This window comes from Gossypium arboreum, chromosome 3, assembly GCF_025698485.1.
Source record: "Gossypium arboreum isolate Shixiya-1 chromosome 3, ASM2569848v2, whole genome shotgun sequence".
In the NCBI taxonomy this organism is placed as follows: Eukaryota; Viridiplantae; Streptophyta; class Magnoliopsida; order Malvales; family Malvaceae; genus Gossypium; species Gossypium arboreum.
In genome coordinates, this window is record NC_069072.1 from 14,377,393 (window position 1) to 14,430,025 (window position 52,633).

The following is a 52,633-nucleotide window of genomic DNA, read 5'->3' on the forward strand; positions in this document are numbered from 1 at the left end:
CTTTTTATGTTAAATTATGGTATTGTGGCATGGGATTTTTAACTTTGGACATTTGGACATTTTGCATGGATTATACTTATGGATTGAATAAGTTGGAATTTTTCTATTAATTAAAGTTTTGAACAACTAAAAAAAAAATTTGTTTCTTTTGCAAACTCACTTTATCGAATTTGAATTTAAAAATCTCTAAAGTTGTTTTTTTTTTCAAATAATGACAAAGGATTTCTATCAAAAGTTTTTTAACTTAAACTCAATCATTTTTAAAATAAATAATAACACATTTTCAAAGATGAATGAAATCACTCCAACTAATATTTTTGACATATCTATGGCCCATGTAATTGCTTAGATCGGACCGTAACATCTAGGTTCATTAATGAACAAATTTAAGTGCTCTCAATATGCTCTCATACATAACCTACGCAAGCCTCTCAACCTTTATCCATACTGACTTGCTAGCATACAAATCGAATGAATACAAAGCAACTTGTTAAAAATAGTTATTACAAAACATTCAATAAAAGCATAATCTGATGAATATGTAACCTTTCAAAATCAACATCACAATCCTGACCAATTCCCCACAAAACAAGGGTTATCTTCATTCACTCAAATTCAATCCAATCTTCAATAGACATAGATTGGTTTTCATAGATGGACTATAGTATCTTCAAAATATCAACACAATAATTAGTCCAAAGATTTTGCTTCATTAAATTGCCAACTCAAATATGGCAAGTAACTTCCCCATCTCAGTGGCAGATTGTAGTAGGCACTGTCAAATGCCACTCAACTCATTGTGTAATGCCCTCAACCCAACCCGATTCACTGGATCTAGATTTTGGGTGTTACCACATAAAACTTAATTATTTAATCAAAATTAGTTCACAATTTCTTACTTCTTTAAAACATTTCTTGTGGCATTCCAATTGAAATGATTAATAAATTAGAGCAAAGAAAATGCCTTACAATAGTTAATCATGTGAATCTAGATACAAATCTTTACGAAAAGAAGTTTAACAAAATAGACCAAAAAGGGGTGTATTCCTAGACCACGCCAAAATCTCCATTGTGTCCATAATATCCAACTTCTCCACTATCTTGGCAAACTCTTAGTGTTGTCCCTCCAAGCGCGAGTTTTCCTCAAATACCTGAAATGAAACAACAAACCTTGTAAGTACAAGAGTACTTAGTGAGCTCTATAACCATACCTTTTAATGATACTTTGCAAATCTTTTATAAATTTCTATAAGTCAACTATTACTCTGGATCATTTACTCTAGTTGATACCATTACAGTTTTACCACTCTTATATATGTCAGTTGTCAAACCCTTGATATGATTAATCTTTCATATTTAGTAAACTGAGGAAATCCCTTCCATTGTTTCATAAATCTTTCGTCCCATAATACTTTCTTAACAGAACATTCCCTCAAAAAACCATTCCAGCTATCCATGTCTTAACTCATGTTCTTATTTCAAATAGTTGTTCACTAATATTTATCATGGGCAGATACTCATACATGTTAGCGAATACTTATATAGAAATAATACCGCTAACAACTAATCAATTCATACTTTGGTTCAATAACACACAAACCCATACTGCTATTGTGCTACATAGATCCTTTAGATAAATTTCACATCACTTTATTTCAAGACCCCAGATACTCAGGATAACTGAAACTTAGATTCAATATGAATTCAATAGAAATCATTATACAACCAGATATGGCAGATTCCAGGTAAATCTGATTCAACCATTACATAACATAGATGAACTTGCATTGACTACTTCTTAGGTCACACATAGCTACGAACACATTCATATTCAACACTAGCATATCATCATGGCGGATACCCTTCTTAACCTAAAGATACATATTTCTTTTCAAGAAATCCCCTTTAAGGCGTATTCAATTATATCATGGATGTTATTCAACCCCTAACCTTGGATATATCATAACCTTCTCTTATTAGTAATTATTACAGAACTATCAGAAATTATTCAAAGCTTACCATAAGGGTGGATAAGCATATTTTACCAGAAAGTCTTGGCGGAACACGCCACAAGGGTTACACAGAACCTGCCACATGGGCCACCATATAGAGTACACTGTCAAGGCATTCTCTTCAAAGTCTGCCACGAAGGCATTCATTTCGTATATTGCCACAAAGGCATTCCTTCCATATATTGTCACAAAGTCATTCCTTTCATATATTGCCACAAAGGCATTCCTTTCCTAGCGTGTTTACGATATGGATTTGCCTAAACTCATTTTTTGTGGGGGTTTCCCATCATCGTCCTAGGACACGCAGAGAACCCGTTTAGGTAACTGTGTAACATCCCTTACCCGTGTCCGACACCGGGACAAGATACGAGGCATTACCGAACTTAAATACCAGTAAACATACACAACTGACCATAAAATTTCGTTCAAAATAAATTCATTCATGCATATGAAAATTGTCCCTTATATGGGCCTACGAGACCCAAAACATACATCGGGAGTAGTTCGGGACTAATCTAAGAACTTTAGGAAAACTTAGAAAAACTTTCATGAAACAGGGTCACACTGTAACATCCCGATTTTGGGCCTACTTGAAACAGTAGTTTCGGGACCACAAATTCGATGAGAAAAATTTTATTTTTATTATATTTTTATGCTCTGAAACTTCACGGAATGATTTCTTGAAATTTTCGTTCAAAAATTTTGACGTTTGGGCGCTCAATTTGTCAAAAGGACTAAATTGTAAAAACTATAAAAGTTGAGTTCTACATGCTAAAGGTGTCCAATTGTTATGAAATTTTAAATTGGAGGTCCTTATATGGTAATTAGACCATTGGTTAAGTTGGTGGACAAAAATGGACATGGTTAGGCATGTTTCCAAAGTTTTTCATTAAGGGCATTTTAGTCATTTAGTTATTAAAATGAATTAAAAACAAAATTAAAAGCCAATTTTTGTCCATCTTCAACCTCTTGACTGAAACTTGCATGGAGAAACCATGGCTAGGGTTTTTCAAGCTTCCAAGCTCGATTGTAAGTCCGTTCTAGCCTCGTTTTTAATAATTTTTACGTTTTTGCAATCCCCATAACAAGATCTATCTATTCCTACCATTAATTTGAGCTAGGGTTCATGGTTAAAAATTGACCCATGTGTGACATGCATGCATTTTGATGTCTAATGGTAGAAAATGAGTGTTGGGTGTTAAATAAACGACTTTTACTAAGCGATTTTCGATGAAAATGTCCGAAAGGACCATTTTGTAAAAGTTGTAAAAGTGGTATAATAGAGTGTTTTGATGAGAATTGTAGTTTGATATAGTTATGAAAATGGTTCGGCTAGGTCTATAGAGTGAGAAAATTGAATAAAAATCACTTTACAAGCCTAGAGGCAAAAGTGTAATTTTGACAAAGTTTAGGGGCAAAAATGTAATTTTTCCAAAATATATTTTTGGATCACATTAAATAATGTGACTAATAATTAGACTAAATTTGATATTATAGATCAAGGAAAATGAGGATTGGACCTAGATCGAGTGAAAAATGGAAAATCAACGGTTAGGTTCATTTTTGCTATTTTGGTCCCGAGGTAAGTTCGTATGGTAATAATAATGCAATATCATGCTTGAATTGTAATTATCTATTATTATGGCATAAAATGTATGATTTAATATATTAGAAGAATTTATGGATGATGAATATGATGTGGAAAATGTGATGAATGTTAAATTACTATTACATGAGTTGTGTGAATTGCTACACGGTTGTACCCGACGAGATTTTGAAAGTAAGTTCACGTGATTAAATAAGCATGATATTCATGTGATTGTTGTTACACTTGAAATCTATTTTGCTATGGTTGTATTGATTTATATGTTAATGATATTGTGTATGGGAACGTAATGTACCCATGAAGTAATCGATAGCTCAAATGTCGATAACATGTGATTGGATGATTGAATATAATGGAAATTTGATGAAACATGATATTTCTTTGAAACGAGTAAGTATGTATGTAAATAATATATCAATTCTTTTTTTTTTATGTTATTATCTTTTGTTATTATATGAGATGTAGCGGCCTATAGAATGATCATTTGATGCAAATTACGAATCGAAATTGACTAAGAATGAAGTAGTAAAATGTTGAAAAGTGAAGAATTTCCCAGTTGGACCTTCGGAATAGAAAAGATACGAATGATCCATTGTGAGAACACATGTGTAGTACTAAGTACAGGCTACTACGTGTACCAGATTGTTAGGTCGCATGTGTAGTACTAAGTGCGGGCTACTATGCATACCCGATAGCTTCGATCATGTGTGTAGTATTAAGTACAGGCTACTATGTGTACCAGTTTGTTAGGTCACATGTGTAGTACTAAGTGCAGGCTACTATGCGTACCCGATAGCTTCGATCATGTGTGTAGTACTAAATGCAGGCTACTACGTGTATCAGATGGTTAGGTCATGTGTGTAGTACTAAGTGCAGGCTACTACGCGTACTAGATTATTAGGTCGCATGTGTAGCACCAAGTGCAAGCTACTATGAGTACCAAAGAGCTTCGGTTACAAGGGTGGTAATATGTACAGGCCACCGGGTATCTGTTATTATTTCGATGAGTTCAACGGGAAATTTACTAAGTGAAAATACATATGAACATGACTATGTAATGATTAAGTGAAGGTTCGTGTGTGTAAACTTATGAGCAACGTGCTCGATATGTGATCGAACTTTGGTAAGATTGATATGGAGTAAGTATTATAATGAAAGTTACTACAATGAAAACATGAAAGAGTGAAATTTAGTAATAAAACAGTTTTAGACAACAGTAGTTGTGTGACTTTGAAAAATCACCAAAAATGGTGGAAATTGAATTATAAGTTTAATAAGACAAGAAATAAAAGCTTATTAAGTCTATTTTCATATAAAATAAAGAGTTTAAGCAAAAGAATTTCATATTATGAGATATTTGAATTTTTGTGAGACAGTGTTAGAATGAGTTTGGAATCCCCTATTCTGACTTGGGAAAATCACTAGAAATTTTAAAAAAATAAATATAGGTTAAAATTAATATTAATAAGTCCTTAATGAGTCTATTTTCAATAGAAACAAATGGGAACATTATCTGAACCCCATACTAAGAGATAAATAAATTTTAGTGAAGAAAGGTCGAAGCTGTCAAACAGCGAAATAGGGGAGATTTTGAATAATAAACTGTACTTATTGGCTAGACAAAAAATTATTAAAATTTTATTGTAAGAAGATATGTGACTCTAGATTCAGGTAAAATTAACGGTTCTTAATTTAGAGTTCCGTAGCTCTGGATATAAATAATTTAATCACTATGACTTGAGAAAATAGCTTGACTGGACTTTGAATAAATAGAAAGAATTTGAAAATAGCATGTTAATACATTGCTTATTATTTTTCATGCGAGCTTACTAAGTGTAAAGCTTACTCCCTCATTTCCATTCCTTAGCATTCCCAGGTCGACTCGGGATTGGAGATCGTCAGAGGCAACATCACACTATCAAGCCAATACCTTTGGAGTATTTATAAAGTTAGAAACATCAAGTGAGTGGCATGTATAGGGATAAAGTTAGAAATATCAAGTGAGTGGCATGTATAGGGACCTAGTTTTATAACATGTGTTATTATAATTTGGCCAAATGTATTGGCCTATATTGAGCTATTGATTACGACTTGTAAATCTAGCTATTCATGTTGTGTCTAATAATTTTGATGTGAATATGCTTGTTTGTCATGCATGGTTGGTAATATGTCATGTGTGTTGAATGCATGTTTTATGACCAATCGAGGTGGTCATGACCATGAAGTAAATGTGTAATCTCGAAATAAAATGATAATGCCTTGAACATGGATGTTTGATGGATAGTTGGGTAACCATGGTACAATGGTATAAAGTGACAAAAAGTAATAATGTTAAACTGAATATGGGATTGGTGTAGAATGTCTTAGTCAAGCATGTTGTCTTATGCATGTGAAATGCGGATACTCTATAAAGATATGATTTGGCTAGAAGGTGTATGCTTGATGATAAGTTAGAATTAAATGGACATGAAGATAATTATGGTATAAAAGTACAAGTAGTAAGGTATTTGGCAAATCCAAATGAATAAGATATGGTGTGTCTAGACTTGGTTTAATGTGATAATGTGTAACACATGAACGTTGATAGGTAAATGAAATGTTTGCATCATAATTGAGGATGTTGAATGCTCTTGGATCCATGTTTGTGTGTGTGCATGTAAAGGGTTACAAAAAGGCTTGGAAGATAGCCTAAGTGTTGACCACACGGGCAGAGACACGACCGTGTGTCTCAGCCATGTGGAGGACACAGCCTTAGCACACGGGCGTCTGACTTGGCCGTGTGACCCTAAATGTTTGCTGACGTCATAAACAGAGACTTACACGGGCTAAGGACACAGGCGTGTGAGACCACCCGGCCTACCCACACGGGCGTGTGACTCTCCAAACATGAAAATTTTCTAAGTTTTGTAAAAATGTTCGTGAGTTCTCGGTTTGGTCCCAAACCACTTTTAATGCTTGTTTAGAGCCTCGAAGGCTCGTGTATGGGAAATTTTTCATATAATTGAATGATTCTGATATGATTGAAATTTTATGGCCCAATTTTACATGTATGTGCATGTTTAAGTTCGGTAATGTCTAGTATCATGTCCCGGCGTTGGACACGGGTAAGAAGTGTTACATACACGCCCGTGTGGGTAGGTCTTGTAGTAGTCACACACGCTTGTGTGGCTTGGGACACACTCGTGTCCTCAGCCCGTGTAACTCTCTTTTTATGACGTCATCAACACAAATAGGGTTACACAGCCAAGTCACACGCTCGTGTGCTCAGGCTGTATGGAAAATTGAATTCCAAAATCAGGTGCAGACTTCACACGGCCTGAGCACACGCCGATGTCCTAAGGCAGTGCCCTTCACACGGCAAAGACGCACATCCGTGTCTCTGCTCGTGTGTTTACTACTAGGCATTCTGTTTTGCATTAATTAGGGTGCAGGGGACACACGGTTGAATCGCACGCCTATGGGGCAGACCGTGTGTCACACACGGCCTAGACACACGCCCATATGTCACACACGGCCTAGACACACGCCCATGTGTCTACTCGTGTGGACAACTTTGAGGCTATTTTCCAAGCCATTTGTCACCCTTAAATGCTCACTCACTCATACATTTTTTATGGCATGCAACATAGTATATTTAGTCACTCAAATAGTCATAAACATGATTAATCCATGACTTTGTAATGTCAACATATCACATATCCAAACCGTCATGCTTTCTTATAGCATTCCACATCAATTTCATATTTTTTCATCATGGTAAATCTACTTCCAATTTACTCAATTATACCATAGCTTTGGTCATACTTATTAGCCACGATTCATTCATTTAGCACATATGCCATTCATCATACATATCATCCACAAGCCACAACATCAAGCATAACACATTGCATGCATGCATAATTAATTAGGGTTACAACCCAAATAATCAATATGAACCATATTACATGGCCATATCTGTGACAGCCCTAATTTGACCCTATTCGGGAAGTGGTTTCGGGACCACAAAACCGAGTCACGAAAATAATTAAATGTTATATTCTGTGTTTATTATATGTGGAAGTGCATGTGTGAAAGTATCATGTCTTAATTTTGTCATTTGAATGTGGAATTAGCTAAAAAGGACTTGTTTGAGAAACTTTGAATATGTGGTAGGTGAATGTCCAAGTGATTAATTTTGTAAATTACTAAAGTAGAGGATTTGCATGTCTATTTTACCACTTTATTTAAGTGTACGGTGGTGGGGTTGGTTTAATGCATCATGTGCTTAATAATAATAATAAATTATAAACTTAAATTATGGTATAAAATAATATATGTTATTTTATAACATAAAATAAGGTGATAAAAACAAAGTTAAGCTTTATTTTTTTTTATCACTTGGCCGAAACTAAAGAAAACAAAAAGAATAAGAGAAGCTCTTGAATATTCGGTCATTTGGGAGAGATAAATTCAAGGTAAGTTCATGGTAGTTTGGTTGAAATTTCATGTTTTTGAGTTACTCTCTTGGTTCTACTTTAAACCCATGAATTAATTTGTTAAATGTTGGTCAATTGTGCAATCGATCATGATAGGAAATTGCAAAAATTTTGTATTTGATGATAGAAATTGATGAATGAAAGTTTGATGGACTATAATGTTAAAATCCATGTGATTGTAAGTTTATAAGTTTAAATTTTGAAATTTGAATTATGTGTGGCTAAATTGTTTGGAATGGGCTTTCGGCTATAGTATGAAATGCAAAGAAAATTTGGTGTTGGATGTTTTAAATGATTTAGATAGTTATAAATTAAGTTTGAGGCTTGGTACTTATGTATAGATGGTCTATTTAGATAACTTGGTTTGTAAGTTTAATGGTGAAATTTATGCTTTGTGAGGATAAATGGTTTAAAAAGGAGCATTCGGCCATTGATGTAAAATTTTGATGAAGTGATGCTAAATGCTTTGAATATTGAGTATATATTGTTATAAGTTGAATTTAAGGTTTTTAAATTGTCTTTGTCAACGCTTTAATGTGTGTTTAGTTAAAGAAAATTTGTTAAAGTGCTTAGTTAATTGATATTAGGTTAATGGTGTGTGTATAAATTATTTAAAATATAAACTTTGTATGAGCATTAAAGGTTATATATGAATTTGGCCTTGGGAGGAATTTTAGTATAAAATGCTTGAATGTTAAATAGGTTATTACTTTAATGACCGAATGTGCCAAAGGCTAATGCATGGTCTAGTTGAGCAATATGTGATATGGGAACGAGAATAAATATCTATTTGATGAACTATATATTCGGCTATATGGTTGAGATATGTATATGAAAATATGATAAGCCATATGAGTTTTGTGTTTGTGTACGTGAACTAGGTATTCAATGAATATTTGACTATGAAGGTTAAAGGTTAAGTCATAGGAATTTTGGTGATATACATATTCAGTCATTAGGGTTATATGTACTTTGGCTATGTGGGTTATGTGTTAAGGTAAGTTACTTATTTGATATGTGTATTCGGTCATAAAGGTGTACATAAGGAAATATTAAATTAATTGTATTAAATTGCTTAATGTGATTAAAAATGTGTATGACCATTTTGTATTTGAGCTAAAAGTAACTTTATGACCTATTAAATTTCTTGTCATATTTGGCCATAAGCTAGCATGATGGGACTTTAATAAGTTAAATTTGATTGAATTAGCTCAAGAGCATAGAGAACCAAGGTTGGACAGGGGAAAAGAGAAAGTAGTTGAATAGCCGATCCGAGACTGTTAGAAAATATTCGAGGTAAGTTTTAAGTAGTTAAACATAAATAATATTCAATAATGACATGACATATTATGAGAATTCAGTATTACTTATAATGTATGTGTATGGCCAAATGGCAAATATAATATGGAAGTTAAATGTGATATGCTTTTATGATCAAATGATAAGTGTTAGATGAATATGAGTGAGATGTTATGTATAAACTATCAAATGATAAGTATGAATGATGAAATGAAATAAAAGTGAATAAAATGTAGGATGATATATTCGAATGATGCTAGTACCTAATTTGGTGTGATTGTGTTATATGAAACTTGTTGATTTGAATACTGTACGGTACTAATCGGGCCTTTGAGCCTAGCAGGCTATAATTCTGGTGAAATGATATCGGGCCTTTGAGCCTAACAGGCTATAATGCCGATGAGATCCTATTCGGGCCCTCGAGCCTAGAAGGCTATAATGCCGGTGAAATGATATCGGGCTTCGAGCCTAGCAGGCGAAATGCCGGTGGATGAATTCGGGTTTAAAACCTAGTAGGCTAAATGCCGGTGATTTGATAAAAGTCTAAGACTAAGATACCTCGTATTAGAATGACAAATGAATACATTCAATACGTTAAGTTGGCCAGGTACGTATTATGTATTTATTTGTGAGTTTGATTTGAATTGAATTATAAGTGTATAATGTGATACATATGTGAATAAATGTTATAACTATATCTATGATCATGATACAATCGGTCAAGGTGTGAAAGTATGTGAAAGTATTTGATTTATTTATGTTATATGAATTTAGATTAAGTGAAATAAGAATGCTAAATGTGTATGATGTGCTATGTATATTCGGCCACATGGCAATATACCTAGAAAATAGCCTCTTGAGAAATTCAATGATCAAAGTATGATTGAGTTTATTTGTTTGCATTGTTTAAAACTTACTAAGCTTATGAAAGCTTACTTCGCTTGTTACGTTTCTCTGTTTTATAGATTGTTGCAGTCACCTGCTCGGGAGGGGATCGTCAGCAACTCGTCACACTATCTATCATTTTGGTACTATTATGTTTTGGAGCTAGTATGGCATGTATAGAATAGACTTAAGTGAATGATATTTTGAGATGTTGTTGTATATAAGCCATGTGAATATGGCAACTTTTGAATGTCGGTATAAGTCTGAATTTCGATCTTTGATTGTGTTTGGCTATGCATATAATTGCTAATGAACTTATGTAAATGTGAATGTGCAAATGTAGTGTTTTAAATTGGTAACACTTCATAACCCACTCCGGCGACGGATACGAGTTATAGGGGTGTTACAATATCCAAAAATGAATCAAATATTACCATAAACTAATATATTTGGCTAGACCAATATGACATATAACAAAAAGACCAAGTCCCTATACATGCCATACTCAAAATGTTGAGACTAACTATACCCAAATGTCTAAAACTCAATCTCTTTCTGTTTCAGATCCACATACGATCTCTTTCTATCCGAAACGGCTTTCAAACAATCACGTATTATCTTTACTTTTTCTTTGGTTTCTCCTACTAAATCAACTCCATGAATCTATTTCACTCTGAGCTCAGTCCAATACAAAGGCATTTGGCATTTATGCCTGTACAATACCTCATAAGGCACCATTTTCAAACTCGACTTAAAATGTTGTTGTAGGCAAGTTCTACCAACAGTAAATACTTCTCCCAATTACCTTGGAACTCAAGGGCACAACACCACAGCATATCTTCAAGAATTTGAATTATTCACTCAGACTGACCATCGGTTTACGGATGGAAAGTGGTACTAAAATTCAACTTTGTACCTAAAGCCTCCTAAAACTTCTTCCAAAATCACGAAGTGAGTCTCGGATCTCTATCTGATATAATCGATAAAGGCACTTCGTGCAACCTCACTATTTCAGAAATATATAACTCGGATAACTTATCAATTGAATAGTAGATACGTACCAGTATAAAATGAGCTGACTTTGTCAATCGATCAACAACAACCCATACAGCATCTTGTTTTCTTGGTGTCAAAGGCAAACCCATCACGAAATCCATAGTAATACGGTTTCATTTCCACTAGGGAACCATCACAGGCTGAAGTAAGCCTAAAGGTACTTGGTGTTCAACTTTCACTTGTTGACAAATTAGGCATCTCGAAACAAACTCGAAAATATCTCTTTTCGTACACAGCACCAATACAATTTCTTCAAGTCATTGTACATTTTCGTACTACTCGGATGCATAGACAAACGACCACAAGGGCCTCAAGCAAAATCTTCTAAATCAACTCAGTATTCTTAGGAATACAAATCCTATCTCGGAACATCAAGCAACCATCAGAACTAATCCAAAAATCTGATTCCATACTCGATTCACATTGGACTCTTTTGGCTTGCAAATCACTGTCACTCTGCTGAGCTTCACAAATCTCTTGGAGAAACATTAGTCTAGCTCTTAACTCAGCTAGAATCAAACCATCATTTGATAAGGCCAGCTGAGTGTTCATAGCCTTCAATGCAAACAAAGATTTCCTACTCAAGGCATCGGCGACCGCATTGGCCTTTCTCGGATGATAATCAATAACTATCTCATAATCTTTTATCAACTCTAGCCATCTCCATTGTCATAGGTTCAAATCCTTTTGAGTCATCAAGTACTTTAGACTTTTATGGTTAGTATATACACGACATTTCTCACCATACAAATGATGTCTCCAAATCTTCAACGCAAACACAATGGTAGCCAATTCCAAATCTATGTCAGATAATTCTTCTCATGCAGTTTCCGCTGCCTCGAGGCATAAGCTATCACCTTGCTTTCTTGCATAAGCACACAACCCAATCCATTCAAGGATGCATCACTATAAACCACAAATTCTTTTCCCGATTCAAGTTGTACTAAAATTGGAGCCTCAGTCAATAATGTCTTTAGTTTCTCAAAACTCTGTTGACATTTTTCCGTCCATTCGAACTTGACATCCTTTTGTAACAATCTCGTCATCAGGGTAGCAATCATGGAAAATCCTTTAACAAACCGTATGTAATAACCTGCTAAGCCTAGTAAGCTTATAACATCTGACACATTCCTCGGCGATTTCCATTCAACAATAGCCGAAATCTTACTTGGATCTACTCGAATGCCATCACCCGAAACAATGTGCCCTAAGAATTCGACTTCTCGAAACCAAAACTCACTTTTACTAAACTTAGCATACAACTGATCGTCTCTCAAGGTTTGCAAAACTGTTCTCAAGTGTTCGGCATGCTCGGTCTCATCACGAGAATAAATCAGTATATTGTCAATAAAAACAACTACAAATTTATCTAAGTATGGTAAAAAAATACAGTTCATTAAATCCATAAATATCGTGGGAGCATTCGTTAAACCAAAAGGCATAACCAAAAATTCATAGTGACCATACCTCGTCCAAAATGCAGTCTTCAGTACGTCCAAATCTTTAACTCTCAACTAGTAGTAACCGGACCTCAAGTCTATCTTTGAAAATACTGTGGCTCCCTTCAATTGGTCAAATAAGTCATCGATTCTTGGTAAAGGCTACTTGTTCATTATGGTTACCCTATTGAGCTGTCGGTAGTCAATGCACCATCTCATTGAACTATCTTTCTTTTTTACAAATAGCACCAGTGTGCCCCACGGAGAATAACTAGGTCTAGCGAAACCTTTATTCGTTAACTCTTGTAACTAGACTTTTAACTCCTTTAACTCCATCAGAGCCATCCTATACGGAGTAATCAAAATAGGTGCAGTACCCGGAACTAATTCAATGCCAAACTCAACTTCCCTAATTGGAGGCAATCTGGGCAACTCTTCTGGAAACACATCTGGATATTCGCATACTACTGGTACTGACTCAAATTTCAACTCATACTCCTTCGAATTCAACACAAAGGCAAGATAAGCTTCATAACCCTTTCTCATACATCTCTGAGCAGTCATAGAAGAAATCACTACATGCAAGCTATCCGGTTCATCTGATTCAACCTGAAGAATATCACCACTTTCACATTTCAATTCAATGATTTTCCTTCCATAGTTTACAACTACATCATGCATGGTCAACCAATCCATACCAAGTATTATATCAAATTCATCAAATGGCAAAAGCATGAGATTAGCCAAAAACAATGACCTCTAATCATTAAAGGGCACTTCTTACATACTTTGTCAACTATCACATGCTTGCCTAGAGGTTTGACACTTTTATCACAAATTTTGTAGACTCAACGAGCATATTCATGCTAGACAGCAATTTCACACATACATACGAATGGGTAAATCCTGAATTAATCAAAGCAACAACAAAAGCATCATAGAGAGAAAAAGTACCCGTAATCACATCAGGGCATGAAGCCTCTTCGCAAGCGTGAATGGCATAAGTCCTTGCAGGTGCTCTACCCTTGGGTCTCACAGCTGGTTCCCTAGGTGCACTCTTACTACTCGTTCCATTTCCCGGATTCTTGTGTGGTCTCCCTCTAGAAGTGGCATTGCTCGATCTTGCACTCTAAAATTTTTCCTTTTCAATCGTCTCAGGACAATCCTTGATAAAATGATCATGTGAACCTGGCTATTCATCCAGCATTCACCGAGGTGACGTCTGCCACAATGTTGGCACTCAGGTCTATTAGGTCGAGCGTTAGCCACACTCGCTATCGAAGTGGTTTTAGCCTTATAACCCGTATACTATTTTCCATGGTTTTTGTTGGAAAAACCCAGCTGGAACACTCGATCTGTAACACCCCCTAACCCCAAACCGTTGCCAGAATAGGGTTACGGAGCATTACCAAGCTTATCGGACAATTTACAATTAATTAAAAATGAATGGCATACATATCGTGATTTAATTATAAAGTCCCTTTAATGGACCCTCAAGGTCCAAATCACACGTTAGAATCGATTCGGGACTTGTTCGGATACTCTAAATTTTTTTTATGCGAACTCAATATAACCCCTTTATAAATATCTAACCTTCCCTGCAAATTCAAATCAAGACCAATCCAAACAAATCAATTCATGAATTTGTAAATCTCTAATTGTAACAAACTAATAATATAAAGTTCTAACATTTTTATGTTTATAACAATCTAACATAAGATGTTTAATTGATTCATTTAAATTATCATTCAACAAAATTGGCCAAAGCTATGATATAGACTATGTTTAAGATATGTAATTGTATGCAACAACCATTACCATCATTTATCATTAATATTTATGTATCAAAATAACAACAAATTACAACCTAGGTACATGTCATTTTCAAAAGAGAAAAGTACATCACCACGTATTTGAATTCGGGATTGGCTTGGATGCTGAGTCGTTAGTCACTTTTGTACCTAACCTGTGCACAGAAACAAATTGTACGCTGAGTATGCACTCAGTGATATTTCTATAAACCAACATTTTAATAATTATAAAATACATATATAACACTACTCAAATTCAATAACTATTCAAATATTCACCTTTCAATCTAGTGTTCTATTTTATTTCAAACTCAGTATCAATCATTATTTTTCAATAACAATTATTTATTTATTGTTATTTAATAACAATCGATTCTTCATCGAAGAATACAGTCATTCAGTTATTCAGTGCAATAATTTACCCCTATTAATATAACTCGGACTTAGACGGATACATGGATCCAACCAACACACCAGTACGGCACATAATCTATTGTTTTCTCATATTATATATGATATATGATAGTATAGTTGTGCGTGATGTATTAGGGTTATAAAATAAAAGAATCCTCTTTTTTACATTCTTATTTATTATGATAAGAAAGCACTCTTAGTTCAATTCGGTAGAACGTGGGTCTCCAAAACCCAATGTCATAGGTTCAAATCCTACAGAGCATGATTCCGCTCTTGTTAGGTCGAAAATTACACCGAACTGAAAAAAAATTGAACAGCAATTTGAATTTGACCTCCATGGATTAAATTATTAAATTAAAATTATTAAATAAATTGAAATTAAAAAAATTAAGAATTGAAGGGGTCAGTCAAAAAAAGGTATGTTAATTAATCCAAAAAAGGTATGTTAATTAATCAAAGGTCCAACTGATCACCACGTCAGATTGTAAATATGCGTTACTGAATAATCCAACCAAAGTAATAGGAATTAGACCTAAGACGATTCCAAATAGAAAAACTTCAATCATTTCAATTTATTTGAAAGGAGAAAAAGAAAGGTAATATCTATTCCTAAATATTAATTTCTATTGCCCATGAATATAAATACCTAATAATTGATATAAACAAGAATAAAGATGCGGTATTAATCCCTAAACACTTTTAGTATGTCAATTATATCCGACTCAGTCCGATACAGTTAATAGGGTATTCAATTTATTTCTCAATTCACAATAATTAATCATTTCAATATCCATTTCACAATAATTACATACTCATATAAATTCAATTCAATATCAAAACATTAATACTTACCATAATATCTTTCCATACACATATAATAATAAAAACACATATAATAATAATAATAACAATTTAAATGTTAAGTTCAGTTTATAGAAATACAAACTGTAATTCTTGAATTACTCTTCGTCAATTTTCTCCTTTCCTTTCTTTGTCGAGGTCTCCGTATTATGTTAGCTACGGAAATTAAAATAATTATACCATAAATTACAGCATTAATTTATAATAATAATTGAATTTCTATCCAATTTATATTTTAGTTCCAATTTAGTCCTAACTAAATTTATCTACTTTTCTAATTTAATTCACACTCTATTTATATTCAAATTTCATTCAAACTCAAATTTAACTACTAAATTTTCAGCATATTTCACTAATTTTGAATTTTTCTCAATTTAGTCCCTACAACATAAAACTTATAGCTTACTTCACAATTTAATCCCTTTATTAATTCTAACTTGAAATTCTTTCAATTAAATCCCTAATTCATCTTTTTGTCCAACATAAATTATACTTGAAAACCTATAAACTTCTAAACTGTCAACTTAATTTTATCAAAACCTTGTTTTAAACTTCTAAAACATCAAAATTAAGAAAAAATGACTTAATTAAGCTTACCAATTAAACTCCAAGATTCAAATTCCCTATTTCCCCTTTTTCTTCCTTTTCTGCTTTCCCTTCTCTATTTTCGAATGGTTCTGTTTCCTTTTATGTTTTATTTTGTTTGTTTTATCTTTTATTTTTACTTTAGTTTATTATATTATTATATTAACTTAATAATAATTATTATTTCTTAAATAATAAGTAAATAAATATGTATTTTACAATTGTATGTATATGATTTATTACACTTGTACTTTATTATCACCATACATTTGTCAACTTATTAATTTATTCATTAATCTAATAATATAATATCAATAATAATTATTATTATTAAATATTTATTTAATAAAAACATAAATATTACAAATGTACACATATATATTTTACATTTGTATTTTATTATCACCATCCACTTATCATAATTTCAATTTATTTATCATATAAAAATATTTTACTAATTAATAACAAATAATAAAATATTTTTTACTAATTATATATAAATAATATAAATGTACTCATTTAAATTAATACAGTTGTATTTTATTTTTACCTTACACTTGTCTTTTCTTAATTTATTTCATAATATAATAATATAATCAATTTAATCTATAATATAATAAAATAATAATAATAATAATAATAATAATAATATATTTTATAATTAAACAATCATAAAAATCAAAGATTTTATGCTTTGCTGCCTCATTTATTAGAATAGGCTTAATTGCCCATTTGATCCCTACTATTTTCTTTTAATCTATAATTAAACTTTTACCCTTTACTCAATTAGTCCTTTTTTCCTAATTTCTCTTAATTAAACTAAATACATCTAATTAAAACTTAATTAGACACATTACTAGACTCACAATTACTCCTAATAAATATTTACGAACCCATTTTGTTAAGACGGATGATGCCCGTAAATTTTGGGTTATTACACGATCAAGTATTAAACTCTCTCGGTTTCTTAGTTGAGGACTGAAATGATTTACCCATCTATCTCTTATTCGAATCTCGAGAATCTAACTCGGCTTTTCTCTTCTCTTTAGCCAATTCCTTGGCTTTACAAGCTCTCTCTACGAGTACAACAAATTCTCTCAGTTCAAGGACACCACCAATAGTCGAATGTCTTCGTTTAATCCATCTTCAAATCTTTTGCACATGATGGCCTCAGTCGATACACATTCTCGAGCGTATTTGCTCAGTCTCACAAATTCACGTTCATATTCCGTTACCGTCATTCGGCCCTGTTTTAACTCGAGGAATTCCTTCCTTTTCTGATTAATAAATCTCTGGCTAATGTACTTTTTACGGAATTCTTCTTGGAAGAATTCCCAGCTAATTCTTTCCCTTGGTACCACCGACACGAGGATGTTCCACCATTGATAAGTTGAGTCTCTCAGGAGGGACACAACACACTTCATGTATTCCTTATGTGTGCATGATAACTCATCAAACACCCTAATGGTATTCTTGAGCTAAAACTCTGCCCTCTTAGGGTCATCATCTTTACTAGCTCGAAATTCTTCGACCCCTTGCTTTTGAATTTTGTCCACTGAAGGTCTATTTAGTCTCATAAAACCTATACCTTGGGGTGCTACAGGAATAGGCTAAGGAATAGGTGGGGGTGGAGGGGGTTGAGCGTTCGAGTTCTTTCGAACAAACTCCGTATACCAGGCATCCATCATATGGAGAAAGGCTTCCCTGCCTCCTTCCCCTAGACTAACTGTAGGGGGTCTACTATCAAACAGCTCTGCCTTTTCAGTGGGTGCAGGCATGTTACTTTTAACATCATCCGCCACTGGTCTATCGGGATCCATTTACCATATGAAATCACATGTCAAAATCATCAGGAGTCCTCACACTATCATAATATATGTATGGCATATATAGCTAGACTCATACACATGAGACGTTAGTCTGAGAATCGACTAAACTGTAGCTTTGATACCACTAAATGTAACACCCCTTACCTGTGTCCGACACCTAGACAGGATACGAGGTATTACCAGACCTAAATACCAGCAAACATATACAACCGGCCATAAAATTTCGTTCAACATAAATTCATTCATACATATGAAAATTGTCCCTTATATAGGCCTACGAGACCCAAAACATACATCGGGAGTAGTTCGGGACTAATCAGAGAATTTTAGAAAAACCTTAGAAATATTTTCATGAAATAGGGTCACACTCCCGTGTGGGTAGGACGTGTAGTCACACACGCCCGTGCGGCTTGGGACACGTCTGTGTCCTCAGCCCGTGTAACTCTCTATTTATGACGTCATCAACATAAATAGGGTCACACGACCAAGTCACACGCCTATGTGCTCAGGCCGTGTGGCGAATTAAATTCCAAAATCAGGTGCAGACTTCACACGGCCTGGGCACACGGCTTGGGCACACGCCCATCTCCTAAGGCCGTGCCCTTTACATGGCAGAGACACACGTCCGTGTCTCTGCCCATGTGTTTGCTGCTGGGCATTCTGTTTTCCATTAATTAAGGTGCAGGGGACACACGGTCGAATCGCACACAAATGGGGCAGACCGTGTGTCTACCCATGTAGACAATTTTGAGGCTATTTTCCAAGCCATTTGTCACCCTTAAATGCTCAGTCACTCATACATTTTTTATGGCATGCAACATAGTATATTTAGTCATTCAAATACTCATAAACATGATTAATCCATGACTTTGTAATGTCAACATATCACCTATCCAAACCATCATGCTTTCATATAGCATTCCACACCAATTTGATATTTATTCATCATGGTAAACCTACTTCCAATTTATTCAATTATACCATAGCTTTGGTCATACTTATTAGCCACGATTCATTCATTTAGCACATATACCATTCATCACACATATCACCCACAAGCCACCACATCAAGCATAACACATTGCATGCATGCATAATTAATTAGGGTTACAACCCAAATAATCAATATGAACCATATTACATGGCCATATACAAAATGAATCAAATATTACCATAAGCCAATATATTTGGCTAGACCAATATGACATATAACAAAAAAACCAAGTCCCTATACATGCCATATTCAAAATGTTGAGACTAACTATACCCAAATGTCCAGTTGATAGTGTGTTCGAGCCTTCGATGTCCTTCAATCCCTGAGCTAGCTTGGCGATACTATAAGAAAATAGAAAAGGGAAGGGAGTAAGCATAAAGCTTAGTAAGTTCACATGAAAATAAATAGCAACATAATCATATATATATATATATATATATATATATACTATTGACATAACATAGTTTACATATGTGTCATCATAAATTCATAGGCATAACTTAAATTTGTAGACATAACTTACACATTTTCAATCTTACCAAAAGTTCACCACATACCGAGCTCATTTATATGAGTTCTTCGTACATACTTATACTAACTCGTAACACATTATCATATTTCCTCATCGTTGACTTACTTGTCAAATAACTCACTGGTTTACCCGATGAACACTCGAAATACTATCGGATACACGGAAGACTTGTACATAGTGCTTCAAACGTAGCCACATGCTACCTCATATCACAATCACATATTGCTCGCTCTCGAGCCAATCACGTGCCTTCTCACACAAGCTGACAGCCAGGACGTAACTACTTGGGCTACTCACACAAAATGATAGGTACCCACAACATATGCCGGGCTACCCAGCCACCGGTAGAACATACAAGACTAGCACCTAGATTCACATAGTCACATATACGCATAATCTCATGAGCTCATAATCACATAGTTTCTAGTGACATGTCACATTGTATCCTACATTATTCCTAAGGTTCAAACGGGATTTTCTCGATAACGCATATTCGTCAAACTCGTTCACAATGTTATGCTCATAGACAATAAAGTCATTCATACACTTGTCATAATAATTAAACATAGATATTCATACATCAATAAAACATTCAAACATGATATGTCATTTCATTATTTACACATAAACTTACCTCGGTACAAAATATGGACAATTAATTCGATTTAGTCCAAAATCTTGTTCTTTCCCTAGTCTAGGTCCGGACTTCGTTTTTCTTTATCAATAATAGCAAATTCAGCTCATTTAATCATCACATTATTCTAATCAGTCCAAAAACTATATTTAGAAAAAATTACAATTTTACCCCTAAACTTTTACATATTTGCAAATTAATCCCTAGGCTCATAAAATGAAATGTGGTCATTTTCTTTATTATCCAAGCCTAGTCGAACTTATAACATACTCATAGAAGCCCACATTTCTCACTAAATCATACATCTAACTACCCATTTTACAAACTTTACAAATAAGTCCTTTTTTAGCCATTTTCACTAGAAATCACTTGGTAAAAGATGTTTATCAACAGCAAACATTCATATTCCTCCATTAAACATCAAAACACATGCATGTCATACATGGGTCAAATTTCAAACATGAACCCTACTTCAAAATAATGGTAGAAATAGGTAAATCGAGTTACGAGGACTTTAAAAATTTAAAAAGCATTAAAAACGGGGCTAGGATGTACTTACAGTCAAGCTTGAAAGATGACAAAACCGTAGCTATGGAGAGCTTGAGAATTTCGGCCAAGGGTTGGAGATGATGGTCAAATTTTGGCTTTATTTTCCCTTTTTATTCATTTATTAACCAAATGACAAAAATGCCCTTAAGGCATTTCTTTCAAATTTTTCCTATTCATGCCTATTTTTGTCCATAATTATAGAAATTAAGCAAATTGCTATTTAAGAGCCTCTAATTAATAATCCATGGCAATTTCATGCTTAAGGCTTCTAGAACTCAAATTTTGTAACTTTTGTAATTTAGTCCTAAATGTCAAATTGGACGCTTTATCAATGAAATTTCTTCATGAAATTTTCACACAAGCATGCAATCATATCATAAACTTCCTAAGAATCATAAAATAATTATTTCTACTTTAGATTTGTGGTCTCGAAACCACTGTTCCGAGTAAGCCCTAATTCGGGATGTTACAAATTGTCACTCATAATTCCTTTTCAAAGGGTACCATACATGTAAGGTTACTTGTCCATGCTAAACCTTTAAAACAACAATAGATTAGCAGTCCAAGCTAAATTTGTGTCACAAGTATCTTTAAGTCCACAACAAATGCTAGAGCTCGATTTTTAACCAAAATTGCATCATCCTCTGAAACAAACTAACATAATCATCTTAGGTTACCAACAAACAAGCAACATATCACACGTCTTACATCATACATTCCAGACATACTGTTACAACTATACTTCAATGTTTTAATACTAATACAACACTTGATGTATACCTAAACTTATTAGATTCACTGTCAGAAACACATATTATACTCAACAAACATTCATTCATTCATGGATATAATTCATCATCACAATTACTCATGCACCCAGGCTCGACTAACCTTTCATTAAATTACAAGTCCAGTTTATATCCTTTTTCTTGATCAGACCTTACCTACATATGCATCATTCTACTTTTCATTCCTGTAATTTTTCATGTAATAACTTTACTTTGCACAATTCTCTTATGTTTTACTCATCTAGTCGATACTCAAGTTTTTTCATTATTTAATCATTTATACCCACAATTTACATGTAAAAGTCAGAGTAGTGACTCACATTCAAGTTGACTAACTCAATTCTTTAATCAAAATATACTTCAATTCATATTTCAACCATATCAACAAGATCACATTTTACAGTATACATTCCAAATAAACACATACGTATTTGTGATTAAATATCACAACACTCATGCACAATTCATCACATACTTAGACTCCACAAATTCTTATCAAATGTTCATGTTATCCTCAATGATCATTCATGCACTCATTCATTTCTTCCGAAACTTAGATTATAAAAGACTTATCTAAAAGATTTACAAAAGTCCTCATGAAAGAACTCACATTACACCAGACTACTTATTCTTTAACTTAATCTTAACTCAATCTCATTCCTTTACAAATTTGAAATCTCTAGAATTCATATCCCATACACATACTTTCATCCCATTATTCGTATAAGTATGATTTCCATGCTATTCATGATTGTAGATTTATCGTTTAATTAATTTCATATAGATATATTTCAATATGAAAATATATATATATATAAAGGATCAGTGTAGAAGCTCACCTAATCTGCACCTATTATGGTTCAAAACTTCAGATCCAACCATCTGACTAGAAATCACTGCTCAAGGAACATAAAAACTTCATCAAAACCTATTCACATACCTTTAAATATTTCTCAAACATGGACAACCCCTACAAATGTAACACCCCTTACCATGTCTTACATCGGGACAAGGTACGAGGCATTACCGGACTTAAACATACACATACATGTAAAAATCGGGCCATAAAATTTCTTTTTAATTCAAAACTTTTCATACACATGCATAATGTCCCATACACAGGCCTACGATGCCCTAAACATGCATTGAAAGTAGTTAGGGACTAAACCGAGAACCTTAGAAAGTTTTTAGAAAACTTAAAAAATTTCTTTCCATGAAACAGGGTCACACGCCCATGTGGGCACAAGGACACGCCCGTGTCCTCAAGCCGTGTAACTCTCTGACTATGACGTCAACAAACAAAATTTAACCACACGGCCAAACCACACACCCCTGTGCTAGGCCGTGTCATCCACATGACTGAGACACACGGCCGTGTTTCTACCCGTGTGGCTAACACTTAGGCTATTTTCCAAGCCTTTTGTTACCATTAATCCCTCACATCTTTACACACATCAAAGTTATACATCAAGGCATCATTTTAATGATTTAGGATACTTCACTAAGGTGTATTCTTAACTTTAACATGCTATCGTTCACAAGTTTCACATACTCATATAATATCAAGTCTAGACACATTAATCCATATTCATTGACCTTGTCAAGTGACCTTATTTAAACATTAAGCATTCATGTTCAATCATCACCGTCTTATTTCCATATCATACAATTACTTCATGGCTATAACCATTTTGATTGGTCATGAAGCATTTATCATACACACATATCTTAACACCAATCATGCATGTCCCACAAGCATAAAAACATCATCACATCGCAAGCATTAGAACTTATCATGAATAACTAGGCTTACAAGCCACAATCATTATAAGCTACATCTCATGGCTATATACAATGAATCAATATAAGCCAATACATTTGATTAATCATAACAACATCTATCATAAAAAATAAGTCCCTATACATGCCACTCACTTGAAGGTGCTTAATACACGTATGTCAATACTCCAAAGATGATGGCTTGATAGTGTGATGATGCCTCCGACGATCTCCAACCTCGAGCTAACCTAGCAACACTAAAGAAATGGAAAGGAGAGGGTAAGCTTTATAGCTTAGTAAGACCGTATGAAAATAATAAGCAATTTATCAACTTGCTTTTCAAGGTAATACAACCCTATTTGCATTTTTACTTATGTTCCAGTCAAGCTATTTTCTCGAGTCATAGTTACTAAATTATTTATATCTAGATCTACAGAACTCCAAATTAAGATCCACTAATTTTTCCTGAAAGTAGACTCACATATATTCTTACCATAAAATTTTTAAAGTTTTTGGTCTAGCCAATAAGTACAGTTTATTCCTTAAAGTTACCCCTTTTTTGCTATCTAACTATTCCGACCCCTCTTCTCTAAAAATTAATTATCTCATAATACGGGACTCGGATGACATTTCCGTCTATTTTTATTGAAAATAGACTCATTAAGAATTCTAAGCATATAAATTATAACCTATAATTATTTTTTTACAATTTCCAATGATTTTCTCAAATCAGAACAGGGGATTTCGAAATCATTTTGACTCTGTCTCACAACAATTTAAATATTTCATAGTATGAAACTCCTTTGCTTACACCGTTTCTTATATGTGAAAATAGACTCATTATCTTTAATTTCATATTTTATTCAGCCTTTAACTCAATTTCCACAATTTTGGGTGGATTTTCAAAGTCAGACTACTGCTACTGTCCAAAATTGTTTTAGTGTAAATTTATGATACTAAGTTTATCACACCTTATTAATTCATTTTCACCACATTGGTAAAAATACATGTTTATACATCATAAGTATAGACCTATAATCACAAGGTCATCACAAAATCATTCTCATAGGCATGACTTACCTATTTACATCCTCACCAAATGTACATCATAAACCGAAATCATTTCTCATGAGTTTAGCATACATACCTGGGTTACTCAACATGCTCATATACTTACTCATATTCATTCCTTATTAATCATACAACATGAATTGAATTCACATCTCATCAATTTCATGTAAGTACCTGTACCACTTACAATATGGTCATAAGTTCTCTCATTTCGATATATACCATAAATCTCCTGTTGAACTATTTGGAATGCTATAGGATATTCAATAGCCCCAAACATGGGATAAGATGCCGACGCCATGTCCCAGACATAGTCTTACACTGGGTAGCACATCAAAGTCGATGCCTGTCCCAGACAGGTCTTACATTGGCTTGTATATCTCGAGGCTGATGCATGTCCCAGACATGTCTTACACTAGCTCTCATCTCAATACCGATGCATGTCCCAGACATGTCTTACACTGGCTTGTATATCTCGAGCCCGATGCATGTCCCAGACATTTCTTACATTGCCTCTCATAATGTGGCCGATGCATGTCCCAGACATGTCTTACACTAGCACACATATCACCCAATGTCATGGCATGAATATCACAATCTATTCCTAAGGTTCAACTGGGAGTTATTGCTACGTAAATTCTCATAATTTACATTCACAACGCAAGTCAACAATTCAGACCATACTAATTGTACAATACATGGTAACATTATATTTGCATTATTTATGTACAACTTACTCGTTTCAATGGAATATCATACTCCATCAAATTTATAATGTATTCTATCATCACGTGAGTGTTATTAACTTTTGGCATCACTTTCTCATACATAACTCCATCAACATATAATTCAATACAATTATAACAAAATAGATTTCAAGTATATTAACAATAATATGGATAACATGCTTATTTAGTCATACACACTTACCTCGAATGCAATTTCAGCTAATTACTCCATTTTAGTCCATTACCTCGTACTTTTCGATTTAAGCCCAAATCTTGATTTTCTTAATCTAACATGATTAAATTCACTCATTTAATTATTACATTAATTAAAACATTCTATAATTCACAATTTGGCAAAATGATAGTTTTGTCCTTAGACTTTACAAAAATTACAATTTTGCCCTTAGGCTCGTAAATTGATTTTTATTGAATTTCCTCCTTTACCAAGCCTATCCGAATTCTTTTTATAACTATATAAACTCACAATTTTAATTATTTCACACATTTACAACTTATTTTACAACTTTATAAAATAGCCTTTTTTAGGTGTTTTCATGCAAACTTCTTTCACGAAAGTTGTTTATTACACAACCAAGACTCATTTTCTTCCATAAAAATTCAAAAAAAAACATAAGTGCTCTCATGTAAAAACCCTATACTTTCAACCATTTTGTAAAATAGCCCCCACATTAGCTAGCTCATGCTACAAGGGTCCCAAAAGTGTAGAAATCATCAAGAAATGTCATCAAAATCACTTACTTGCAAGAAAACTAAGTGGCTGAAAGCTTAAGCTCTTAAAACCCCCTTGTTTGTTGCCATTTTTGGTGGGGAAGAAGAAAGATAAAAAGATGATACCTTTTGTTTTATTTTATTCTATTTCTAGTCAAAATTAAGTCACCAACCACACCAAATTTTGACTTTTCTACTTTCTTTCTCTTTATGGCTGGCCAAGCATATTTTTTAGGGTCTATTTTCACTTTGAACATCCCAAATTTTGTTTGCTATTTAACATATTTAGCTAGCAAAACAAAACTTTTGTCCTTTATGCGATTTAGCCCTTTTTCGCAATTAAGCATGGAATCGCTAAAATTATTTCACCAAAATTTTCATGCACTCACATAATCATGCTATAACACATAAAATAACATTATAAATAATTTCCCTGGCTCCAGAATAGTGGTTCCAAAACCACTGTTCCAACTAGGCCCAAAATCGGGCTGTTACAACAAAGCCCATTTTTCTTTAATCTTAACGTTCAACCAAAATTAACAACTTATTCTTCAGAATTCCACCTACATAACTGAAATACTCATTGGAATACAAAGTAATCTTCTATTTTAGATTTGATATTTAGTTCCAGCCCAAGGGTAGCAAACCCTAGACGGCTTCTAAAGAAAGCCACAACAACATTGTCAAAGGAAAGAAGAAGATAAAACGTCTCCATCTCTCTAGCCCATTTAACTAATATTTATTTACAGATAGGACCCACGTTCCCATGGAAACTTAACACGTGTCACTCTTTCAAAATATTTTCATTAATGGTCTATAGTTGTAAATACAAATATAAATAAGAATCCAATATGGACAATACCTGGTTAACCTAACCAGAGGGGTCCTAATTACTATATCATAATACAACTAGCATTGTTACTATAATAACATGGCATACTATGCCTTAGGCGAGCACTCCTTTCAAAATCATCTCTCCATCAGGTTGTTATCTCATTAAACAATAATTGGATACTAGGACCTCGTCGAGCGGGCTGTTGTATACTCTTAACCACTTAATACGGACTTCTCCATAATATATGGCAGAATATCAGGAAATTAAATTCGTACTTACTCTTGTGGCGGTTACTATACATCCACATGTATACGCCAGAAAAACTTTTTACTGCTATGCACCAAAACTTTAAACCCACCAAAACTAAGGTGTTACACATTGCAACACACCTTGTCTCAACAAGAATTATTGAATATCTCTAGGTCGAATGAGTTGAAACTGAGTAATTTTTTTTTAGGAGGTCAGTTTTGAATTTTAAATTTTTAAATATAATTGAGCCAGATCAAGGTCAACATAGAAGGTATAAAAGTTGGATCAATATTAACACAAGAATCTTTTATTAGAAGAGTTGAGATAAAATTATAAATTGTTGGGGTCAAAAGTAAAATTTGTGTAAAAATCTTATATTAATTTTAAGGGTAAACTACACCAAGGTCACTAAATTATTAGTAAGTTTATGTTTTGATCACTCAACTTCAAAAAAAGTTATAAAATGGTCATTGAACTATTCAAATATTTTTATTTACTCACTGGGTTTTAAGTTTTTTATATAAAAAAAGTCCAACTAGTGAGTTCTAATTGACGATCAGTATGGTGAATCAGTCCTCATAAATGAGTAGGAGAATCTACCTTAGTTCCAAGTTGATCTAACGATTAATGTCGAAGACCAAAGAAGAAGGTTATTTGAATTTTGGTTCGCAAGTTCATGTCGTTTAAAGCTATTTCATGAAAAGAAAATTAAATTATAAAAGAGATGGGAAAAAAGAGCTTTCGATTGGTATAGAAGATGTGAACAAAGAATGTCATACATCAACAATTTAATAATCTAGTGACTTAAATAAAAACTTTCAAATAATTTAATAACATTTTGTAACTTTTTAAAATTAAATGATCAAAATATAAATTTATTAATAATTTAACAATTTTAAGTATAATTTGCACAAAAAGAAATAAAAAAAAAAGTAGAGTAGGAGCCAAGGCCCATGGATCTCTATCCCCGAGGGATCTATGGATCAGTGCAAGTAAAAACATTTTCTTGTCATCCCTAATACCAATAGCCGATCATGGGTTTGGCGGCGGCCTACCAAGGCCCGCCTTAGAAAAATGGGAGGTTTGGGTAAAAATATAGACCCAAAAATGGGCTTGGGTAAAAACGAGACCTGTTTAGAAAACGGGCCGGCCTCGGTAAGAGTTTTTGGCCGGGCCCGCCTAAATTATATATTAATAATTTTTTTATTTTATTTTAATTATTTTAAATTTTAATATAACCATTTTTTTATATTATTAATTTGTGTATTGTTTTAAGAATTGTTTTAGTATTATTTTTATTTGTTTTAATATTTGTTTTTATGTTTTTAAATATATTTGATTTATTATATAATTTTATTTTGGGCCGGGCTTGGGCAAAATTTTAGGCCCATATTTTGAGTCGGGCCAAACCCGAACCTAGTAGACGGGCCTAAAAATTTGTATGGGCTCGACCCAACCCGACCCATGAACACCTCTAATACCAATATTGTTAAATGATTTTTCAAAATTGCGGATTCAAGAGAGCATAATTACGTAATATTCAGAGATTAAAGGGTAGATTAAAATATCTTAAAGAAAAGTAAAAAACAAAAATCCCAAATCAGACTAAATGACAAAACGGCCCTTGATACTTTTGTCCTCTAATCCTTTCACTTTTTTAGAAGCTTACCTGCCGCACCTTCGCCCCATCCTTCTCTAAAACATAGCAAATGTGAAGGGAATTGGAAACTCCAACAGGACTAAAATGGTGTTCACTGCAACAATCAACGGATCAACTTATTAAATATGGGGTTCCGTAATGCCAGAGTTTCTAATTCCTGAGGTAGGTCAACTAAAACCTTGACTCGGTTACAAGTGTTACAAACTTAGAAGAGTACCTGTTGTTGTTCTTGTTCTTGTTCTTGTTACACCAATTACGAGCTAGTTCGCTGTTTTTTTATTCATTATTACCAAGTCTTCTACCTAAGCAATCCTCTTACTTGTAAATCTTCAGTCTAAGATTAGATTTTTGCCAAACCTCATTGGGTGAACTGAGCTGGGGTTTTGTTGGAGGTGCAAGAAATAATGTGCCCATTGCTTGTTCATTTTAGTTTCCTGGGTTCCATATAGGTGACTGTAGTTAGTTTTGGTTCAAGAAAGTTGAAGAAACAGGTGCTTCTAGCATGCCCATTTCCTAAAATGTCTTGGATACAATCTCAAATCAAGCTAAAAGATGGTGGTTTGAGTTACCATCCTCACTCTCTACTTTCTTCGCCTCCTTCTTCTTCTTTCTCCTCTCCTCCATTGTCCTACAGTAATGATAACCAAAAGCAGCCAAACTCCCTTTCGTCATCATCTTCAGCTAGTAAAATAAGCCCTGCTGTTTTGTTCATCATTGTTATTCTGGCTGTTATATTTTTCATATCTGGCCTTCTTCACTTGCTTGTCAGATTTCTTATGAAGCATAGGTCTCCCTCATCTGTATCAGAATCCAACAGATACCCAGAAATGTCAGGATCTGATGCTTTCCAAAGGCAGTTGCAACAACTCTTCCATCTTCATGATTCGGGTCTGGATCAAGCTTTCATAGATGCTCTACCTGTGTTTCTATATAAGGAAATAATGGGGTTGAAAGAGCCATTTGATTGTGCGGTTTGTCTTTGTGAATTCTTGGAACAAGATAAGTTGAGATTGCTTCCTATGTGTAGTCATGCTTTCCATATAGACTGTATAGACACATGGTTGATGTCTAACTCTACTTGCCCTCTTTGTAGAGGGACCCTTTTCACACCTGGGCTTCCAATTGAAAACCCAATTTTTGATTTGGAATATCCAAGGGAAGAAAACATGTTATCAAGCAATGGAGGAAGTGGGGTGTCTCTTGGCCCAAAACCCGCAGAGAGTGACATTGGAAAGAGGGTGTTTTCTGTGAGACTAGGCAAATTTAGAAGTTCAAATGATGGAAGTGGAGGAGAAATAGAAGGTGGAGAAGGTGTATTAAGAGAAGGGGAGACCAGTAGCAGTAATTTGGATGCAAGGAGATGTTACTCAATGGGGTCATTCCAATATGTGGTTGCTGATAAGTTGCAAGTAGCTCTTTGCCCTTCTAGAGGTGGCAATGGTACTGCTAGTATGAAGCTTGTGAAGGGAAGAATTGGACAAACTGGGAATTCATCAAATGATGGTGATGTTAAGGGAAAAAGGATTAACTTTACAAGTAAAGGTGAAAGCTTTTCTGTATCCAAGATCTGGCAATCGTCTAAGAAAGGTAAATTCCTAAGATCTTCAGATACAGTAGGCTCTTCCTCAGTTACTGTTGGTTTGCCATGGACTGGTAGTAGAGCTCATGTCCTAAGGTAGTTACTGTTCCTTTTGTACTTCACCATAGTAATATATATTCAACGAATCTTTTTATTTAAAGCCCTTTCCTTTTAGCTTTTACTTTCACTTTCCTTTCAAAGAAATTTGATTCTTTACTAGTGCAACTGCAAGTGCAATGCAACTTCTGTGATTTATGCTTCTTTATGTTCTTACTTTATGGCAAATGGCAATGTACTCCGTCTTTGAGGTAAAATTCCATGTGGTGCCTAATCTTAAAAACATTTGCTTTCATCCTGTGAAATGCACACATTCAATTGTTGATAAAGTGATGCCTTTTTCTTCTCCCTCTGCCAGCACTGTATACCAGAAGAGAATAATAAAGAGAAACGAACAAAAAAGTATTTAATTTGAGGTCAAATAATCTGGTGCTCTTTCTATGAGAGGCTTTTTAATTTTTATTTATTTACAATGAATGATGAAGTCCATTAAATTGAAGTTGTAAGAGGAACCCTTTTTGCTTGGTATGAATGATGAGGACGGTGGGATCCCAAAAAAGTGGTTTGAAGGACGCTAGTGAGTGTAACCATTATATGAAAAGTTGACATCAGACATAAGTCAGTGGATGGTGGGGTCTTAACAGTGTTTTATCTTACTCTAATTAAAGTTCAGATCCCAAGCTTACCCCATAATTAAATTTCCTTAAGAGTAGAAACTTCATTTAACCCACCCCATATGTTGATAAGCTGATAGCACAGGCCTGGGTTGAACCTTTCTTGAAACTTGAAATTGTTTTTTACTCCTCCCTCCTCATACTTTTACTGTAAAGGTTAAAAAGCATGGATTCTTTTTTATTTTTGTTTTCTAACATTTTGGTATTCGGATTGGGTTTTGATTATTTTGAAGTTGAATCCGGTGGGATTTTAAAAGAGGGAAAATTTTTTCTAGCACTTATTTTCCTTTTCACCCTTCATATGATATGTTAGAGAAGACAAAACTGTATAGGCACAATAGTGATATAATGAGAGAAGACAAAACTGCTGGAGTCCCTGAATGTTGTCTTGTTCATCACAAACATTATTAGATAGGCATGCGAGAATTGACTTAGACTAGATGAAGAAGTGCAGGAGCTGGAGCCAAAGTTGAAAGCTATTTGATTGAGCCCAAAGTCAAAACAAAAGTGATGGCATGAGCAATGCTAGAGTGGCAGGCATGACGCGGAATTTGGTAAGCTAAGTGATCATAGTAGTACCAACTCCATGAGAGAGAAGCACGTAAGTCAAAAGTACATAGCAATCCAAATCAATCTTTTTACATGCTCTAAGTTACAGTTACAAAGACAAACCGACAGCATGCATTATTGAGATATTGATAGAAGAATCCAAGGTCTCTTCTGTCACATTTTTAACCACCCTGCTCACCCTCATTTCAATTTACACATTATTTTAACCATCTGGTGAGCCAACCCCATTTGAGACTTGAAGCTCAAGCTCGCGTTCTTTAAGAGTAGCAGCATCTGGCACATACTTTGGGGAGATAAAAGGCATCCCATGTGCATTTAAAAATAACAATATTGCATGGGGGTTTTACATTTTGAAATGCTCATTGCATTCTTCTCTCCTCTAATAAATTTTATATTTATAATAAAACACCTCTGTCCCATATTTTATTTGTACTAGTATTCATTTGAGATCGAGAAAAAATCACAGAACTCTAGGAAAATCAATGTTAAAGTCTAGTAATTCAAAACAAAAAACTTTTGCCAGCTCGAGAGCTGCCATGTTATACAACTAATTAGAAATACTTTGATATTTACATAAGAAAGTTTATATATTTATATATGGGCAAATACACAATAGCTTTCCTATATTCCCTTTTCTCAAGAGGAAGTCCAAGTTGCAATTAGTAAAAATTGCACATACTATAATCTGAAATCAAATATATTGTACTCTACTTTGAAGATAATACAAGAATCAAAGATTAAATTCCAGATTTCCTCTTTTTAGAGTTTGATAACCAAGCTCTAAGAATAAAATGAGAAACATCGTATTAGCAATTAAGATTAAAACCTAATGAAACAGATAAAAAAGGCGCAAAACCAAAATTTAGCACTACAAAATTGGAGTAAAGATAATGTTCCCTCGGATAATAACAAGGTAAGAATGAGTTCCATAAATAATTCCGTGCTCAAATTGCAGGAACAGCATACGTTCACCTTGTAATTCCAAATATAACACATTTCAGTTTCTTCTGTATTTTAAGCCAAAAATTCTATTCCCGACAATTCCGCACTGAAAGGGGTTTATAGTAATATACATAAGATCACCTAAAACTGAGAGAATTTGTTAACAAATGATTGCACTAGCATACTACAAATGGTGGGATGAAGCTTCTCAGAGGTAAAACAAGATACGAAAGAAAAGGAAAAACATGACTATATGGTGCACATATCCGTGGATGAACCAACCTCACAAATTTTGGGGGAAATTGTTTATTTGTCTTTCTTCCAAAACATCTTTGTTGTTCGTCTTGTACGCTATCCTTACGCGCATGACCAACGATTTCTGGAAATAAAATACATAAATGACTGATTTAACCTAAAAATAAATAAGCAAAATGGTTGCATACAACACTAAGAATTTCTTTCCAAACACAGGTAGCATGGCCAAGGGTAAATTAATTGTTAAGAGGTTACAGACAACCTAAAATCCATGGAAATAAATTGTCACCCAAAGCCTAAAAACCACCTGACTCCTCCATAAAGACGCGAAAAATAAATTGCACATGCATTTAAATTCTTGGCTATAATGGAACTACTACATGCAAGCATCATTTAGCATGATGCAGGAAACAAAATCTGCAGCTGCTACTTAGAAGTTCAAAAATACTTTAAAGTATAAAATGGAAGAATAGCAACCCAAAAATCTTTAAGTGAAGGATGGCTGCTTCAGTATGGAAGTTAGATCAGAGAGCAACATATCAGTTCCCTAGAGCAACTTTAATTAACTAGAACAACTAAAATTAGATAGTATACTAAAGCTTTCTCTTGCTAAGTTCTCAGATTCAGAATCCATAACATAAACATTAATAAGACTCAGTATACATACCTTCCCATGTTGGCTATTAGTGACCTTCAAATTTTGTGTGATGGATCCATCACCGCTTGCAGGCAAAGTGTTGCTGCTAGCTGGATCCAAGTGCAACTGAAGAAACTGCATAAAAGCAGCAAAGTACATATTAAAAGGAGAAGCATGCAAAACCCAATGTAACAAATAGAAATTCAATGGTTATTTTTAGTAAACATAGCAACTTCATATATTTTGTGAAAATAGTGAAGCCTAGATTTTAGAAACCCGCCAAATGCAGTTAAAAAAGTTCAAGTATCCCCAGAAAATAAAGAACTATAAGTGATGACAGGCTTTAGTTCACAAACTGCAGTCTTTTTTTATTTTCACATGAACCTATGATAAATAAAAAGCAGCAGGAGCGAACAATATAAGAATGCAAATTATACCTCTAACAGATTGCACTGAAACCCAATTATTTTTTTTACTAGAAGTATAGAGTGTAAAAGCAAACTCGGTAAGCAAACATCTTGAGTTACCTTTGGAACTGCTGCCTGGAAAAGAAAATCATTGTAAACATTAGATGACAAATTTGTAAAAGTAGCCTGGATCAACGTTGTTTGAGGGCTCCCTCGTTGCTTTGAAAAGTTGAACATCACTCTTAAGGAGCTGCTCTCGTATGCAACTAAAGATGGATAAGCTTGACCATTTTCCTCTGCCCACAGAAAAGAAGACTATAACACCTTTGGCAACTAAAAGGATACCAAATCAGCCGAACAGATCCCCAAACCTATTAAAACTTACCAGACTTTTGAGGACCAGGGCCACGCCCATCCAATAAATCCATCATTGGAGCAGCGTTTGCAGGAGAAGTGGCATTTGCAGAAAGTGAGGAAAGTGATGCAAGCCCATTAAAATTTACAAATGGGGCTTTGTCATCTTGACTGGAGGATAATATGTCAGATGCAGACAAGCCGGTTTGCACAGGAAGCGGCATTCCGATTGACAAAAGATCCAACAGAACATCTGTACTAGCTTTTGGAGGCATATCAGCGCCTAACAATTCAAAAATAAAATCAAACGTTTTCAACTACAGGAAAGAAGAGATTAGAAACTGAAAATAGTACACTTTTAATCGCGAATGAAACATTAAAACATTTTTATGCCTATGCAATACAGAGTTCACTATTGGAGAAGGAAGGCAGTAAAAGCAATGACAAGGAGATACTTATTTTTCTTTAACATTGTTACACTCTAGAAACTGCCAAATTAATTGACTATGCAACATAACCATATCATGACACCCAGTATACTTGCAAATATACTTGCAAACCAATCTAGATTTATACTTATGATTAAAGAAATCAAATTTAAAAGCGACTATTATGTACTTCTATCGAACAATTCAAGAAGTTGGTTTGAGTCCAAATGTTCAGAAACAACTAATTTCAACCAACAGGTGTTTGCCTGAACTATTGTCCACTATGGTTTTTGTCAAATAGAAATAATTAACTCTCAACAAGTAAAGATAAATTAAAGAGATAAAATAAACATTTGGATTCAACTGACTTATTATTGTGAAAATAATACTGTTAGCATCACGCTGCCAAAAAAATTAAGGTGGAATATCAAGGTATTTCAAAACACAAGTGCATGCTTGAAAAACTAATTTCACTCCTCAAATCAACACCGACTAACCTGATGGTGCAGGAGTTGGTGACAAATCAACACCGAGAAGATCCTGTAGAAAATCACCACCAGAAGAGCTAGGTGCAGGGACATCGTCTGAACTCAGGTCAAGTAAATCTGGAATAGGAGCTGTAGCGGGTTTAGCAATTCCATTTGGAAGATTAGACGGTGCTCCAGAAGAGGTTGAAATAGCTGTTGGCAAGGAGCCAGCCCTCCTTCCACTGAAAGTCGCCTCATCCAAAACTGGCATCCTTTCAACCAATGCAGATCTGTACAAATTCATTCATCAGCCTTGTAATTTATAACTATGCTATGATTGAGGAAACCCTCTAACGAAAGTAATGAGGTAAAAATACAACACAACTTTTTAATCATATACCTAAATTTTTGATGCTTCTGAAGAATACGATTAAATTCTATAGATCGCTGCTGCAGCTCAAGCACAACGTTTCCTTTATTTTGGACAATTATACCCTTAATCCTCCTGAGATAGCAATCCATGAAAATTTATTATCTTTTTCATGTCATATAAACAAATATGAAAATTTTCAATTACTTCATGAAGGAACTCCACAATAATTAGAACGTCAAACTAATTTGCCAAGAAATAAATTCAACTGAGATTGTGTTATGCATATAAAAGGTTCTTTTTAACCCATAGGACGAGGTAAGAAGCAGGTAGAAACATATAACTGTGCGAAGATGAGTGAGATAAATGATAATATGCAGGTTGGCAAGCATCAACATACTCTGAATAAGAAGGAAAACGAGAAGAGAGCTTTAACAGAGCAATCAGGGCCATTGCTTTAGTAGTGAGATCTGAAGTATGACGCTTAATAGCAACCTCTACGGCATCCACAGCATCACACTCTGTTACCTGCTTAGGAAATAAATTTAACTGAACTTTTGAAAAGCATTCATTAATGCAGACACTGAAAAGAGAAAAGGATCCAGACCTGGAGAACTTTCAGCTCAGCATATATCATGTTAAGAATCTAACTAGTTTGAGAATGTTAACGAATTATTTGATTACAAGGAAAAGACCCAGAGTGACAAAGAACTACATTGCTTAACACCCATTAATACATATGATTAAAAGCAAACTCAGAATATTTCAACAGGAACAAACATAAAAATACCTAGACAAGATGCTTTGAATAAAATTAGAAGGTACTTTACAATGCCTTGTCAAAAGGGGAATTGAATGATTCCTTGCCTATTTCTACATCTGCAAAATCACATTACCCGTAACCCAAAATCAATGCCATACTTGGTCAAGATTACTTTGATTAATCTGTAAAATAGATTTATATCTAGCTAGCTAAAATTTATTTGATTGTCATAAATTACCACTAAAATTGAAATTCCACAAGAAAAACCTAGAAAATTCACTATTTGATGAAAGCCAAAAGGGGAAAATAGTTGCATCTTCTTTACTAACAGTTAACAAATTACTTGAATTCAATTTGATAGCACACAGGATAAGCATCGAAGTAATGAAAATCTTTGAAGAAAAGGTCCTAATCAACATTCTTCAATTAGAAGCTTCCCCCAGCCTGGCTATTTTCCCCTTTTTTCTTGAGATATAGAAGTGCAACATGACTAAAGACTAGCATGTAAACAATTCATGAATAAGGATACACTTACAGTTATTGGGTCTTCAATATCAAGCATCCCAACATTATTCACCAACATATCACCATATTCACCAATACACCAAACTGCCACTCGAACAAGAGTTTCCTGATAAAATATCAATGTGCATTTGAATAATTAAGTAGATAAGCATATTAAATTTAGATATATAAAATCCACCATGAGAAAAACAAAGAATACCTGTTCAGTTGATGTTAGGAATGCTCTGTACAGTGCCCTGACTGTATATCCATGGAGGTCAGAAGCATTAGATATGACAACAATAAGGGCATGCCAGACTTCATCTTTCACAAAATTTCCAGCCTATTAAGCAAAGGATAAATGTTAGTACTCTTGGAACAAAATAATTTAATAGAAACGTTGAAAGAGCCAAGAAGATAAAGAAAAACAAAAGTACCATTATACCCAAAAAAGGGAAAAAACTAACCTCCCTTTTTCACTACTAAATATTATGTGATATAAAAAAGGAGTACACATCCAGCAGATCAAGGAGATTCATGCACCAGGTAAAGGTAAAAGAACAAGCATTTGATTAGTTGCTTGAATGTTTGTGGCCATTATCCTATTTTTTTTATTGAAATTCATCAATAAAATGCAAAAACATTGACACATAGCGAAGTGCAAGTATAGTGCACAGTAAGATGAACCATTACTGACTAAACACCTCAATTCCACACTTTTTGGTAAATTGTTGCCTTCATATGGTTTCTACATGCAGTAAACAGTGACTAAATACCAATTTGTCTCAGGAAAGTGTTAGCTTTTCTATTATGCTTCAGGTCTAAAAACCATTGACCACTTTTCTGGATCCAACAGTCGTCCTTAACAAGTTACTGGCTGTGGTGGCTTGAAGTCTTACAACATTATGTCGTGTATTCACACACAAAACATTGCATGATCATTAATCAAAGATTGAAATGACATGGGTAATGTGATAAAGAAGTTTTTAGAAAACGTAATGTTCAGCAACACCTACTAGGAGCAAAGACTGAGATGGATGAGACTCAAAGAATAAACAATATAGTAGCAAAAGAGAAACTTGGACATCAATGAATTAAGTGGAATATGACAAATGAAACATCTTTATCCCAATCATATGGTGATTCTATGAAAGACAACACATACCTCAGAAAGAACCTTGAGCATTTGATCAATGTACCAAATCTTCTCTGAGGAAAACCTGAGGGATAAATATAATTGTTAATTGACAACAGAATGTTACAAAGTAATTCCAAATTAGTCTTTCAGCATATCCTCGGTCAACAGAAAAATTCTCTGATATACCAGAAGAACATACCATCCAATATAATGAAATGATAGAAGGAGCATCTATTAATCTAAGCAATTCATTAAAATTTACTATATCAAATGGGTTGTGTGCAATAACTGCTTTCTGCAGTGGAAATAACCAATCATTTTAAACGGTCCTAAAAATTTGGGTTGGACAAAGGAGTATACACAGCATATACAGCAACATACAAGCACACATGCATACATGAAATTACTGAGGCAAGAGGAGAAAGCATAAAGATGACAATTACAGAAGATATAGAATACAAAAGAAATGTTGAAGTAGCACTTCTCATGTAACTAACAAATAGTATAACATACTTTTCAACAAGGGAGCAAATCTTGGCAGTAAGATCTCCCTTAAATTCTTGATCGCTTACTTCCAAATATTCAATTAGCTCTTTTATCAAGGGCTTTACATTGTTATCATTCACCAGCAAGTACAAGAGGTCAAGTGCCCTTTTCCGAATTGAAGCATCTGAATCCTGGACAAGGAAATGTCAAATCAAAAACTTTTCAGTTGCACATGAGAAAACTCACTTTTTGACAACGGCACTTCAGAATCAGATCAGATTCCACATCAAAAGCAATGAAAAAAATGCTGGAAACTATTTTTATTGTTCAGAGTACCAAGGGTATCTACCCAGTTCATCATCCAACCTAACCCTGACCCAAGCCCAAGGGATGGTTGTGAGAATTCTTATATCTCCTAAAATAAAAGCACAACGAATCTGTCTAATAATTATCAAGCAAAAGGCAAGAAGAACAACCAACCACAAAAAATCATAACAGTCACATCACAAGTAAGCCAACCAGAGGGTTCCCTAAATAAAAAATAAGGAGAAGAGAGAGAGACGACAACAGGGCCTTTATCCGTAAGGGAAAAAATAAGAGATTGAGTGATACCAAAAGAGAGAAATTGTTATCGCTGCTTTAGCAAGTGATAAAAGAGTTTTTAATTCCCTCCCGTATGGTGTTAGCCAAGAACAAATAAATACCAGAACCAGATACTTTGGATAGACAAAAGGAAAGCAAAAGCAAACCCCTTGCGTACTGCTTGAGCAAGAACTTCTATCAGAAGCCAATTGAGAATTATCAGAAACAAATTTAAATATCTTCAGATACCTTTACGCAGTCCAAAATTGTTGCCCTGTGCCTCTGCACTGCTTGAGCATCCAACGTTGTAGCCCTCATAAGCATGTTCAATGCAACATATCTGGAATACAGGCGAGGTTCAATTGCACAATATAGTAGACCAAGAAATATGTAGAAAGGGATATGAAAAAATCAAAATAAGATTTCAAAGAAAATACCTGATATTATTGTCACGATTAGACAAGAACTTCCCCAAGATATTTATAGCAAGCACACGTAAGCCACCATCATCTTCAATGCTCATGATGGTTTCAACACATTCATAAAGAATAGCATTTCCTGCATTTTTATTTGACTCGGTTTTTGTTGCCACCTATGGAAAGAAAATACAAGAAAAGTAAAATAAAAGAAATCTTAACCACATTAAGCAATGAAACATTACCGTAAACCATGAAAGGAGTTATCCAAAACATTTTCAGTTTCTAATTTCACTGGCAGAAATCAGCTTTAGAAGCAATATCCAAAATACCCAATATAGTATACCATTTTGTCAACTAACATACTTCGAATAATTTCATTAAGATTTATTAACGAGCAGAAGCAATAATAGAGTGGAATGTCAGATTTATTTTGCAGAAAACTTTTTTTTTAGGACTTTGGACATATTAAGAAAAATGATAGGTCATGGAAAAAACATCACAACTGACCTGGGCAAGTATGTCAGTCATACGGTCACTGGCATCAGCATCTCCCTGGCCCAATATCCGCAAAAGCTTGAGTAATCTTATATGAAGGTAAGGATCAGTGATGCCAGAAATGTCATACTCAGGTGAATAGGGACTGTTTACTATATCCCTCAGAGTTCTGACCAAACCTTCTGTGCACTTCTGTAATAATTATAAAATAAGCTACCATCAAAATTACAAAACTGACTGCATTATCCATTTTTGAAAAATTTCTTCCCTCAAAAATTAAAAATATGGTTCAACCCAATATTTACATGATAAAGGAGCACCTATTTTTGCTCAACTCCAAAGATCTAAATAGTTCATAAATCCTATAGAAAACAAACTGCAAAATGAGCCTGAAGATCTTAGTATAAATTGAAGGAAATAATAACCAACTGTTTAGAAAAAAACACCAGTAAGCTTGATCCTTTTTATCATAACTACTCTTCTTCCAGAAACAGAACAAAAGGACTGGTGGTAAAGTAGACAGCTCTGCTCGCATTGGGTGCTCCAAAAAATACCAAAGCAGGTACTAAATATTTACAATTTTATACAGGAGCAGACAAGTAAAGCAAATAATTCATGAACTCCATAGAGTGTCTTTCAAATGCTATAGCTATGAGCTGTTGTGCTCATAAGGTCAAGACCAGTTTACCTTTCTAAAGTATTCAAGGGCTTCTGAACTGACTTTACATAGATCTGCACAAAGTTGAACTCCTGTTATCAGGACCCCATGATGCTTTTCTTTAAGTAGGGAAGCAGCACAATTGATAAAGTTTTCAGCCAGGTCTGGAACTTTCTTTATGATCCGTATGGAGCACAATGCTGCCTACGACAAGAGTAAAGAGCTCTTAAAGATTGCAGGCAGATCACTGAAGAAATTGACATATATATAACCTAAAAATTATCAACAAATACAAATTATGAGAATTCATAACCAAAGCCACTTTGCACACACGGGCAGAAGGGGAGAGATGTGGAAGTGGGAGGCCTGTTTAATTGAATCAGTCCTCCAATAGAAAAGTGATATTGCAGTTGAACCAATTTAGAACATTGAAAAATGCCATCATAGAATGGTTGGCAATGATCATTAGATGCCTTTCCCTCCCCATCAAACAAGAAAACTTAAGTTGTCTTTCTTGGAGTCACACATTGGACTTAATAGTTTCAATACCTTAGCATTTTTCCCTTGAATGATTGTATGCTGCAAATTCTTCTGGTTAAGAAATATAGGCAGAAAAAAATCCAGATTTGATAAAAGTAGCTGCCATATGAATGGTGCAGAATATCATTGAACGAATATCACACTATACAGATGGCATCTCAGTTATGCAGTATCCAGTACTTAACAATCAGTTTACACTTTTAACCTTTTAATTGACAAAATTACAAACGCATTGTTGCAAAGAAATAAAGGGCACAAACAGAAATATTTGAAGTGCTCAACAGAAAAACCCAAAACTTTCCTACTCCTGCAGAAGAGGACAGAGAAGTTATCATTTAAGAGGGATACTCAGCATTAAGCATAAGAAATTCAAAAAGTCTGGAGTCCAGTGGCCTCCATTTTCCTTCTTTACTTCACATCTATATGTGATGAACATATCTTTGAGTTAAGAATAGGACACACTTACTTTCTTCCTGATATTTGGATCTCGAAACTGCAGCAATCTTTCTACTTCAGGTGCAAGATCACGGGCCATTTCTGCTGAACAAATATTACCCAGTGCACAAAGAGCAAGTCCTACAATGTACTGGTTTGAATAGTTCAGATCTCTGCATATAAATTAAGGTTCCTGCAAGTAAAGCAAATCTCTCCATTTTCTTCTTTTTACACTTGTAATACAACCCTATCAGGCACAACAATATTAACCCAGAAGAGAACTGATAAAAGGGAAAAGGAAATGGGAACAAAATAAGCTTGAGAAGAATCCACGCAAAAGATACTGCTTTAATGAGTTTGTGACCAACATGAGAACTTCTTGTCTTTCATCAAGAAGCAACATAAGACCAAGATATCCTATCCTCTTCTCTGGAAATCCAGCAGATGCAATCAACTTCAAGCACTCCATTTGGCCAAAATGAGTGGGATATCCAAGCATCTGAATGAACATGAGTTTTGCCAGGTTACGGTGCCTATAATCTTGATCATCTTCATTAATTGAAGAACGAATAGCAGCACACTCTTTCCTTACAACAGCACGTTCTTCTGCTGCAGTTTTGCATGCACGTATAGCCCGTATCATGTCCCTGCATTGGAGAAGTAAGTTTAAACCATTTTCAATTAATATGTATATAAACTACATGTGCATTTTCTATGCCTGCCATTTTACAAAAAGTGTGTCTAGGTGCACCAGGCATGCATCTCACCTAAAAGGGTTCGAGGCACTTTTGTTTGCTATCTAGTGTTAAGGCGCAGGGTGCATGCGCACCCTTGTAGATGCCTTAACGATGCTACATAAAATGCAAGACTAGAGACAGTAAGACTTGCGTGACCAAACCAGTCAACGTTTTAGTTGCCATCTATATAATGGTACCTCCTAACAACAATGCTATTTAGTGAATCATTTAATATTATCAACATTTCAAAAAAAGAAGATCAAGCTACTTTCAAACCAATTATTAAATGGGTATGACACATTTCTACAATTTCATTAATAGATGCAAGTTGCAACTAACTCGAGATAATAAAAAGGAAAACAAAAGATAATCAGAAGAACCAAATTATGAAAACCCCAAACAGGCTAACAGATTACACTTAGCTCTAAATACATACCCAATCATCTTTTAAGTTGCACGAACCACAACTGAACTCCCGAAATTCCAATCACGGTATTAAAAAATACAGCTCTTTTAAATTTTAGTCACAACTCCAGTCCACTCAAATAAACAAACTCATGAGTTGTTGATCTGATCTTCCAATTAAAAGGAAAAAGGAGAAGTAAAATAAGAAACGGGTAACAGTAGGAATTGGTGCTCACCTTAGACAAGTACCGGAAGAAAAAGGATTCATGATCGTATTAAGGTAGGAAACTCTAGTAGAGAGGTCGAAACAGATGGAATAGAAACTAAACCAAATGCTGCAATTAAATCGATCACCAAAATAGCACTATTCAGAATTAAACCGTACTGTTTTTCTTTTTTTCTCTTTTAGCAAGCTTAAAGAATGTGAAAGAGAAGATCCAAATGCTGGAATTCGGAGATCTAAGAAAGAGGAAGAAACGGAGAATTGGATCTGAGAGACCGAGAAAACGGAGTCTCTTTTTCTACTTGATAAAAATGAGAGCAGAGCGGTCAAATTGGCATTTGTAAGTCCAGTCAGTCGTAAATATTGGGTTAAATTTGCAAGGAGGATATTCGGCTTATTTATTGGTTGGACGTGACATGGCAGGATTTCATTGGGCAGTTATAGAGATTTGTTTGTAGTAATTAAGTAACGGCTCTGCAGCCAAGTTTAAAGCCCCACCATTACAACTAGGCTTCGCTGTTTAATTTTGTTTAATATAATATTAACTTGAAATATTCTTTTAATTTGGTGTATCAACATCAATTTTTTTCTTAATTTGGTAACTAATTCTCTTTGTTTAATTTAGTTTTTTTCTTATTTCATACTTAACTTGTTTTTGTCTAATTTAGTACTTAAACTTGTCAAACAATATATAAAATTACATCAATATATTAACAATATTTTTCTATGAAGTAGCAATAATATTCAAAATGTATGATCGATATGTGATAAATGGCAGAATTTTTTATATTTTAAATGTTTAATTACTTTATTTTAAAATTTTACATTTAACCTAATGAATTTCTTTTATTTTATTTTTAAAACTCTTATTTTCTTCTTCATATTAATTTGTGAAGAACAATTCAGAGCACAATTTGTAACATGAATTACCTCTTATAGTGCCGATATTTTTAGGGAATTAAGGACTTTGTAAAGATTAAGACATTCTTTAAGCATGTAATCGATTCTGAATCATTCTTACCAATAACAATCAAAGTAATCTCAACCTCAACAAAAACTAAACTTTGAGCATATTGTTTAATGCAACAGAAGAAACTCCAAATAAATGTAATAACTCTTACCATTAAACTCGTTGTCATCTATCACATGTCAATCATACATTAGCTATTTTTGTTACCTCATGAAAAACTAACATTAGGGTAATTTGTATAACATTTTACAAGTTTAGATACCAAATTAGGAAAATGCATTGACGTTCAAGTACTGATTTGGGTCAAAAAAGCTAGGTAACCACTTAAGAAAAAGAGTCACGTTTAATATCAAATTGGGCCAAAAGAACTTAGGTATCAAATTTTTAAAAAAAATGTCAAGTTCATGTATCAAATGTTATATTTTTAAGGGTTTTTTTTCTTCTTGTTGTTGTTCAAACTATGAAAAATCATTGAAAGTAAAGGAATTACAAAAAATAAATAAATTCAGTTGTAATACGAAATACCCAATTTATCCGACAAGAATAAAATATTGTTTCTTAGCAATCCAATCAGCTATTTGATTATTAGGTCAAATCACTCGGCTAAAAAGAACATTTGAAACTCAAGAAACCATCAAGAGGATATTGGAGATAAATGTTGAAACTTCCAAAGACGTTGAGATCTTTCCATTAAGCATTTTGATTGTATAAAAGCAATTTGATTCAATGATGACATGTTGCCATCCATGTAACACCCTGATACCCAATCCGATTGTTAGGTCCAAGCTACAAGGTGTCACATTCATTGTCGGAGCAACTACGATCAAACTACAGTTGATTTATACCAATAAATGGTTAAATTTCAAACAATACATACATATGATATGATATACATTCGTTTTTGAGTCGTATATGAGCTTATGGAAGCTTTATTTCAAACCCGAGGTAGAATTAAGACCAAATTATAAAAAATTTAAAATATCAGGTTGATGTAGCGGAGTTGAGGGTTCCTTGTCGCGACGCAACATACTAACTTGATCTCATCACAACATTAAAGGACTGATATCACGACATGACCCTTGTTTTACAACAAACTACAATTTGGTACCTATTTAACTTGTCAATACAATTCAATATGCTCAATACCAATCTTCAAAACCATTAATACCATTTCCAACATACATTCTCAACATATCTCATCATATATATATGTATACATTACTTAAACTTATTTGCTAACATAGGCACTTGTGCCATTCAACATTCATTTACACAATTGGCATATGCATTTCCCTTATAAACCATAAGTATGCCAACTTTTCATACAATTCATCAAGGTATTATATTCACATATGCAAATAAACTATTTAGCCATTTCTACATTACCATTTTAAGCTTCAAATATAAACATAACTATCTATTATATCAACAATCTGATTTAGCCTAAGTACATTCTGTTTAACAAACAAAAAGACTTTACAAACATTGATGAGTCAAGGACACTTGGCTGGATGCCGGAGTTACTACTTGGGACCTCTAAATGTACCTATACCTACACAGGGGAAAAACAAACCATACGCTAAGCAATAATGCTCTATGGTATTTCCATGATTCAAGTAAATATAACATAGGTTACAATCATATGCATACAATTAATTTGAATTCTAATGTCAACCAATGTATATATACAACTCATGCTAAATCTCATTCAATGTAATAACATTTATGTATATAAATAAATATGCTACCAAAGTACCAATGCATCATTTAACCTATCTAAATATAGTTCAATTAACAAAGCTAAATGAACTTATCATGCCAGCATATCAATGTCATTAAAGCTACAAATCTATTCAATGTTGAACATTTGATCAAAACACATTTCATTTCCGAACCGAATTCATTCATTCATCATTTATCTATATCGGCCCTTGACCTACCGCCAAACATAGTGGTAGTTTTAGTACATTTCAGCACTTAAAGAGCTTTATTTATTTTGTAGTTTTATGTTTAATTATAGCATTTTTAGCTTTCGTAGTTTAGATTTAATTATGTGCAAAATAAACATTTTTATGAAAGAATTGATGTTAGTTAACCTATTACGCCAATTCAAGCCTTAGATAGTTTTGTATGTTTAATTGAGTGTGCAGGATGTGTATTTAGCAATCCAACAGCCTTATGGACGACACCTGAGGGTAGCACAAGTTTCTTGAGACGTAACACATGAAACTAAAACTCCAAGTTAAAAATAACGGTGTTGTGTCGTGACACAGGTTTAAACGTGGAAGGCAAGAATCGAAAAGGCTAAAATCGTTCGTGTAATCAATATTTTCCGAGATTATGGCCAGTAATTGACCTAATTAGGGTTAGGTTATTGCTAATATGTAAACAAGCCTTTAGGAGCTGTAGTTAGTAAATTTAGGTTTTAGTTCATTTTATTTTCCATTTCGACATACTTTTTTCTTTTTGACTAGGTTCAACCGAACCTAAGTCTTTTCTATTAAAGTATTCAGCAGTTTTATTTCATTGTTCTTTTGCAAACATCAAGATTAGTTAACTATCGAAAGATTTTGCAACTCCGAGCACATCCGCTTCAATCAACTAAGCAATTTCTTACCCTTTCTCTTACTTTAATTTATTTGTGTTCTTTTCCATGTTAAATTAAATCTAAGAGTTATGGTGTCCAAATCCATGAAAGGCAAAGTCTCTAGGGAGATTAACGAGTGGATATGAGAGTAGTTAACGGAGGAATGTGGGTTTCCCATAAAGATTAGCTGGTTTTAAATTATGTATGCCTAAACCCTAGATTGATGACTCTAAGAAATAATTTAGGTTAAATGAGGCCGGGAGATAAGTTTGTCGAGTAAATCATAATTTATCCCGGTGGGAAAAGTGAGGTCAAGAGATAAGCGAGTACCTATCGATTAGTTAATTAGTAGATGCGAAGAGGTAATACTAGTTAATTAATAGCTAATTTCATTTAAACTGAAATTTTGAAGTTAATTACAACCACTGAAACGAGTTAATCTTCTACTTGTTATTATGATTTAGTTATTTGGTTATTTTCTGTTTATTTAATTCATTTGATTTAGTTTACGCTTGTTATCTCTTTTATTGTTTATCATAATATAATTTTTTAATATTTATGATTTAATTTGTCCTCCTTTAGGTACGATCCTCGAAGAACTTCCTTGTTGATGAGTCACTAAACTAACTAAAATTACGATAAAGGCAAACGCACCTATCGAATAGTAGTATAGCTATGGTGAGTCGAGAATATCGTATCTACGAGGACTAAAAGTACTAGTAATTACTATCTTTTTCTTATCTAGCCTATAAATTAAAGAGGATGTTTTTAATCAAAAATTAACTAAACTAATTACTAAGAACGCGACAGAGAGCGAATTGAGAAAATATTTGAAGAAAACCAATGAGATAGACAATACCCAGGAAAGAATCCATTTAGACTTCACTTATTATTCTGAATCTGAATTAAAAAATTTATTCACTTGTGCCTTGATCCGTAGAAATCCCTAAATTATGTTGATATCTTTTTCGAGAGTAAGAACAACTGACTCTAGGTTGATTAATTGAAATCTCTTTCTAACTAAAACCCCCATTGTCGCATTAACTCGATCTATGGATTCCCTTATTAGATTTGACTCTAATCTGGTAGATTTATGTCATTCTATTTCTAGGATTACATGCAACTCCACTCAGTTATGCCAGATCTACTCTTAAATAAGAACTTTTGCTCCACTGAAATAAGCACATCACACTTGAATTAATATCCTAAAAATATTAAAGCAATAAATAAGCATACATAATTGAGAACAAGAATCAAGTATTTATCATATAATTCAGAAAATCAAATAATAAGATACATCATAGGTTTCATCTTCCCTAGGTGTCTAGGAAATTTAGTTTATAATCTAGGAGGGAAACATCTCAAAATTAGAATAACAATAAGACATAAGAAACCTAATAAAACTCTAAAGGAAATTTGAATGGAGATCTTCAATCTTGAAGGAGATTTGCTTCTAAGTTGATTTCAGCAGCGTTCTTTGAGTAATTTCTTCGTTCTACTCCGCGTACTCCCTTTAGTCCTATTCTAATATGTATTTATAAACTTTAGAATGCTCAGAAACTCTAAAAATTGGGTTTTTCTGTGTAAAAGAGAAGCAGGGTTCGAAATTGACATGAGTTGGCACATGGGCATGTGGCTAGCCCATGTGCCTAGGCCGTGTGAAAATGCCCAAGCCGTGTGGTCCCTGAAAGTAGCTCATTTTGTTTGATTTTGGCCTCTTTTTCGCTCCTTTCACTTCCCTATGCTCACCTAAGTATAAAAACATAAATTTAAAGGATTAGGAGCATCAAATTCACTAATTCACATAATAAATCATCCAAAAACATGCCAAATATGAGATTAAAACATGTTACTTTTATGGTATATCAAATATCCCCACACTTAAGCGTGGTTTATCAAATATCCCCACACTTAAGCGTTTGCTTGTCCTCAAGCAAAATCTTCAATTCACAATTAAAATTAAACTTTCTCAACTAATAATTCTCATCAATAATGTTTTGTCATAATTCAAAAATAATCATACATTGATAATTCAAATAAAAGAGCACTAAAGATTCAAACAATCCAAGTCAAACATTTTAAAGCGTGAAAACAAAGGTATTTCCCCTTATCTAAGTGATTATCTTTAATTCAAAATCTACAAGAATCGACATCCTCACTAGAGATTCACTCAAATCACTCAAAGTGTTTAAGGTTCAAAAATTAAGCACTCAAAAGTCAAATATGGAAAGTTATTACCATAGGCTTACATGAAAATCAAATCTCCACCACTATAAAATGAGATGATACACAAATCAAAAGGTCTTTAAAAGGTTGTAATGGGGCTTAGGTTCAAGGTGTGGAGAAAGGCTGAAAAAGAGGGTTAGAATCGAGATTGAATTGATAAATTACCCAACTAGAAAAATAACAAATACTGAATTACAAATAATTACAATAATCGAATCTATTCAAGAATAACACGAGCTTCTTATCAAATATGAATTTAACTGCTCAAGCTTAATTAACAAAGAACTAAATAACTATATATGTTTTTTTTTCTTTTTTTTCCTCTTTTTTTATTTAAATAAAAAGAAATAATTCAGCAACTTAATCAAAAGGCTTAATCAGGCAATTAAACAAATCCAATCTCGATAAAAAAAATAGAGTCAATAAAAGGGAAAAATTCTCAATGAACAAAAAATGAGTTATGGGTTATCATACATGGGTAAATTAAGAAACGGTGTGTTAGGCTCAAAGGGGTTCACTAAGGGTTAATTATGAAGGTAGGCTTTTTATGGGATAAGTGAGTTAAAACCTAAGTGCCTTTATCATCTCAGCATATCAAATCAAAGGTGAGGTTTTGACATGTATAATTGAAGCAAGTTCTAGAATAACAAATCAATACTGATACACTCATTGTAACAACCCATTTTTCAGTAAAATCGGAACAGTGGTTTCGGGACCACAAATTCGACTCAAAAATAAGGTTTATTTTTATTTCATTATATGGTCCGTATTATAATAGACATGTCGTGTGAAAATTTTGAAACGAAAATTTTATCGATTAAGTGCTTAATTACGAGAAGCACTAAATTGTATAAAATGCAAAAGTTGAATTCTAATAGCTATAAGGGTTAAATAACTATGGATTCAAATCCAGAGGTCCTTATATGGTAATTAGACCATCAAGAAATGTATGTAGATTTTTCTTGGTGACTCATCCATGGAAATATAGAAAAAGGGCAATGACTAAATTGGAAATAACAAAATACTTAATTAATTAAAAGATGAAAAGAAAATATATCATCTTATTTTCATCATCTTTAGCCTAAAAACACATGGAAACCCTAGGTGATAGAAAAGAAACTTTCAAGGCCTATTGGGTAAGTTTCCTTATCCCGTTTTTAGTAATTTTGGTATTTTTGAAACTGAGATAGCTTAATCTCTCTATTTGAGGGATTAATTTGAAAAGTTATCAACGTATAAAAAATGGTTCATGGATGTATATGCTATAAATTAGAAATTTATGGTATAAAATAAAGATCATTAATAGATAAACAACTTTTACAAAGTGATTTTTGCTGAAAACATGATTTAGGGACTAAAATGAAAAGTTGTAAAATTTGATGAAAAATTCTAAAATTTTATGAATACATGTGCTATGAAATTTTTAATGAGGCTTTGGTTAGGCTTGGAATAGGGTGTAATTTGCACAAGTTTCATTTTCTGAGCCTAAGGACAAAATTAGAATTTAGTGAAAAGACAATTTTGTCTAGGACGTAAATTGAGTTCATTTAAATATGAAATGTTTTAAATTGATGGTTAAATTCATAAATATAGATCCGGAAAACATTAATGCGACGTTAGATTGAGGAAAATAAAAGGTTTTGGATTAGTAGACTTTTTACGTGAACAAGTGTCGAGGTAAGTTCGTGTAACTTAACCAAACTTGTAAATATATTTAATTGAATGTTGTGTTTGTATGTAATGTGACTTATATTGATATGATTTATTTGATTGTTATGACGAATATTTGACTACATGCTTGAAATGATGATAAAGGGGTAAGTCCCGATTGAATACTGAATTCCAATTATTATATGCACTTTCCCGAAATTAATAAGGTCCTACATTTGTTGCGGACAAGATTTAGCTCGGACGAGTAATCCCATTGACCTTGTTATATAAAGGATTTAGCCCGGACGAGTAATCCCTATAGAATACCTCTTGAGCATACGTTATGATTAGGATTTAGCCTAGACTGGTAATCCTGTTATACGATATGTGGCTCGAGAGAGTGTTTCTTGGTTAAGTGCCCTAATGGGTACCCTTGAATAAGAAATTTACGAATTATTAAATTGTAGACTTCGAGTGTATTACCTAAGCATCCATTGGAATTCAATGATTCAACGGTCATATTACTCTAGAATGGCATGAAAATTATGAGATGAAATGATAATGTCTTGAAAGTGTATTGCATGATGAGCTCATCTATTCTTACTTGATGTATATGTAAACTTTGTGACTAACATGTTTGATTGAATGTATGTGTTTAGGCAATTTAGCCAAATGGATGGAAAACTTGTTATTGTATGCTTAGATTTAATAAACGAGATTAGTAAGTTTAGTTTCCTTTATACGAACTTACTAAGCATGTAACGCTTACTCCGTTTATTTTTCCCTGTTTTATAGTGTTCGGAAGCTCGTGAAGGTTGGAGATCACTAGAGTATCGTCACACTATCAACTAGTCGTTTTGGGTATACTTAGTAAAATCATTTTGGTATAATGGCATGTATAGGACAACTTGGCCAATAGTGATTCGAAATGTTATTTTGTAACCTAGCCATTGGAATGGCTTATAATGGTTTCATTTTGGTATAACTAAGTAGATTATTATGATTACATATACACATGTGTTATGTTATGAATATGTGATCAATGTTGTGGATACCTAAGTTAAACTAAAGTAAGGTTGTGATCATGTATGCTCGTAGTGGTATGCCTTGTGAATGATGAAATTTGCTTAAGTTGAATGCTTGGAATGACTGGTATTGGTTGAATGTTTCAAGTGCAGGTCTTGGGTGAAATTTTGGGCTTGTGTCTAGGCCATGTGTAACACACGGCCTAGTAACATGGGCATGTTGTTAGGCCGTGTGTCCCATGCACATTAATTTTGAGAAACAGAATGCTCAAAATTGAGCACACAGGCAGAGACACGAGCGTGTGTCTTGGCCGTGTGAAACCTGCACCTAATTTCGAATTGAATTAACTAACCACACAGCCTAGCACATGGGCGTGTAGCATGGTTGTGTGTGCAAGTCAGAGAGTTACACGAGGTAGAACACGACCTCTAGCACGGGCGTGTTCTAAGGTCACACGGGTGTGTCCCTCAAACCACACGGGCGTGTGAGCCCTGCACATTGGAAAAATTTTGAAAAGTCATAAAAAAATTCTTAAAGTTCCCGATCAAGTCCCGACTCGATTCTAACGCTCATATTGGGCCTCAAGGGCCCAATCAAGGGACGTTATGAATGATCTCGGTAAATAAATAGTAATTTACATAAGTTATTTGTAAATGTTTCTGAATGTTTCGATAATGCTCCGTAACCCTATTCCGGCGACGGATACGGGTCAGGGGTGTTACACTCATAACCAATAATAAAATGAGCAAGAAAAGTGTTGCTATAAAAGCTCAAAATCTCACAAAAAAAATTATGGTTGTTGATATCAATCTTGCAAATGTCAAATTTCAAGGTAATACCTCAATTCAGGGAAACAACCTAAAATTTTTAATTCTAAAAATAGACTTATCATGCTTGGTTATCTCATGTCTTAAAGTTTAAACAATCAATGCACAAATATTTATGAATTTAATCTAAAACATATCAATGATAATCACAAAGCGATAAGAATTAATTCTAATAGTAATATGAGAAAATTACTTGAACACAAGACATAATTCAGGGATTTTCTAATAATCATATAAATAACCTCCGCACACTTAATATGTACATTGTCCTTAATTTACAAATAAAAATAATCACAGTAGAAAAAGAATATCATAAGAGAGGGAGAGAATTGAAACGGCCCTAAATATTAGATAAAATCCCCAAAATAGTGAAAAGTGGAATTGTAGACAAATCTTAAA

General features: G+C 33.8%; 2 protein-coding genes across 4 annotated transcripts; one reads left to right on the forward strand and one right to left on the reverse strand.

Annotated features, from left to right (window-relative positions):
• Positions 1-28,991: 28,991 nt before the first annotated feature.
• Positions 28,992-30,716, forward strand: LOC108474676 (RING-H2 finger protein ATL47). Of its 2 annotated transcripts, XM_017776670.2 has the most exons (2): positions 28,992-29,826; positions 29,917-30,716. In XM_017776670.2, exons 1-2 carry the CDS (start codon positions 29,342-29,344, stop codon positions 30,500-30,502), a joined length of 1,071 nt encoding a protein of 356 aa, XP_017632159.1. In that variant the 5' UTR covers positions 28,992-29,341; the 3' UTR covers positions 30,503-30,716. The 2 variants fall into 2 exon arrangements, with proteins under 2 accessions (XP_017632159.1, XP_017632158.1); XM_017776669.2 differs by having other exon boundaries at positions 28,992-30,716.
• Positions 30,717-32,579: 1,863 nt separating this feature from the next.
• On the reverse strand, positions 32,580-43,337 carry LOC108476173 (AP-1 complex subunit gamma-2-like). 2 transcript variants are annotated; one of them, XM_017778293.2, is made up of 18 exons: positions 42,962-43,337; positions 41,928-42,230; positions 41,615-41,756; positions 40,639-40,812; positions 39,963-40,142; positions 39,474-39,628; positions 39,286-39,376; positions 38,482-38,645; positions 37,996-38,050; positions 37,051-37,173; positions 36,862-36,957; positions 35,964-36,091; positions 35,594-35,698; positions 35,224-35,483; positions 34,330-34,581; positions 34,065-34,240; positions 33,568-33,672; positions 32,580-33,024 (listed from the first exon to the last, which is right to left on the reverse strand). In XM_017778293.2, exons 1-18 carry the CDS (start codon positions 42,991-42,993, stop codon positions 32,929-32,931), a joined length of 2,637 nt encoding a protein of 878 aa, XP_017633782.1. In that variant the 5' UTR covers positions 42,994-43,337; the 3' UTR covers positions 32,580-32,928. The 2 variants fall into 2 exon arrangements, with proteins under 2 accessions (XP_017633782.1, XP_052881491.1); XM_053025531.1 differs by lacking the exon at positions 42,962-43,337 and adding an exon at positions 42,351-42,789.
• Positions 43,338-52,633: the final 9,296 nt, after the last annotated feature.

Excerpts from the sequence above, each read along its gene's own strand:
- LOC108474676 (XM_017776669.2), top strand. The coding sequence starts at position 29,342 with ATGTCTTGGATACAATCTCAAATCAAGCTAAAAGATGGTGGTTTGAGT.
- LOC108476173 (XM_017778293.2), bottom strand. The coding sequence starts at position 42,993 with ATGAATCCTTTTTCTTCCGGTACTTGTCTAAG. Across the intron at positions 40,143-40,638 it reads CCCTTGAATACTTTAGAAAG|AAGTGCACAGAAGGTTTGGT; the intron begins GTAAACTGGTCT and ends TAATTATTACAG. Across the intron at positions 35,699-35,963 it reads CGTTTTCCTTCTTATTCAGA|GAGGATTAAGGGTATAATTG; the intron begins GTATGTTGATGC and ends TTGCTATCTCAG.